We start from the raw sequence: 72,089 nt of genomic DNA, 5'->3' as shown, positions 1-72,089 counted from the left end.
TCAAATCACCATCCACCTTCTTCAACCTCCTGCGCTGCTGAGATTACAGGTATGTCATTGCACCCAACTGATAGCTGACTTTTTGAAGAAGTCACATGTAAGAACAGAATTTAAGATTATTTGGGAAAGAGGTATTTATTTTGTAACACAAAAGTATAGGAACCTCAATGAATGATCATTAAAGTGTCTAGTGGCTGAAGTGTCTTAGAATCCAACCAAATTGGTAGATTATGAATTGAATCACAACTCTTCCTTCCATGTTTATGTAATGGGTTTACTCATTCATTCAGATGATATTTGGATTGTCAGCCAAGTACTCTTGTAAGTTCAGGGTGTACAGAAGTAAACACATCAGGTGAAATTCATGATTTACCATATGGCTTATAAAGTAAATAGTACATAAAACATGTAATATTGTGTCAGATAGTGCAAAGTGCCACATCAGAGTAAGAGAATGGAGGCTGAAAATGATGTTTTAGATACAGCCTTTAGGGAGGACTGGGAGCAGAGCTCATACTGTGTAGATTTAATTGCAGGGTGGAAGCTATGTAAAACATCTATAACACATTTTTCTAATATGATGTGACTAATTTTCCTTCAGTAGAAATCAGCTATGGGCCCATTATGTCACTGTACATCACATGACTAGATTGTCACAAAAGCAATTGATTACATTGTACTCTTTTCTATTGTGGAGTGGTTTGTGATATTTTTCAGAAAAATTTAAATGAATTATGAATTTGCTTTTGTTTTCTGCCTTCCTTTTACTTTCAGAATTATTGAGGTCTTCTGTGAACTTATTGGTGAACATATTGAATGCTTTTGATGGTGAAATGATATTCTTTCTACACTATATGTAGTATATATACTACATATATATATATATACCTTCTACAATATATATATTTTAATAACTATATCTATATATAGTATATATAGGAAATAATATATATAATATATAATAATGTACAATATATTATAAAATATGATATATTATAGTATTAATATAATAATGTATATAATACATTAATATAATAATAGAATTAATATAATAATAATGTGTATAATACATTATTTATATTACATTAATAAAATGTATTTATATTACATTAATAATAATGCATATAATAAATATAATATTTATATAACATATTATATAATAAATATATAATATATAATAATTATTATATTGATATAATATCTAATATTATATAATATATATATAATAGTATATATATATATACTATTGCACACAAGTTCCTTTTCTTGAAGCATGAGGGCTACCAAAACTAAATTGTGAACATTCAAAATATGCTCATATTACTGATACATATATTTGGGATTATGTTTTCCAATGACAAAGTATATATTTCTCATCTCCAAGACAACAAATGTACAGGTATTTAAATATTATAACTAATAATTTGTTTTCAAAATAAACAGGAAGTTTTGGTGTTTGCCAGAGGACAGGATAGAAGACATTAATGTTTGCCATTACACAAAGAGGGAAGATCACTAATATAACTCTATGGACAGGTTATCAACACTTTAAAGCCCATGGACATAGTTTTCATCCACTCAAGGCTGAAAAACTCATTGAATTAAAGAAGTAGTTGAAGATAAGGAATGGATAACATAAGAGAGAAACATGTTTCAACCATGGCTAACTAACAGTTATAGAAGTTTAAGTGTTATACTATTCTAGCATCTTTCCTCCTCTTACGTGACTCTTGTGCACATGCATACACACACAAACAAAAAAAAAAGTCATGTGCCACTTTATGATGGGGACAGGATCTCAGAAATGTGTTGTTATTCATTAGCATGTGAACATCATAAGGTATACTTTTGCCAAACTAGATGGAAATAGCCTCCTAAAGAACTAAGCTGTATGATCTATCTATATTTAGCATAGTTTATGTCTCCCAGGGCCATGGTGAACAAGAAAACATGGTATTACATCATTCACAATAGAAAATGATGCAATCAAAAGGAGTAATATGAGACATATGAGGCTTCTGCTGTTATAACAAAGCCTAGGGTGTTACAGAAAAATCAATTTTTATAAGTAGAAGGGGTACATGGGTACATTCTAAAATGATAATAGTACACTATAGGAAATATATTGTTTATCATTTCTATGAAGTATTATGCACAGTACATAATTGTATGTGCTATACTTTATACAATTGGCAGTGCATTAGGTGTGTTTTACACTAGTATCATCACAAACCTGTGAGTAATGCCTATAGTATTATAATGACCACTATGTCACTGGATGATAGGAATCTTCTAACTCCATTGTAATCTTAAGAGAATAACATTGTATGTGCAGGCTCTCACTGTCTAAAACTTTGCTATGCACTGCATGACAATATATTCATACACTTAAATATATCATTATGTAATACATAAATGGGCAGGTATAATATAGTATATATATATTTGTGTTTTATGTCACATAAATATTTATATATTATTTTTCTATATATAAAGAGACATGTAATATTCATCTATTTATAGATTTCTTTAAGTTTTAAGTATAGGGAACTATAGAAAAATGATTGTCAATATTAGAAATTAATATTGAGTTAATGAGTCTTGAGGTATATACATTGTGTTGATTGAGGATATTTGAATTGTTAGGGGGAACATGGTCAAGGATAGTGAAATTATATGGAAAAAGATTTATATGGCCACTGTGATACTGAAGTTTAAATTATTCTGGATATATATTTTTCTTTTGATCTTCTAACGCACAATAATTTTCTTTGGGGAATTCTTGCCATATGTGTAGAGAGTTTACCTCTAAGTAAAGATACCAAAACGACCAGAAATTCACTTCCATTATAGACCCTTGAAACTAAGACAGGAAATGTACTTAGCCTCAGAGGCCCTTGTCTCTGAATTATATGCAGGATTTAGTGTTACAAAGAAGCATTAATGTAAAATGCATTTGTATCTAAATGCTGTTATCAGTGGAAGTCATAGCATGAAGTTTTTATGGGGAACAGTATATCGTTGCCGGTGGTACCACATGATATCCATTTCAAGCAGTGTCCATGGTGAAAACTGTGTTCTTGGGTGTTGAGAATTGGCTGTCTGCACTCACTTAGTTTGGTGGGTGATATTGTGCATAGCTCCAGTTGACTCCATTTCCTTTCCTCCTACTGACTTTCTGAGTTTGTATCTTTTATCTTCTAGGGATTCTGTAACAATCCAAATTAATATAAATAATATTTTCCCTTCTTAAGTAAATCAGAGTCAAACCAATAACCTGCAAATGTGACTAGCATGTAGATAGACTTTTGTTGTATTTTTATTATTGCACACAGTCTATTTATTTGGGTAAGCAACACATATTACCTATATTATGACACTGCATTGTTTTTCTTTTAATTTCAATCAGTTTTTCTTATTATTTATACAGCTTTGTCATTTGTTCATGATATTTGCCCTTTTCATGGTCTAAATTTTTGTGTGTGTTGCTGTCACATGACATTTTAGGAGTTATTGAAACTTCTGATAATGAGAAAATTGACTCAATCATTTGTATGTTATTTAACCATAATAGTTTATTTGTAATAACTATTAGAGGAGAGTTAAAGTGAATTGAATTCCTCTAGTTTTAGATTTAAAACTTAACAACTTCGTCTGCTTAGTATTGTGATTTTTCTCTCTCTGCTTCTCATTTTCTTACATTCTGAACATAGTGTTTAAAAACTATAATTCTTCAGTGTACCCTACATCTTGGAAACATGGAAAGAACAGAGGGGCACACTCTGGAACCCTCAATGGATTCATTCGTTTTTCAGGAAAAAAATCAGCACTGGGTTGAAAGCTATTGATCTTATAATTGGAAATAATATTATTTCTCCCACATTTTTAATTTGTTAAATCATTTTGAAAAATTTGAAAAATGTCAGCAACTTTTCTCATTTATCTGCTTCCAAACATCTGAGAGCTTTTCAAACAACTTTGATGATAATGGCTTGGTTTGTAAGTCAGAGAAGTAGTTTTATTCTGAGCAAATAAAAAGATGTTTATCATCTTTGGGTCAATAATGTTAAAACTGCATATGTAAAATTATTGGTAAATTAAATTTAAAAGATTTATAAATGTTCATAGGCTCTTTAGGTGACCATTCATTGGGAAAAATGGATCTTCCATGAAAACTTGTTATGTTGCCTTCATATGAATTCAAAATTTAAGGAGACCTCTTTAAGTGTCTATTATAAAAGTTAAACAATGTCCTGTTATTCTTATTTTAAAATAGCATGTTTTTCTGAAAGGCAAAAATTGCCCAGAGTAAAGTAGAGCTATATTATAGAGTTAGGATACTGCTGATTAGATATTTTGTTTATTTATATTATTTTCTTACTGATTTTCATTTATGTATCCTTTTTTGACTTGGTTAGTTTAGGGAAACACAAAACTATTGGTAGATAGGAGGTGCAATAAGGTAATAGTTTAAAAACTGAATTTCTCCATCATACATCACTCCTGGCAGTGGTACAGCTCTGCCCCATGTGCTCATTTGAGGACCCAGGCAACTTCCATCTTGTTCTTCATTCTTTATGGCAGGGATACAGAAGTTTTTTTTTTTTTGTATAAAGGTAAATTATGTAAATATTTTAAGCCTTGAAGGATGTATATTCTCTGTTTCAGCAATTCAAGCTAGCCATTATGATGGGAAATTGTCCTTAGACTACATGACATGAATATAGCTGTGATCTCATAAAATTCCAATAATAGGCAAGGGAATGGATTTGGCCAGTGGGTTGCTGTTTGCCAACTTCTGCATCAGGGCACTGCTGTTAAAAGTGTGGTTGAAGTGGGGTCACTGCCATGTCTGATTCCACTGGTAGAAAGGGGAAATAAAATATAGAATCTACATACCAACTTTATAACATCCAGGCATGGTAGTGACAGATATCACTTTGCATGACATTTATACAGCAAACATGTACTCACCATTTCTAACCATGAGGAAGCCTGGAAGTGATAGTTTGATTGAACAATAGTATTACTTGTTGCAATTCCACCCTCTAATTTTTTTTATAGGAATGAAGTTGAAAATGGACTTCAGCTAATATTTCCTAGTTCCCTCTTCTCCTCCCTCCCTGTTCCTCTTCCTCTATTCTAATGGTCTTCCTTCTATTTATTTATGGTTTTGTACATTGGTGCCCTATAGATACATGTGTGAAATTCACTGTGGCATATCCATATATGTGCATAGCATAATTTGGTCAATTTAATTACATAGTTCCTCCCTTTCCCTGTCCCTCCTCCTTTCCCCTCTGTCCCCTTGTTCTGCTCTACTGTTTTCCCTACTATTTTCATGGGATTCCACACCTCTCACTTTTTTTCCCATTATTTTTTCTATGACAGAAAATATTTGACCTTCGACTTCCTGTCTTATTTCTCATGATGTTCTCCAGTTTCATCAATTCACCAGCAAATGTCATAGTTCTTCTTTATAGCTGAGTAAAACTTCATTGCATACCACATTTTTTTTTTTTTTTATCCATTCCTCTGAGCACCTGAGCTGGTTCTTTAACTTGGTTATTTGTGTTGGGACTAATAATATATTAACTAACTCAGGCTGACTCCTTACCCCCTGGCGAGTGAGCAAGATCAAGGCCTCAAAGGCAGTTTCAAAGGTTAATGACGATAAATCAGACCACTGTCAGGGATTGGTTAACAACAGTTCCGCGAGTGATCAACTCCTGCTTGCCATATAGTCCTGTGGGACTCTCCCCTGCGTGAACACCCCATGCCTTGCTGACCTTTAAGCTGATTGGTTCCCGCCTAGCCCCCACTCTACATAAAAGCTGTGTGATTTCCTCAATAAACGAGTTCCTGCTGTGACTGGTCTCCCTGACGTGTCTGACTGTCCTCCACCTGGAGGGCTGGGAGAGGGCGGTCAGTCAGCCCTACCTATCCCAGTCTGACCTTGTTAAGGAGTGTCCCCTTCCCTTATCACTGGTCGAGAAGGGCAAGGGGACTTAAGACCCTGACAATTGTGAACTGTGCTATTGCACTTATTGATTTGCCTGAATCATTATAGTATACTGATTATAGTTCTTTTAAATACCAAGTGGTAGGATGGCTGGGTCATATAATGGTTCTATTCCTAGTCTTTTGAAGAATCTCCATACTGCTTTTCAAAGTGGTGGTAGCAATTTTCAGTTCTATCAACAATTGATCAGTACATCCTTCCCCCACATCCTCACCAATATTTATTATTATTTGTATTCTTGGTGATTGTCCTGACTGGAGTGAGATAAAAATCTTAATATAGTTTTGATTTGCATTCCTTGATTGATAGGAGTATTGAACATCTTTTCATGTATTTATTGACCATTTATATTTCTTCTTTTGAGATATGTCTGCTTTGTTCTTTTGCCTATTTATTGATTTGTGTAGGTCTGTGTGTGCATGTTAAGTTTTTAAAAATTATTTACGTGTGCTGAATCTTAATCTCTTTCCATAGAGTAGCTGGCAAAAATTTTCTCCCATTCTATAGACCCTCTTTTCATGCTTTCATCTCCTTTCCTATGCAAAAGATTTTAAATTTGATGCTGTACTACTTATTTTATGTGTTTACATATTTATTTATTTATTTATTTTGGCACGTACCAGTGATTAAACTCAAGGGAACTTGCCACTGAGCCATATCTCTAGTCTTTATTTGTATTTTATTTAGAGACAGGGTCTCACTGAGTTGCTTAGCCCCTCACTGTTGCTGAGGCTGACTTTGAACTCAAGATCCTTCTGCCTCAGCCTCATGAGTCACAGGGATTACAGTGTGCCAATCTGACCGACTGTCCTACTTATTTTTCTTTCTTGAGTTCTAGGGTCTTATTAAGATCATCAGTGTCTGTGCCAATATGTTGGAATGTTGAGTCTTTGTTTTATTCTAGCACTTTTCAAGTTTCTAGTCGAATTCCTATGGCTTTGATTCATTTTGAGTTGACTTTTGTGTAGATGAAAGATAGGGATCTAGTTTCATTCTCCTATACATGGCTATCCAGTTTTCCTGCACCACTTTTTAAAAAAGACTATCTTTTCTGGTATCCTGCCACTTTTCAATACTTGTTTATCAACTCTAAAAGTCTTCTAGTGAAAGTTTTTGGATCATTTAGATTAAGAATCTTTTCATAAGCAAACAGAGATCATTTGACTTCTTCTTTTCCTATTTGTATCCCTTTAATTTTCCATTCTTACCTGATTGCTCTGGCTAAGGTTTCAAGAGCTTTGTTGAATAGGCGTGATTTGAGTGAATATCCTTGCCTTGTTTCAGATTTTAGAGAAAAAAGTTTCAGATTTTAGAGAAAACAGTTTTTCTCTGTTCAGGTAATGCAAGGGTGAAAATAAGGTAGAAGAGAAACAAGTGTAAATCTCAACTAGGAAATCAAAGAGAGAATAATTCCAGTCAATACTTTAAACATTATAAGAAACAGAATCAAAAGTTTTGAGGAAACAATATTGAATAATAAGGAAACAGCTATTAATTCAATGTGAAAAGTAACAAATATGTATGATCAAAATTGATATTACAGCTAGTTTTGATAATTTGTGCTGAAGTGGAATAGTCCTGTTTTGTATTTCATCAGAATTTAGGCCCTTGAAAAGGTGCACACCACTCTTTCACTTTATCTGTATGTGTTTCCTGGGTGTGGAGGAAGCAATCACACCTCTGAAGCTCACCTCTGATAAATCCTAGTGATACCGCCGTTTACCGGTGACGAGTTCTGCTCCTTCTAATGTTGAAGATTGAACACTAGAGAAGCACACCAAGGCAAGCATATTAAGCAGGTTTATTTAAAGGTAATAATACAGACTTCTCCCGGCAGGAGGAGGGGGCCATGGCTGATGTTCTAAAGTCCCAAGAAGTGTGTACACCCTACATCTTTTATAAGTTAAAGTCTCTTTTGTTCTCCAGTTCTCTCCCCCCCTTATCTCTCCTTCCTGCCTACATGTCTAGGCCTGGTTTTTCATTAAGTGAGAAACCATGGGCAGGGGGAGGGCCAGGGTGATTCAGGCAGATAAGGGTCCAGGGGGGCACCAATTAGCAGTCCCTTGTTTGCAGTCCTTGATAAAGGCAGGTAAATTTGGTAATCAATGGCCTCCGGAGATCCTTGACATTCCATTCTTCCAGGGGCAGTCTCCAACTTCCAGAGACAGATGGCTTTATGGCCTCCATTTCCTCGAATTGACCCGATCCCCTATTTCTACACTAACTACCTGTCCTTAATCCTGGCTTCAGTAGGATGGCCTCTGCAAGCTCTGTTGTGTCTAGGTATCTAGCAGTTTTCTGTTGGGTCAGAAGCCATGGTCCCTAATTGTCTGTAACTTAGCAGCCAGGTTATTTCCCGCTAAGGGGGTGCAGTCTTGCTTGCCTCCTGAAGAAGAGCTCCATGTACTCAGTGCTTTCAAATTCAATGTAGGCTATGTTATGTATATTTTCAAGTGTGGGGGTTGTGGCAGTGTAAGGTAGAGGTATTGTATTCTGTTTGATATGGCATTAGGTTGCCTGTGGGAGGTGTAGGGCTGCTACCTCTCTGGAATGTACAGGTCACAGGTCAGTGGGCTTCTATTTGGGCATACCAGGTAGTGTCTGGTATCTATGGGGTGCTTCTCCGTAAGCTGCTTTGTCTGGTAAAATGCCATTGTTGATGCCGAATTTTCTCCATTGGCTGCTTGAGGTTATCCTCAGGAATTGCCTTCTGTGAGCCCATGCATCTGAAATGAGAATTGAGTTAACTGGCAACTCTCAGATTCTCAGACATGGATCCTCTTAGAGATGCTGGGGATAGGAACTACTTCCACAGTTACTATGCTTTTCTCACCAGCTAGTTCTTGTTCCTCAGTTCAGGGGTCTGAATCTGCATGCTTGAAGCATGCTGTGCTGTGTCTACCGGCCATTTCTTGTGTGAGGGAACACAGGATGTGGGGCCCAGGGCTGTTGCTGACTGTTATGGGGCTCTACATTCCTTTCCCTTCCACAGGGTCTTCTTTTAAAGTGACATAGAGCTTGGTGGCTGTCTGCAAAAGTAGTACTGAAAGAATGGACAGTTTTTTAAGCTGTCTGTTTTATCTCAACTCCCTAAGATCTCCCTCCCAGTGATGGGAACAAAGCCCTTAAAGCTGTTACAGGAAACAGCCCCAAACAGAGAGTAAGAGTAAATTGAGCCAGATAGTGCTCAGACAGTAAGATTACCAGAACTATTGACCAGAATCTATGCCCTGTTGTAAAACATTGTGAAACATGTTGTATGTTATCAGCAACTCAGACCCCCCTTTGGAATTTCCCGGTGGCTTTGTTCCCCTTTTTTTCCCTTTCATGTGCGACCCCTCCCAATGTGTGATTTCTGCCTTTATAAACTTGTAAGATTTTCTGCTAGGGACTCGACTCCTCGACTCCTGCGTGAGTCACGAGTTGGGACCCAGCGTGCTGGAATAAAGCCTCTTGCGGTTGCATCAAGTGACGCCTCCTGCGGTTGATTGGGGTTGCCGTCGATCCGTGGGACAGATTTGGGGTCTCCTTTTTTGGGGGGTCTTATAGTACCTGTGATTGCAGGTTCTCTTGCATGGTCTATGGCACAAAAGCCTCCACATTCCTTGTGGATGGGGTTAGAGTTCACTTGGTACATCTATGTTTGAGCTTCTGTTGCCTTTAGTTGTGAATTAGAAGTCCCTTTTTTGGTACTTCTAAGGAGCAGTGCTTTCTAAAGCACTTGGTGGCTGTCTACAACTAAGGGGCCTGTGGGCATGGCTCCTTGTGGGCAGTCTGCACAGATGCCTCCACACTGCCTGTTGGCGATCACTGGCATTTTACCTCTTTGGTGGGGTGTTCTTTCCCTGCTCCCTTTCTGTACTGTGAGGAGTGGAGGATTGCTGTCTAGATTTGCTTCACTGTCTTCCATCTTCATCATTTTAATCTTTTGACATGCTGTATAAATTAGCTACAATTGGAATGCTTAACAAATAGTTCAGAAAATACTTTAGATACCATAAAACTGGTTAATTTTCAACTGTCAGTTTTTTTCTTTTAATTTGTATGCATAAAACATCCTAGAACAGAATCTATAATTCACAGTCTGCAGAAATTGATAAATGTAACTATGTAGATTTGTAGACAATATATGTCATTTGAAACAGCTGAATGAACACTGGGCTGATGATGATCTCCAGCTGTTAGCAGTTCACTAAAGGCAGTCATGATGCTTAAAAGTATGTCAATATTACATCAAATAGTTTTCCCAATTGTACACATTCTAATTCTATTTCCAGATTTTTAACCTAAAATATAACTTTAAAAAGAATGGTTCAAATTTACAAGAATATATGTCCTTACCTATCTATATCTGCCTAATACCACAAATAAGATAAGAAACCAGGACTCTGTAATCATGTAGAAATAAAATATGCAATTAGTATTTTTTATCCTTTGTGCTTTTGACCTAAAGTGCAAATGGTTTTCAGTGATTATTTTGTTCCAAGATTATATGTTCCAGTCACTTTGCAGTTTTCATCAAGATTAATTAATATAAAATGATGCTGAACATGGTGGTGCATGCCTAGTAATCTCAAGTCTCAGGAGGCTGAGGCAGGAGGATAGTGAGTTCAAAGCCAGCCTTAGCAAAAGTCAGCACTAAGAAAATCAGTGAGACCCTGTTTCTAAATAAAATACCAAATAGGACTGAGGATGTGGCTCACTGATCGAGTGCCTTGAGTTCAAGCCCAAGTAATCCCCTGACAAAAAGATTAATTAATATAAAATTATAATGATAGTAGTTACCGCAAACCCTCAAATAGCAATTGGTCAGGGTAAAGGCTTTAAAAATTGTAATATTAAAATACAATGGGACAAGCACAAACTTTCATTCTTATTTTCTTTATCAGGTGAATTACTTTCCTTCATTTATTCATGCATTGTTTCATAACTTGCACCTTTTTTCATCTTATAATTCATTTTGTTAATAGATAAATGCAATTCTTTCAGACAGTTCTTGACTTACTGCTGAATTTTGATACTAAAGCAGTGCAATATCCAAATTAAGTTTTTCTTTCTCTTCTGAAAAATGTTCTGTCTTGGTGTGATTTTTCAATACATCATAGATTTTAAATTAATTCTGCTTATTTGTCATGACTACTTTAATGACAACATTCTCTAAAACAATAAACATATCTATCATAATGGGCTATTAAACATAACAGATCTTTTTTGGAGAGGAGTGAAATCTGGCTTCCATGTTTATTTAAACACAATCATACATATGAATTTATGTGATACTCTATTTCCATGAAAGGTCTTAACACCTCCTTTCATGATCTTTTTGAGATATGCATAAAATTTGGAATTAACATATCATCATAATAGCAGCTCTAGTTTTTAATTACTCCTGTTTCTTCTTCATAGTACCCTCGAGCAAACAAAATTATCAACAATAATACCATGGAAATACAGTAACATTGTGCAATACACCAATTAAAATTATGAATCTTACCCAATTAAAGTGATGAAGGACATGCTTGAAGATATATTTGTTCTTTTCTGTTTGAAATCCTCATAATTGCATTGACAGTAGAAAAAAATATTATTTGACCTTAATTATGCTTTCCCCCTCCCTTAAGATAAAGACTTTGAATAAAAAGTTCCTACTCTGGTAGAGTGAAGAGTAGCAAATATAGAATCATTTTTAAAAACTTTTTACTCAATTCTTTATTTGTTTTATTAAATTACTTCCACATTTTTATCACCCATTCACGTACTGAAATTCTAAGGGTATAATCAGGTTATAGTTGAAGAAAAGTTGATAACTGTATTTGTGCTGTATTGTAGAGAATGTTATAGAACTCTGCAGGACATATTTTGGGTATGGGTAGGTTAAAGAATAGTCTTATTAAGGAAGGGGTGATTTTCTGAATATTTCAAAGGAAAAATTTAATTTTTTCAGATAGTCTGGAAGATATTCTTTTGCTTAAAGTTAAAGGAAAGAACAGAGAGGGAAGTTGAAAAAGTTTTCATTCCAGTAAAGTGAAATGATAATTATTTGCTAGAGACAATAGAATCTCAAGGACAGACAGCAGAATTTTGGCAGTACCTTAGACCAAGCAATGGGCAAGAAAGAGCATTTGATCTGGTGATAAACAGCCAAATTTAGCTTTTTCTCTATGATCGAAAACCATTAAATGGGAAAATACTAGAAATGAAGCTTAGAAATAATTCTGACATTTGAAGAGAAATATACACTGAGGACTAAAAGTACACTTTTAAAAATGAGAGGAAATGTATTTTACATATATAGTCTGTTCTTTGTTCCCAAGATAAACTATAATGTGATCTCTATTACATAAGCAAGGAGAGTAGAAGTAAACAAGAGAATATGTTAGCCTAAGCCACAGAGAAACAAAATCAATAAGAAAGAACACCTGGAGCAATAAATTGTTGCAGTAAAAAACAGAGAAAACTAAATTATATCCATAGTGAAGCAGAACAAAACGAATACCAGAAAGTTCCCATCAAATATATAAAGATGAAGTTGATGAATAGATATTGTATTAAGATACAAAACGAAAAAAAGAAACAGCAATTCCAATGACTGAAGTGAAGATGACTATTAAGAAAACTCTAAAAATGATTTCATCTTATTAGATGAGATATATTAAAGACTGTCAAATACACCATAATCAACAAATGCAATTTTAAATACAATAAAGAATGTATCCTTCACTATTCACCTAAATAGTTCCCAATTTTCTGAGAAAAAAAGAAGTAAAGAAAAAATTATTTACTTATCATGGTGAAATAAAGACAACTTTTTCCTAATTAACATGCAGATTAAAAGGGCTTTGAAATGATGGTCAAGGTCTATAATGGGGAGAATATACCTATGAATTAGAAAATCAGGTTAGATAGAGATTTCCATGAGAATTATTTATCAGAAAACAATGGCCAATAATTCCAAAGATCAGAAGACTAAAAAAAAAAAAAAAAAAAAAATGACCCAATAATTTTATGAGTAGTTCTTATTCATTTGCAGAGCATTATTGGAGACTTCATAATATGCAATTCAAGGTTTACATTTAGAAATTAATTTTAAAAAGATGAACTAACAGAAACAGGCAAAGAAAGTAACAAGAGGAAACTTGAAAATACATTTCAAAATCATGATATGAAATTTAGGTGCAAGAAGAAATTAGTTAGAAAATCCAAAAACACAGGATGAATTGGGTATAACTTTCCTGTGTTTATAAATGAATACATACCCAGTGTAACTACACATCAAGTACAACTACAAGAATTGGATCCTAATTAGAAAAATTTATAATCCATGTATGTATAATATGTCAAAATACACTATTGTCATGTATATCTAAAAACCACAAATTAGAAAAAAAAACTCAAATAGGGTAGTTGTGGTATTTATGCTTATAAAAATTATGACCATTTAAATGTTTAATACTGAGAATTATTGAAGAGAAATATTATTAAGAAAATGCAAATCAACATATGACAAACATATACCATGTCATTGTACAAGAGGAAGAGGACTAATTGTTATTAAAAAGGTTTGAGTTTTTTAATTTCTGAAACTTTTTATTCATTTTTTTGTATTTTGATTATTTTAAAAATTTACTTTTGAAACACTTTACAGTCTGTAACTAACCTCTGATAACTTGTGAAACAGTTGAAGTCAGTCAGACATCTTGCTTTCTTTTTTTTTTTTGTAATTTTTGTATTGGTTCTTTCCTATGTACCTATATGAATATACCAAAGTAAATTACACCATCATGAATACCCACAAGATACCAACATGTAACCATTTACCAACAAAATATTTTGTGTTTTTCATATATACATATACATACACACAGATATGTATATATAAAACATATATGCTACACACAGATATATGTGTGTGCCAAATATATTTTTCTTTTTCTTTCTCTTCCTCTCTCCTCCCACACATGTTTGTATATGTGTGTGTGTGTGTGTGTGTGTGTGTGTGTGTGTGTGCATGTATATATACATTCAACAATAAACTACTAACTCCAACAAAAAATAATCTGGCTAAAAAATAGCCAAAAGGCATAAAAGTCCATTTTATTGAAGAGAATACGCATATGCAAATATGCATACCAACATGTCTAATGTATTAGTCATTGTGGGAAATGAAATTTTAAATCATAGTGAAATTCACTACTAATCTACCAGAGTAGCTAAGAAAGAAAACAGAAAGGAAACCTATAATTCGAATGTTGTCAAACAATATCTAAACTAGTAGATCTACATAGAAGAGCTGTAATAAACTGTTCTATGTTCCTTGTTTTTTACCCAAAACAGTTGTTTACAGCAGTTTATTCATAATTATCGATTCTTGGAAGCAATCATGATGACTTTCATTAGGTGAGTGGATAAAATAGACTGTGGTACAGTCGGACAAATATGTATTATTCCATGCCAAACAGAAATGAGCTATAAAGCCACTAAACGACAAGGTAAAAACTTAAGTAAATGTTACTAAGTGGAAGAGGCCCATGTAGGTTATAGACTACATGATTCCAATTGCATAACATTCTGGAAAAAGCAAAAGTATAGAGATGATAAAAAGACCAGTGTTTCCAGGTGCTAATGAGGACACAGAGATGAATAAGCCAAGAGGCCAAGAGGGTAGTTAAAGCAGAGAAACCACAATGCATGGCACTCTAATGATGGGCACATGTCCTTGTTACTTGTTCCAACCATAAAATGTACAACACCAAGAGTGAACCCTAATGAAAACTATGAACCATGGATAATAAAGATGTTTCAAAGAAGGTCATCGTTTAGTAACAAATGTAACAAATAGTATCACATTGGTGAGGGATGCTGATAATAGGAGAGGGAAGTCAGGGGTGGGGATAGGGAGGTATAAGAAAACTGTAATTTCTGCTCCATTTTTCTATAAACCTTGAACTGCTCTAAAAATTAAAGTCTGTTACAAAAAAAAGTCAAATCCTAAATGACAGAGAATTATTATTTCACTTACATATCATTCTTAAAATTAGAAATATATGGAATGAAGGACAGATTAATACTTTTGTGGCATGTGGGGAGTGAGTTGAATATGGGTGACAAAGAGCAATGAGAAATCCCAATGGTTGCTGATAGAAATGATAACTGAATTCATATCAACATCCTTTTTTGTGATATTATACTTAGTTTTTCAAGATATCATCATTAGAGGAAACTGAGCAATCTTTCTTCATTATTTCTTACAACTACATGTAAGCAAAATATCATTTTAAATTAACATTACAATTCCCTAAATAATTCATAAAGTTTTAGTCCTTAATAACTGACAATTTGTCTCCATGTGTTTTCATTCTTCTCTTCTGTGTTTATTTATTTGACATACACTTTATAGTAGACATGCTGCTAAGGACATTGCAGGCATAATCTCATTTATTCTTTTCATAATCCTTTTGGTTTCTTCCTTAATAAGTAAATTGTTAAACTAGATTTCACACTTAGAATTCTCTAACCTTAATAACATGCTATTCATCATTATCTTCTATAGAGTTAAAGAACCAAAGAGAAAAATAACAACAACAAGCAGCAACAAGGATATTAACCAAATGTTTAAAACTGGGAACTACTAAAGTTTGTTTTTCCAAAAGGTAGATTATTACCAGCCACAAAAATTGTATTTAAAAAGTTTTTAAAAATATGCTCATCAGTGAAAATTATTCTTTATTGTGATAATTGTGTAAAACTTAGGAGAAAGTATGTAAATATGATTTTGGGAAGTGCAATATAAAATATGTGTAATTTTATTTTGTATTCATTTAATTTTTATATTCTTTGAATTGTTTTAAAGGATGATATGTACTACTTGTATGTCCCTTTTTGAATACATTCTTATCTACTGGGTCATTCATTTTGGCTATAACAATGAATGCATTTATTTTGGCTATAACAATGAACTCTTCAGAAATGCTTAACTTAAAAGAATTAAATGTTGAATACAGGTAACTAACACAGAACTGCCTTTTATGTATCTAGTGTTTAAAAGACATAAATTGTTACTGTATCATGGCAATTTTATTAATTGTGATTTAATTTTAAAGTGCTGTCTTAATTATTTAACCTGTTATCTTTAAAGCTATGATATATCTCTGTATTTGTAGATCTAACAGTTTAGCAATTGCTTTTATTCAGGGGCTAACTAGTGATTGTCCTATTATTCTAACAAACTAGTAATTAAAGTCAACACAAAATATAGTAGGAAATGATAATTTTATAATTTTATAACATATACAATATGTTTAGAGTTTAAAATGTTTTAGGAACTATGATAAAAATAATTATCAGAGCTATTGTTTTAGTAAAATCATCACTTAGTTTTGGTGATTTCTCTGTATTTTTCTACTTTTTATCCTAAAAATTAAGTTGGCATTTAGTCAGACATCTCATTAAGGATTGTTAATTAAGTCTGTCATCTACCCTTAGTAAAACCATGTTGTAAATGAAACTAAGAAGACAATTTAAAAAGAAAAGAAAAAACATATTTGAACTCTGTTATATTTGCCTATGCTGAAATACCCTTAGTTTATGTTAGTAAACACTATTTTGAATGATTGAAACTCATGATATATGATCATAGGGCATTTCTACTTTAGAACAGAGTAGAATAATCTTAGGATTATTTCATGTAACATGTAAGAAAAGAGTCTTTAGTACCATTTTTAAATCTGAAAAAAATTGCTGTTTTGTTTGTTAATATCTCAAAAATCAACATATGCTTATGACTTTATCACAAAGTTGCAAACACTTTGCCAAGTAAAATAAAGGCTTCTTTTTCAATAATGGCAAAGCGGACAGTTTGCTGCACATTGCAATCCTCAGGCATAACAAACAGAAATCAATGGGAATGTTATGCTATCCAGTACTTTAGTACTAACTGTAAGATCTATTGCTTAGCTGAACTAGGCTCCAGAGTTTGTTTCCATTCATCTATTTCAGAGAGCTGAGTATTTTACATTCAAAGAAACAAGGAAACAATCCACATGAATGTCAACATCTTTGTCACCAATGACTTGAACTTTATTGACACATTGAATATGCTGAAATAAACTTAGTTTAAGTGTCTTGTCACTATTTTGAAAAATTAGAACACATGGGAATAATCATAAACTATAATTTTTGTTTCCCATGCTTTATAATATGTCAGGAAAATACTTTCTTTTAACTTGGATGAAAATAAATAAGAAACTACACTATGACCATTTGAATTCTTAATACAAGTTCAAAATTTAGATTACACATGTCCAATTCATATAAAATCATAATTCCAAAAATGATATATCTTTTCCCCTTCCTAGTTGAACCAACTGCAAGCCGAAAACTGAAAGTAAAAGCATATTCCCTTTCCATCTTGCTCTTCATGGTTTCTGATGCCACTAGTAGCAAAGGATGATAGACGGCAAAGAGGTAACCAGGATAGGAGAATTTTAATAAAGTAGAATTATCCTCTAGGTCTTATGGACTTATGGATTTTTCAAAGGTCTCTCGAGAAGATGGATAGCTCTTACATCTAGCAACTGTGGTTGGTGGCACACCTACTTTGTTACTGTCTTGTCCACAGTCCAGTTTTACCAGGACAAGGGGATCGTTTTCAGACAGGGTAAAGGAAGTGTGCAGAGACAAGCATGGAAGACATATGATTCATTGGAGAAAGCTTACAAGAGATCAGTGACTGCTCTAAGAGCTCTGTGGCAACAGGCTGACAGATGACATTTCCATCCCTCCACAGTGCTTTGCCAAACATGGGCCTCCTCTCCCTCAGTGTTTTTGTCCAGGTGGTAGTGACATGGAGAAGTGACACCTATCTGTTCCATAAAATCCTCGGTTTTATGCCCCATCCCCATTCAGAGAGAGGATTTCATGTTAGGCTATAGAAGAAGTGATATCATAAGCATTGGGTTGCTTAGTTGGTTTGTATGATGCAAGGAGTAAGTTTCCTGGTGTGCAAACAAGAAATAACATTCTACATAATTTTCCTTGCAAGAGTGCATAAGAGAAAGTCATTGTCCTTCACAATAGTCTGTTTCTGGACTTTCCAGCCCAGTCTTGTTCTTGCAGTTCCCTTAATTTGGCTAGGTTATTGGTAACAGAAAGTGGCTGTTCAGTCTGCTTTAGGGATGACATATTCTCTTACTCTATTCTTCATTCCACAGCATGCAGTCTTTCACCTCCACCCTTTTTCTTCTTAATCCAATTGCCCTATGTCTGTCTTCCTAGAAAATTACGTAAACAATTCCCTCTTGAATTGGTCCCCATGCTAATGCTCTTGAGTGCATGGACAAGTCTGATCACACAACTCTTGAATGTCCTGTACACTAACATTTCTAAAATTGCACACTAAAACTACAGGTAAACCACCCATGTTCACCACATTCAAGCAGCTTGCCTATCTCTTGTCCTCCAAATTACTCACATGTGAGTTAATCACCAATTTACTCATTTTCCATTTTTAAGAAATACATAGTGAGAACTGCGAACAGTCTCATTTAAACTCATCTCCTTTGGTTTAAGAAGACACTGAAAAGCTCACCACTCCTACATCTTGGATGAAAGTTAGACCTCAGAATACCAATGTCTCTCTCTCCAAAGAGAAACTGTCTTTACAAATACTCTTTTGATTTCTGACAAGTAGGCTTGCTGTAAATCAGTAAGCTGTAGAGTCCACTAAGTTTTTTGCAGATTTGTTGTTGCTGTTTTTACAGATAACTAGGTCTGAATTCTACCTTGCTCATATCTACCATCTCTTGGGACTGATGTTCAACTGAACACCTTGATTGTATTCATATGATAGGAATCCTTTCTTGGTTAAGGTGAAATTTGGTTGTAATTGTCTTAGTCTATTCATGCTTGCCATAGCATAATACTGTCAACAGAATGGATTATAAAAACTTTAATTTCTACAGTTAGAGAAGCTAGAAATTTGAGATCAGGGTCTCTGTACAGTTGAGTTCTGGTGAGGGCCCTCTTCCTTGGTTTCAGATGACTGCGTTTTCACTGTATTCTCAAGTGAAGGGAAGAGAACAAGCTCTGGGGTCTCTTCCTCTTCTTATAAAGACACAAATCCCATTGAAGGGGGGTCCACATTCATGACCTTTATGTTCTCTATGACCTCATATTCTATGTAATTTTAATAAAACATGGACTCTATCACTAAAGATATGCAATGGATGATGTGCAGTGAGTGATAAGAAAGCTCAATGAGAAGTAGAAAGAAATTAAAATGTCAATTGAAGTCCTGAATATACTGCAAGAAATCTAAAAATAGAATGAAAAATTTTGAAACATGTTATAAAAAATAAAGTTAGGAAGATAATATACATTCACTTATACAGTATATTAGAAATATTCTCAATATGTTGTGGAGAATGATAAAGGATAAAAGACTACAAAATTTACAGTGGTAATAGAAGACTTAGAACTGAGTTTCAAAAAAGAAAAAGGTCAGAGTATTCATTACTGATTGGTTCTTTAACAGTTCCTTTGGTTAAGTCCTGTGCTGATCATTATGGATGAATCAGCAAGCTAAACAGACATGATTCAAACCTTCAAGAAGCATGCAAGCTTGTGGATAGACAAGAATACTAACAAGTATTTTACTATAATAACATGATGATAACTTTTCGATGCTGCTTTTGTTAGGGGTCAAAGACAGAATAAAAATTTTTCATACCTAACATAATCAGAAAAGAGTTTACTACAGAGAAATAAGTGATTTCAGAATCATTGCAATGTCTGAGAAAAAGAAGTACAAATTGAATTTCAGGAAAGACTTTCAAATTCATACTGCAGAACTAAAAACTCAAGGGGAATGTTACGTGAAGTGCATTGAGAATGGTAATCTCCGAAAATGTACATACACAGCCTAGAAACCTGAGAATGTGACTCTGTTTCACAAACAGGGCATTAGTGAATGTAATTAAGTTAAAAATCCGGGATTATCGAGATAAGTCCTGAATCCCATTAGGAGTGTCCTTAGAAGAGATACAAAGAGGAGAAGCCATATGAAGACAGAGGCAGAGATTGGTGTGGTGCAGTCACAATAAACCCCAGTAGGTACCAGATGTTGGAAAAAGCAAAGAATGGATTCTTCCCTAGAATTTTCAGAAGGGAGTGCAACCAGCCTGCAACTTGACTTGGGGCTTCTGGCCATCAAAACAATAATAGAAAAAAATGATATAATATCCATTATATCATTTATTTTCATCTATTTTGATGGAGGCTCTGAGTTTCATTTTGTAAAAATCAAATCTTTTTAATAAACATACAATAAATGTTGGTTGTTTTTAGGTTTTAAGTTAACAATAATTTGTTACATAGTCTTGGGAAACTAATACACCCTCCTCCTCTGGGATTAGGAAACCATGCACTGAAGTGGGGCAGTTTACTCTGCAGTAACAAGTGCTACAGGACACCACAATAAGAATCTTCCATGATCAAGAAACCCTCCTATAATTCAAAGCCACTATTCCTGCTTCTATCTGCAAAAGCAGCCTAGGTCTGCTATGAAACAGTTGGTGAGCACCAGTAAACATATCCATGGCCATACTACATAGGAAGTAACCATAGCTAACTAGAATATAGAATTACAGAATGATGCTGGAAGTATGGGCTTAAATTTAATATTGAATAATATTAAATATTAAGTAGAGACCATCATGCTAAGTGAAATAAGGCAGTTCCAAAAAGCCAAAGGATGAATATTTTCTCTGATATGTGGAAGCTAACCCACAATAAGGGGATGGGGGAATGAGGGGAAGAATAGAAGTTCAAGTTCAGTAGATTAGACAATGGGGAATGGAGGGAAGGGATGGGGATAGGAATTGGAAAGACAGTGGAAATGAATCTGATGAAAATTTCCCAGGCACATATAAGAAAACACAGTGAATTCCACCATTGTCACCATCGTGTACCTCCATAAAATGGAACTCTAACTAGAATAAGATATATTCCATGCTTCTGTAATTATATCAAAATGGATTCTGCTGTATGTGTAACTAAAAAGAACCAAGAATTAAAAATAATCTATATACATATAAAATCACTGTGTATATATCTATATATATATACACACATATATATAAATATATATATACACATATACACATACATGTGTGTATAGAGAAAATAAAATCCAAAGAATTATCTGATTGTTATATTCAGTGGCAGAGAAAAATATATTGTAAGTCAATGCATTGCTTCCTTGTCTGAGAAAGCGTGGATTCCTCTTGCCCTCAAAAGTCAATAGAACACAACAGTGTGCTTAGTGGCACAGGCAGTTTACATTCTGGCTTAAAGTAATGTCTCTTCACAAGCAGACTGAAAAACCATGCTCAGATTGGCAGTCTTTAAAACTAATTATTATAATTGTAATCAAAATAGGATAAAGTATGAAATGAAATATATTATTCTAAACATCTTATTATAAAATAAAAAAATAAGAAGATATGCTATGAACATTTCATATATTATTTGTAATATTAACCTAAAGTTTGAAATTTGGAAAACTCAAAGTTATGGCTGTATGTGATTTAAACATTTCAGATAATACTACAAGTAATTTTGGGACAAAAAAAAAAAGTCTCTTATATTTCCTTTCATTTTCCCAGAGGGTTTAATATATTATACTTTTAGTTAATTACTTTATATATTTATTGCTGTTTTGTTATTCTTGAATTTTCCTCTGTGGTTATAATCTGCTGACTTCCCATAGTGTAATATAAAAATTTAATTCTCTTTCATCTTAACAGTCCTCCTACATTTTCTTTCCCTCCGTCAAGCAAGATTGTGATAAAGTTTACAATAATTTGATTATGTAATATATTCAAGACTGAAATGTACAGTAATACAACTATTTGTTCTTCCTGAGTTATAATTTTTTTTTGTTTTAAGATTTGTTTAATTTTTGTGTACTTACCACTATGTCATTGTCAACTTTAATCTCTCTTCCACTAGAGTTACTTCTGATAAGTTCATTCATATCAATTAGTCCACTGAGTTCATTCTTTCTTTTTTTTTTTTTTTTTTGGTACCCGGGGATTGCAGTGGTCTCTTAATCACTGAACCACATTTGTAGCCCTTTTTAGGTATTTTAATTAGAGACAAGTTCTTGATGAGTTGCTCAGGGTCTCCTAACCTGCTGAGGCTGCCTTCGAACTCTCAATCCTTCCACCCTCAGCTTCCTGAGTCACTGAGGTTACAAGTCACCGTGTCCCGCTAAGATTTCATTTTTTAAGAAGCTTCTTGTGTATTTTTTCTGATGAATTTCAGAATGGGTCAGGATCTTCTTGCACTGAAATCCCTGAGATTCTGAGATCTTGTTTCCTTCTCCTGACTTTGAGCTTGATTTCTATAACCTGTGTCTTTGACATTTGAGTTTACTTCATCTTTGTTGTTTAGTTGTGGTTATACTATGGCTCCATATGCAATTCCAGGTAGCATTTTTTTTTTTTAAAGATTTTTAAATATAATACTCCACTTTTTTTCTAGGTTTCCGAACTACTGAGAAATCCGATTCTGCTGATTTCTAATCTTTTCGGTACTTCATGTTACTTTTTCAAATCTTTGGCAACTTGTAAGGTCTTTATAATTTGCTTAGAATTATGATCACCTTGATCACCTGACTTGGTATGGGTTTATTTTCATCTATTTTGATGGCATTTCTGAACCTTAAATATGTAAAAATTACAACCTTATGTTTTGCAATTTTTTGTTTTGTTTTGTTTTGTTTTTTGTTTTTCTATACTTATTTCTTATCTCCATTTTACCCTGTTTCATTCTGGAACTTTATTACTTAGATGTTAATAGTTTTGTATAGGGCCTTCCAATTTATTTGTGTTTCTCCTCTGCCTATGTTTTGTTTTGGGTAGTAAGATTGAACCCAGCAGTGCCTAACCATTGAGCCAAAGCCCCAGCCATCTTAAAATTTTATTTTTGTATTCTTTATTTATTTGAAACAGTCTTTTGTTAAGTTTCTAAGAACCTCACTAAGTTGCTGAGGCTGGCCTCGAACTTGCAATCCTTTCTTCCTCAGACTCCTAAGCACTGGGATTACAGGCTTATTCCACCGCAATGGTCCCTGACATGTTTTATATAGTCTAGTTTTGTTCTATTTCTTGTGAGATTTTCTGAACTCTTTTATTTGGTTCTGAGGATTGAACCGGGGGCATTTTACCAATGAACTACATTCCCCATTTCTTTTTATTCTTTTATTTAGAGATGGGGTCTCCCTCTGTTGCTGAGACTGGCATCAACATTTGGGATTCTTCTTTTATTAACCTCCCAAGTTTCTATAATTACAGGCATGGATCACTCTGCTGGCTCTGAACTATATTTCTGATACTTATATGCTAGTTTATTTCTATTACTTGATTTTTATTTTCCAAAATGTTTTTGTTCTCCAAATGTTCTTCTTTTTATAGTATTATAATCAGATATTTAATGTCTCTTTGATAATATTAATGGTAGGTGGGGGGGAGTTGTACATCTGATTCCTCCAAACTTTTCTCTAAACCTTTTGTCTTCACTCTTTTCAATGAAGTTTCTTTGAGATTAAAAACAACAAACAAAACAACAACAACAACAACAACAAAACCTGGGGCACTTGCTGTCCTGGAGGTTTTTCCTACAGTTTTTGGAGATTTAGGAGGAGAGCTGAAGATCTCAGCACCCAACATACACAACCTTTCTTCATCCCCTTCTTTCGGTGTATTAGCCAAGCCATCAGCCTTTTGTCCCCAGCTATAAGATTCTTATTATACTATCAATGATACTTGCCCACCTGTGTGGTGTGGAAAGATATTCAGAAATCTATCTCAAGATAGATTTTCTTAAACCCTCTATTTTAATCTCGCCCCCATTTTCAGTCTCTATCAGATTTTTGTAAACTCTCTGAAGCAAAAATCAGGTTATTTTTCAGTTGACCTTTTTTCCAATTTAAAATTTAGATGCCTCACTTATCTGTTTATTACTATAAAATATTTTATTCTCTTATTCCCCTATTATTATTCTTATCTCTCTCTTTTTGCATTTATAAGTTTTAAAAGTAATTCTATTGTAGTTTTACTTGGAATGGAGAACAAAATTATATCTCTTTTTTTTTTTTTTTTTTTTTTTTTTGCGGTTACTGGGGATCGAACTCAGGGTCTGGGCTTGGGAGGCGAGCACTCTACCAGCTGAGCTATCTCCCCAGCCCCAAAATTATATCTTTACAAGAAATCCTTTGATTAGTTTTAAAAGATGCTGGCTTTTGATTTATTGATCAACTCTAATGCATTGTTTCCCTGTTTAATTAATATTTGCTTTTATATCTCTTCATTCATTCTAAGTCATGAGGTATGTTTCATTATTTTTATCTAGTTTCTTAATTTGAAACACTTTTATTTCTAGGTATTATTTTTAAAATAAATTTGCTTCATACCTACACATGGGTTTATAAGTCAAGTATTATTAAAAATTTATATTTTAAAAAAGAAATTACTGCCTAACTGCTTCCCATGGCTTAATAATCTCATTCACCAAAACAATCTTTAAATCATTTTAGCTATTTCTATACTATGTGTAACAATATATTTTTCTTAATCTACAGTCGACACTTTCTTTCCTTTCCCATTTTGATGATAATGATTTAAAACTCTTATTATCTCCTCTTCCCACTTCAAACACATTTAAAGTTTAAAATCTTGGATAATCTTTGTGATAAGTTTGTATTCAATTTTTGTTAAATTGATATTCTAGGTTACTTTTTCCAATTAAGTAAAATAATTTATTTCAACTTGGTTTTTATTACTTTGACTATATAAAGTTGTTCCTTTTCTCATGCAATATCATTTTTTCTATATTAATTATTGCCTGACTTTTCATTTACTTTTATATGTTCATAGTGCTAATTCTTCTCCAAACCTCTAACAAAAGTGTAATTCCCTTAATACAGTGCATCATGTAAGGCCTGTTTTCCCTTGTTTTTCTGATGAGAAGTGTTGAATTTTAGGCTTTCTACTTCAACTTTTACTGGTTGTTCTCTTGTTGTGTTATGTAATTGAAATCCTGAAATTTCCCTTAAACATCATCCAGGGAATTCAGAACACATTTGTTTTGTTTGTTCTGCATTTTTAAGCATAGTGTTCTATTTGCCATGAGTCCTGTCTTCTCTTTGAGTAAATCATTTGCTTAGAGAAGAACCTCCATGAACTTCCTGAAGGAGGTTCTTATAAGAAATATTTTTTTTAGGTTTTATAATGTTGTTGAAGGAGATTGTTATTAGTCAGTCTCTCTCTCTCTCTCTCTCTCTCTCTCTCTCTCTCTCTCTTTTTCTGCAATGACCTAAATATCTGGCATGAACAATTTAAAGGTGAAAAGATTTGTCTCAGGGTTTCAGAGGTTTTTTGTACATGATTGACTGGCTTCATTACTTTGAGCCTGAGGTGAGGCAGGACATCATAGCAGAAGGGCTTCATGGAGGAAAGTTGCTGCTTATAGTAGTTGGGAAAAATAGAGAGAGAAGGAGGGGTCAGGGACAAGATAAACAACTCCAGGACCCCCAGTGACCTTTCTCTTCCAGCTGTGCCTCACCACATACAGTTTCTGCTATTTCCCTGTAGTCCATTGGGTTATCAAAAGTTTAGTCCACAGATGAGGTCAGAGTTCTCATGTCTAATCACTCTCCAGGACATTGCTGCTTTGAGGACCAAACTTCAACACATTATACTTTGGAGAAACTTTGAAATCCAAACATAGCAGGCATTGTGTTTTAAGATGTTCAGAAGCTTGATTTTTATACATGCTAAGTTTGTGAAGACTGGTGTATAGTGAAAATACTGAGTAGACAGTTGGGTGTTCAAGTATAGAGTAAAGAGAAAATGTTTAAGCTGTTTATAAAATAAGAGTGATATCTATATATGTATAGAAACTATGGTCAAATGACTGGACAAAATCACAAGGGAGTCGGACAAAAAGAAAAGATAATAGGCCCATAATCTAAGATGGAACACACTGATATTTAGAATTGAAGAGATAAAGAGACACAAGCAAAAGATTGTGAAAGGTTTACCATCAAGGAAGAGGAAAAGAAAGAAGCTGTCATATGCTAGGAACCAGAGTTGAAGAGAAAACAATTATTTGCAGACTATCATTTTTTTTAGGACCAAATAGCCTCTTTTATTCCTATGGAATAGGATACAGTTGTGTCCATGCTTGAAACTTCTTGTGTTTCAAAAAGCATGAGAAAGCAGGGATAAAAGAAAATCTAAACTCAGATAAAATGCCAGTATCTTAATGGACTAAGAGAACTCAAAAATGATAAACATAGAACAAAGACTGAAGTTATGGGCTGCCTTAATTTAGATTCCAAAGCAGGCATGGTTGAGAAAGAGACATTGACATGTTTGGGAAATTGTGGATGAAAAGTAGTAGCACAGAACTGAGGACCACAATGTGATTCACTGCATAAAGTCAAGGACCGTATGAATTAATTAAATGAAACCTTAATGTAGTTGCTGCTCATTGGGAAAGAGAAAAGTCATGGGGAAAGGGAAAATCTGCTTTCTTGGGACTGAGTGAACTGCTGTCTGACCCTTGATCTGTCATATTTCACACTCACAAATATTAGAGAGAAAAATATGAGCAAAGTAAAACTTAAAATAGTCAAAATTATCACAAAAGACTTTCATTCACAACATTACAACATATACAAAAGTCAATGATAACCAAAATAAATCACAGACAATTCTTCTACATTAATTTTAAAGCATATTCTATCAAAGTTTTCATAATCAACATCTGGGTGATGTTCAATAATTATAAATTTAAAAAAGCAAAAATACATTTTTCAAATATCATGAAACAAAATCAGAATGAAATAAAATAACAGCAGATAGTTATAAAATGATTAGCTACCTTGAAATTAGAAAGTACAGTCATAAAATAAAAATATCCCACAAAAAGGACAGACTCTGTATTTTGAATATTAAGAAACCAGTCTGAGGCTGGGCAAGATTAAAAAAAAATAGCATCATACCAAGCTAATTTTATTAAAACTGCAGAATTTCTAAGATAGATAAAACAATTTAAAAGGAACAGGTTGTCTACAAGTAATGGAATAACAAAACTTGGCTTCTCAGCATTCATACAGGTAGATAGAAAATAAGTTTTGTCTTCAAAAAGTTGTGACTCATACACAGAGAAATCAACATTAAATATGAAGACAAAGTAATGATACCTTTGGACATATTAAAGACCAAAAGTTATCACAAATCACATATTTTTATTAAATTTGTTTTTGAGGGATATTATTTACTACAGAAAACTATTGAACACAAAGACACGATACATAAACCAATAAGCCCATAAATTAAGCTGAGAAATTTAATTATCTGTTGATTTACATATGCAAACATAAGACTAAAATCAAAGACCAAGATAAAATATGAGCAACATAACAATAAAATAAAATGATGAACTTGCAAATTATATTTGAAGATATAAGGTGAAATTCCTTAAATTCACCAGGAGGAGGATTAAAATGCTGTGTCTCATCAGCAAAAATTTCAAAATAAGGTTAAGGAAAATTTACCTGATTGAAAATTATGTACTGAAAAATGCAACAATAATTTTAATTAAGGCGTAGTAGCAATATAAGTATTAGGAAAAAAAAAAAAAAGAAAAAAAAAAAAAGAATTCAAGATGAAAAAGACTAAGAAGCTAAACTAATAAGAAACTAAAAGTCCAAATAGTATCTATCATGATCATCCACTTGTATGTGCTTGATGACATCATCTGAACATATGCAAATGGAAAAATAAAAACTTGGAGAAGTTGACAAGTGCACAAGCTTAAAAAATTCTAAAGCATTGATCTAAAAAAAACTAATTAAACAATAATAGCTAGAAAATAGAAGCTTTGAATTTAAATTTTCATTAATAATTTAAAAGATGATTAATGTGTAGTTCTATATTTGTGTGAATATAACCCATATGAGCATACATATGGTATGTTGACTACAATTTGTTGGCCTACTAAAATTTAATTAAGCCAATTTATATATATGCTTATGCAGTTTGCATGTGTGCATACAAACATATAAATAAATACAGAGCAAATACATATACATGTTGACCTCATATTATGTTATATATACCTACTATATGCATATATACATATTTGTAATTTATATGCTTATGCTATATGCTTAGGGCATATAGACATATGTACATATACATATAGACACATCATGTTGTGAAGAGTTCATTTGAATATGAAATAACTAAAATGATTTCCACTGTAACTGTGATAGTGCATGAAAATATGGAAGTGTTAAAAACAGATCTAACAGTTAAAAAGATACTATATTATTTATAATTCATTCATGTTTATGTGTTAAAAATACGCATTATTCTTAGAATAAAATTAAAATCCACTTTGATTTTTTTCAGTTACTTTCACCACCACTAACACACTATTTGAAATATTACTAAAAGCTCTGCAATATAAGAAAATGTGTAGAATATTTGAAGGAGAGTGAAGATGAGTTCTATATTTTGACATTTAAATTTTCAATAGAGTAGCATGATAATGCCAAAATAGGAGCCAAAGAAGACATGGTAGACCGATCAAAGGCAGCCTTAAGTTAGAGAATTATACATGCCACTGGTCGAGAAGAGCAAGGGGGCTTAAGACCCGACATCTGGCACCAACGTGGGGCCCCTCAAGGCTGATCTGCCAAAGGAAGAGGCAGCTTCAAAACCGAGGACATCAAAATCTACCCAGTTCCCTTACACAAGGCAATGCTGTGGCCGACCAGTTAGCCACATCGGGGACCTCAATAGCTATGGCCGAACCTCAACAGGACTCACAACTAGCCCAAGGCTTCATGACCTGACCCATTTAAATTGGAGAAGGTTACATCATAAGTTTCCTTTGGTCCCCATAAAGGATTTTAAAAAGAGTGTAAGAACCTGCAAATCTTGCCTACCTTTCTTACAGGTTCCACCTCTTCAATCCCCCCGGGGTAAACCCCAGAAGTTTAAAACCTAACATCATCTGGCAAACTGATAACTCATTATGCACCATTTGGAAAATTAAAATATATATTCATGTCTATTGATACTTATTCCCATGCCTGCTGGCCACTGCTCACTCTGGTGAAAAGGCCAAGCACGCTGAAAGCCATTTCTTACAATGTTTTGCCATTTTAGGCTTGCCTCAACAGATCAAAACAGATAATGGGCCCTGTTTTACAAGTAAATCATTTCAAGAATTCTTCAACAATTGGCATATTAAACACACTATAGGAATCCCATATAATCCAAAAGGACAAGCCATAACTGAAAGACATAATAAAACTTTTAAAAATCAACTAATAAAAAGGGGAAAATAACCCCCATGATCAATTAAGAATAGCAATGCTTACATTAAATATTTTAAATTTCTCAAAAAATCAGCCTTTAACTGCCTTCCAATGACACTGGGCCAATCAGGTGCCTTACCTGCAAGTTGAAGTTGAATGGAAAGATCCATTAACTGGATGCTGGCGTGGTCCTGATCCACTAATAAGTGCTGGCAGAGGTTTTGGATGTGTATTCCCAATTGGAGAACCAAACCCTATCTGGGTGCCCACCAGGAACCCCAAATATCATCAACCAGAACAGTATAATTCACCCAGGAGCACATGCTCTTGTGGTGTGTTACTGCAAGTATTCTAAAATCCTCCTCCTCCTCCAACTTTGACTCAGCAGTTTCTGCTTCCATTCCCTGGCCCAGCCCACCTAGTCCTTGCCACGAGGTCCCACATACACTGGTGTGGAGGGAGTAACCAGCCCAACCATCAGTGGCATATCCCAGTAAGGAGTATGATACAGTAGCTCCATTTCCCACAAGTAGTGGGAGATAATTGTTTCACAATTTTCTGAGCCAAACCTGAATTGAACCAGGAAAAAGGGGTAAAGTACCCTAGACATCAAGTTTCTGCTGAACATTTTAGCCCCTTTCAGATCCAGATCTCAGTCAAGGTTTACATGGAAATGTAAATGGAGGAAGCCAGAAGACTCAGTAGGAGACATCTCAAACCAAAGGAAAAAAACAAACAAACAAAAAAAAAAGGTAAAAAGAGTCTTACCTAAACTCCAGCAAAAGTAAAAAGTAAATTTTATGGTGCTTTACTAATTAACGCCCATATCATTTTCTAGGATTCTTGTTTTTTTTTGAATTCTATTTTTTGAGCTGATTTTTTTGATCAGTTCTATTTTTTATTCAACTAGAGTTTTTGAACATCTGTTACATTGCAATGGAAATTCACCCATAAAGTTACAAGGCCTTTGATTTTGTTATTTGTATGTCCTGCTGTCTGATGTCATGTTTTGTCTGTATCAAAATTGAGCACTCCTAAAATTAAAATTTAAAAATGGATCCAAATACTTTTAATTCACATGATTTAAAAGGTTCAATTTAAATTGTGTAAACTAATAGAAGTAAAATTTCTTTGAAATTAACTCACAAGTCTCTAGGTGGTCAAACTAATAAAATGTTGATGTTTATAAAATGTCTAACATCAATTTTTCTAGGACTTTTCTTCCACAGGAAAGAGACGGCAATACTGTTGGTACACTTATCTGATACCTTGGTTTTTCTACAATAAGATGAGTGAATTAGAGTCACATGTATGGGATTACTCAAATGTGTTTGTTAGAGACAGCTAATTAATTTACAAAGTTATTCCATGAATAGGATACTTAAAAACATTATTCTTTGTATATATATGTGTTCATCTTTTCCAGGTATACAAGCCTTTAAAGCAGAAAATTTATCAAGCTGCTATTCTCCAAATTAAACTTGTCTGTAATGGTAAACCTATCATTTAATATTCTATATAGGACCTGTCATCAATAGGGTATATGTAAAATTCGTTAAATGATTTCTAAAAGTTATTGAGAGCCTGATTTGTTTAAAGGTTAAGCATGAAGGCGTTTTACCACTTTGCCACACAAAAGGAAACTTAAAAGCTCTCTCAGCCTTTCTTTAATTCATGTTTTAGATATAATGTTAAATTGTGTTAACTAATGTTCATATAGACTCAGGAGTCAATATATGTAAACTTCTTAAAATGACATTTAAGAAAGAGTGTAATGCGCAGTAGCAAAAATGGGACAACAGTGATTGAGATTGGGGTCTCTGACCTCATGTCTTTGGACAGTGGACTTCCTTGAGAGCTACACAGAGCTCCTAACATTGCACTTTGCAGCTCTGCCTTCTTAGATCTACAGGTTCAACTTGATTCCTTGGCCACTATCATTCTGCAGCAAAGGAAGGAGGGCTTTGACTGTTCCTTGGTGCTGTTTCTATGCCAACCACTCTGGTGTTGTACGAGATAAAATCAAAAACCTACAAGAAGATCTGGAACGTCGTAGGAGTGAGCTCCACTCGAATTTCCTCTGGACTGGGTTATATGGGTGGTTCTCCTACCTCCTGCTTAGGGGACTGCTAATCACCATTATCCTTGTGTTCACCTTTGGGCTTTGCATAATCAATAAGCTTATTCATTTCCTGAAAACTAGGCTAAATCTGTGCAGCTCATGCTGGTCTGATAGAATTATACCGCCCTTCATAATGATGATTGAGAGCCCTATGGGATCATGGATCACTCGTGTCAGGACACTGGGGTCTAAGTATCTCCCTTCAGCCCTGCTCCTCCTGAGGGGCCCGCCTGAAGTGCTAAGTTGGTAGTCAATGACGGGTAAGATCCTCAGAGGAGGACAACCTAAGACAGGCACACCTTCGAGTAAGGCGGACCCCCAAACTGCTAGGGTGATGTTCCATGACAGGTAAGACCCTCCCAGGGGCAACCTAAGACAGACACACCCTTAATATAAAACAAAAAAGGGGGATATGATGGGACTAATGACACGTTAACTAACTCAGGCTGACTCCTTATTCCCTGGCGAGTGAGCAAGATCAAGGCCTCAAAGGCAGTTTCAAAGGTTCATGACCATAAATCGGACCACCTCAGAGATTGGTTAACATTTCCGTGAACTCAGCTCGTGCTTGCCATATAGTCCTATGGGACTCTCACCTGTGTGAACCTCCCATGCCTTGCTGACCTTTAAGCTGATTGGTTCCCACCTAGCCCCCACCCTACATAAAAGCTGTGTGATTTCCTCAATAAATGAGTTCTGATGTGACTGGTCTCCCTGATGCGTCTGATTGTCCTCCGCCCGGAGGGCTGGGAGTAGGCAGTCAGTCAGTCAGCCCTACCTGTTCTGGTCTGACCTTGTTGGGAGTGTCCCCTTCCCTTGCCGCTGGTCGAGAAGAGCAAGGGGGCTTAAGACCCTGACAGATAGGTAAACAATTTACTTCCACAGAGAAGGAAGAGAAAGATGTATATTTCTTTAATTTTTAATATGAAATAATAAGTGTCTTAGGAGAGATGGATGATAGCATACCCTAATAGCCAGAATGAGGTTAATTAAAAATATAGTGAAATTTCTGTCATAAATATTCTTTTTTAAATTTTAAATAAGAAAGTAGGCCAGTTTTATATTTAAGAAAATACTTATTTGTGACAATTAGAGACCTAATGAAGGAAGATAAGACAGTATACCTTTAAAGTTGTTTTCTGCTTTTTTCATTTAAATTCAATTGACTTTTAATGATATGTAAAAACATAAAAATTCTACATATTTCTGGATTACCATGTGATTATCTGTACCTGAACACATTATGTAATGTTTAAATCAGGTTAGAGATATCCTCCTCCTTGAATTTTTAACATTTCTTCATGGTGAACATTCAAAATTTTCTTTGGTTTTTTGATATATACAGTATGTTATTGTACATAGTCTACGGTGCAATAGCTCACCAAAACTTCCTATTCTGATTAGTACCTGTCGACCAACCTGCCCACTTCTGCCCTGTTCCTACTTCCCACCATTCTACTCCCAAAGTTCATGAGATCAGTTTTATTTTTATATTCCACATATGAATGAGACCATGGTTATTGGTTTTTGCTTGTTTATTTCACTTAATGTAAATATTATTCAACCTATATTTTCACAAATGATAAGATTCTATTCTTTTTATGACTGGATGATATTTCATTGGGTAGAATGTGCCGACAATTTTCTTTCTCCTTTCATCAGTTTGTGGAGGCTGAGTTGTTTCTCTTTCTTGATTATTGTCAATAATGATGCAAGAAAATATGCAAGTGTGGCTATATCTTTGACTGACCTGATTTCATTCTTCCTCTTTATATGCACATACCCAGAAGTAGGATTGCTATAGTTGTTGTATTTTTTATTTATTTAAGAAGTTTTATAAATGTTTTCTATAATAGCTACACTAATTTATATCCCCACCAAACAGGATATATGCGGGATCCTTTTTTTCCACGTCCTTTGTAGCACATGTTATCTTTAGTCTTTTTGATAATAATTATTATTATGAAAATGAAGTGATATTTCACCTTGGGTTTGATTTGCATTTCTTTAAAGATTAGTGATGTCCACTTCAGATACCTTTTGTCCATGTGTATGTTACTCGCCATGGAAAGTGTCTATTCAGGTCTCTTGCCCATCTTTCAGTTAGGTATCCTTTTTCTATTGAGTTTTTTATTTCTCTGTATATTCTATAAATGAATCCTTTTTCTATTTTAAAACTATAAATAGGAATACTGTTATTTAGTTTTACTTTTTGTTCTTAGTCCCTCTTGATTTGTTTTCAATGTCTATGTTCCTATGTCTGTCTATGTCTTCTTGAGGTAAAGCTGCATAATTAGTTTCATAAGGTTAAACTCTTGACAAAAGTAACTTAACAAATATTTCTTATGAGGTCTACAAAACGCTGAGGTTGAGTTGGATTTTTCCAAACTTATTAACTGATAGAACTCATATTTAGCTCAATATTTCTTGTGTGAACATTCTTATTTGTGTAGTTTTTTGTGTGCATTTATGTGGAAGATGGACTTATTGCATAGATATTGCAAGAAAATACATTATTTTGAAAACCTAGTGGCAGTGATCTGGCTTTACCATTGGGAACAGGACTTATTTAATCATATAGAATTGATGACCCAGTCATAGGTATGGTATATATAAAAATATATAAAGAATAAACTTTTAGAGAAAAAATTGAAATTTTTAGAGAGAAAAATAGAAATTTTGGATATATATATAATATATATATTGTGTGTGTGTGTGTGATTTGAGTCAATAAATACTACTTAAGTTAAACTGAGGGAAAGTTAACTGTGGAGATAAATTATAATTATATTTCAGAGTATGCTTCTGTTAAAAAATGAGCATATATCATGGGACAACCTGAAGTCCCAGGAGAAAGCCCTGTCTGCCAGTTGACAATGAAGATGAAGTCCTAAAACTGTCACTAGTGGTGCATTTTTCTGTTCCTCTCTTCTTTTTGAGCAAAACTGGGGAAGATCATGAAACAACCAACTCTCACCATTTTTAAATGATTTACATGATTAAAAAATAATGACAATGTCATTTCTACAAAAATAGGTGTGATAGTACCAAATGTATTTTGTACATTATTCTTTTGCCTATTGTTGAGAAGTCTGAGAAACTCTGTAGCATTCTTTAGAGAATTTAAAGTTAGAAATTAGGTTGTTGTTCACAGAAAGCTAGAATTTCTTTCCCCCAAAGTATGGTCATAAGATGACAGCAATCTCTTAAGTTTCTTTTGTTGTTGTTATTAATTATACATTACAGTAGAATGTATTTTGGCAAATTATACATACATAGAGATTCCCAAGGATATTGCATGTGAGGTCAGTCTGTGGTACTGCTTTTGAATAGCCAGATCTTGGTTCCTAGCTTTAGCATTTTCCATTATCATAATAAGGGGAAAGAGTCAGTCTTTTACACTTTAGTTGAAGCCCATTAAGCTTATGCAACCAAACTAACAATGTCACTTTTAGATCAGAATAATGTTATTCATAGGTATCCACTTTGAAAAAGTTATAATATATATATATATTTGAATGTATTAGAAGGAAAGATATATATATGTGTGTATATATGTATATATATATACAAGATATATATGTATATGTATATATACATATACATATGTATATATATGTATATATATGTGTATATATATCTTTCCTTCTAATCATTCAAATCCTACTTTATTTTCCTGAGTTTCTAGTTTTTTTTTTTTTTGAGGTTGTCTATTGTGTCAATGATGTTTCACACTTAGAAGAACTAGAAATTTATCAAGTTATCCATGAATTCATGTCATTAAGAATTCTTCAAGGATCTAATTTTAAACATCACACTGCACTAGCTCAAGGGGAAACAGGGACAATCCTTGTAATAGATTACTTCACATTTTAAAAATCCATTTAAGAGAAGGCATACATCAATAAATAATTTGTAATTTAAAGCAACACGACAAGCATCTAATCATAAATATAGCCAATATATGGGAAAATTTCAATATTTAAATAGAGAGCTGCAGCAGCAGGGAGGAACATTCATAAAAGGATTCAGTAGCACTTAGCTCATTAATTTGACAATTTTAGGTATTCAATAAATGTTTACTAATTGGAATTGAATCCCCACCCCAAACTATCTTAATTGTCCAGCAGTTGCAGAGTGCTGTATTTTCATCCATTATGTCTCAGGTACACAAGGCAAATCGCACATGTCTGGCAATTGAATGTGCTGAAAACAGCCTTGTTAATCACATATGGCCACAATCCAAATACATTCACTTGACATTTACTCTGCAGGCCTATAACTTTCAGCTTTTCCAAGTGAGTGACATTCAGGACGTAATTGGTCATTGAATTTTCTGAACTCATATAATTGTTAAAAGTGGCTATTTAAAAAGAATAATTGAGAAATAAATGCATTTTTGCAAGTTACAACTTTAAGTAGTATTAGATGAATATATAAATAAGAATATTGTCTTCAGACAACTTAGCTGTTGTATATCTTTGCTTAAATCTGCAAATTAAGAATGTTTGAAACCTTATAGTAGTCTTCTATCCATTAGAAATGGGCCTGAAGGCTGCCAAGTGATTGGAACATCCAATATACCTAATAAATAATAGATGTTCCTATTGACTATAGTTAATGTGGACCTAGTCCTCCTTCAGGATATGGAAAAACATTCAATTATTAATTTTATAATGACGTTGAAGAAATAAACAGTCTTTTAAATTTAACCAGTGAATACTCAAGATCTATTTTAAAATATCATATTATTTTCAATTTAGATTTTTGTATATTTACCGTTAAATAACTTGTGATATATTTACCTCAACTTATTTATAATATCTTCTAGATATAAATTTGTGAGCTCACAAAAGCAGTGTTCATCTGAAAGACTAGTTTAACCAGATCCCTTGAAAATTATATCTTCCTGTAAATGTAGGATGCCTTCATATTGTTAGCATTTAATTTTTACATGTATATTTTTGTTATTAGGCATTTTACATTTTGTATTTTCCAAAAGTTGATTATTTCTTTATCATTTAGATATTTTAATATTAATTACAAATATCATTTTTCACTATTTATGACCCCAGAGTGTGATTTTAAGCTACCTTATATTATAGATGCCTTTGTATATTCAGGAGTAAGAATTGGTTCATATTAGGCACAAACTGTGTGACTGAAAATACTTTATAATTACTATGCATTTTTAAAATGCTGTAAAGACTTATGATAATGCTAAGTAATGGCCCACAATATCCAGATTTAAGAAACTTTGCTGGTTTCCCATTGAACATACAAGGAATTCCTTGTAATTGTCAGTGTGCTGTCTATATTTCCTTGCTCATTTATTTTTAGCTTTTTGTACTTTATCCCAGTGAAAGAGTAATGATTTATTTTTCCAGCCTGTGGAGTGTTTGAGCATTGTTTCCTCCATATGCCCAAAGCACAAAGCACTCTTCTATTTCATAAGAATCTGTATTTATCCCTTACTCTGTTCCAAGTAGAGTTCTAAGTGTTATATATTTTGTAGGAGGTTAGTCCTCAGAGAAATGGATGAAGTAGATTTTACCCCCACCTTCATTTTATGGATGAGAAAAATGAGACAGGGAAGTTTAAGTATATGCCCAGTTCACATGTAGATGCTTCTTTGTTTATTTTGCAATGCTAGATATTAGTATATATTTACCAAATTGCACGTATAGTACACATTCTTTCTGAATCTGGCCACCTAGGTAAGATAGTGACAGAACTGTTTGTATACAAACGATAAACTCCCAGAGTCTATATTCTTAACTATTCCCCTATTTTTAACTAACAGGTCCAGCACAAGAATATCTTTTTATGAAATGTCCTCATTCTGGAAAAAAATACTTCCTTTCACTGTATTTTATATCCTTTTGATTTTTACTGTTGTTCTCATAATAAATGAATTACAAGTAATAAAATGTATAAGTGAAATAAAGTGGTCAATGCTATTCACTTTCATGATGAAAATTAGAGCAATATTAAAATTTGAAAGTCTTTTTGGTGCCCTTTTCATGCTCCATCCACCCTCAAATATTCTTTTATCTTTATTATTTTCTAAATAAAAATCTTATAAAAGTTGCTCAGATAAAAGAGAATATAAAATAAAAATAAAGTAGTGCCTAAAAAGCACGTTAGTGAAAAGATTTAAAATTTTGTATTTTATCTTTTTAATTTGAGAAAGTTAGTAATAGAAAATTAACACAATCAGAACTAAAAAAAAAAAATTGACTTCAAACAAAATTGCAATTTTGCCAAATTCACATGCAGATGCCTTTTTTGTTGTTGTTGTTTTTGTTGTTGTTTGGTACTGGGGATTAAACCCAGGGGCGCTTAACCACTGAGTCACCTCCCCGGTCCTTTTTAAATATTTTATCCAGAGACAGGGTCTCCCCTGTGCTTCTCAGTATCTCCCTAAGTTGCTGAGACTGGCTTTGAACTCATATCCTTCTGCCTCAGTCTCTGGAGCCACTGGGATTACAGGAGTGTGCCATCACGAGATGCCTTCTTTATTCGTTTCTCTGGTAAATTTTTAAAAGTTCTGTATATCTTAGGTACCAAATAGCATATATAGTATAGATTCTTTCTGAATCCAGAAAATTAAGGCAGCTCACTTCTCCAGATTTGCTTTCAATTGATTGTTTTTTTTTTTTGTTTCACAATTGCTTTTCTTGAAATTACCAAAACAGTCTAGCAGAGATATATGTACCAGTGTGGTTGCTGACTGTGAACAAAGGATTTCCAAAAATTAATAAATACAATACATGATACTATGTATTGATTATCTGACCACTTGGAACTGAGAATGATAAAAATTTAGAAGTATTAAAAATTAGAATTTGCATGCAGTAATAAAACAAAAACTTATGGTCATTGGTAATTGGAAATTACAATATAATTGTAAGTTACACAGGTGTCAAAGACTTGATAAATCAAGCAACCATTAATTAAAATGAATGAACAATAATAAAATAACAAAAATGTAATATAACTGCTTGAAGAGAATGAGGATATATGGGTTGGGGGTAAACTGGATGCCTCCAACAATTATATAGAACCAAAAGAGAGAAAGACAAGCTCAAGAACCTACAAATTTTAATCACAAGGCATGGACTGAAATCCAGGTACTTCCTCTAACCTTGATAAAATATCTCTAAATTCATAAAACCGTATGGCCAAGGTAGACAAAATTCATAGGCTAAATTACTTGCCAGATAGCAATGTTACTGGTTTTATAGTTTCATGAGGTTTTAAAACTGAAATTGAGGTATATAATATGATACAGGGGGATAATAAAAGTTAAAATGGGTGATTCCCTATCACTTTATGAGATTGCCACCTGACTAGATGGTCCTTTATCATTCAGGAATGGCTTTTTGCACTAGTTGAAGTTTCTCTGATAATTAAATGTGAGTGAATCATGGGTAAGGAAAAGCTAATGATCCTCCTCCTGTTTATCTCTTTTTCTAGATTTCCTCTTCAAGTCCTGATCACTGATCGTACACAACTGAATCTGTACTTGTGTATTCTGGAAGGTAAATTACAAAATCAGGAGCAACAAGTAGACAGCAAAAGGAGAAAGTTACCTGGTAAAAAGTATCTGATCTCTTTTTTTCTTTTATATGAATAAATTTTAGGCAACTATCTGGTATAGTAGATTTTGGTAGCAGATAAAAAAGAGTGAAAACATAATTTTAGCCACAGGTAAATTTATTGATGTGGTTGGACTTTTTATTACCTGTATATTTGTTATTTCTGCTGCTCATTCCTGAAGTTTCCAATTTATTTCTGGTCATTTTTCTTCAGTCTAAAGAACTTAGACTAGTATTTCTTTTAGATCAGATCTGGTGTGGACAAATTCTCTTAGTTTATATTCTTTTTCCTATTTTTTTAAAAAAATAGGTGTCCTTCAGGAGGTGACTAAATAGTCTCTTCTATACTTGTATATCAGACTACTTTATTCTACTTCAAACTACAAAGAAAAAAACAGGAAAAGAAAAAACTAAAACCCTCTCAATCCATGAATGACATACAGGAAACTTAAATGAATATCATTAAGCATATTACTAGTGTTGTGATCTGGATATGAGGAGTTGCCTGGAAAATCTCATGTGTAATGCAGGAATGTCCAGAGGTGAAATGATTATATTATTAGGGCTGTAACTTCATCAATGGATTAATTCATTCCATGGATTAATAATTTGAAAGGGCTCAAGGGTGGTAACTACCACAAGTGAGGCATAACTGTAGCAAGTAGAATATAATGACATGTGGGTGCATGTCATTATATATCTGTCCAAATCCAAAGTATAAACAACAGTCAGGCACGGTGGCTCACACCTTAATCCCAGTAACTCAGGAGGCTGAGGCTGGAGGACCCCAAGTTTGGACTAACTTTAGCCACTTAGTGAGGCTCTAAGCAACTTAGCAAGATCCTGTCTTAAATAAATAAATAGTAAATAAATAAATACAAAGTATATACAATGCCACAAGTGAATCCTATGTTAACTGTTCATGCTGAATGGCATGATATAGATTTGTTGATTATAAAATATATAATATTTTAATACAGGATATTGAGAGTGGTTGAAGTAGGATCAGGGGTATAGGGGAATTCTCTGTATTTTCTCAATTTATCTGTGAACATAAAGCTGATATGATAAAGGTTTATTTTGAAAATTAAAAAGTAAACAAAACAAAGAACCTAGAGATTATTTGAAAAGTTTCTTAAAGGGTGATCTCTGTAGCTTGAAGTTAGTTGGAAGATAGTACATGAAATGGTCTTCTAGATTCAAAAGTGGCAGAAGCCAAGACAGACATGAATAAGAAAGAAAGTATCTTGGTCACCATAGAGTTAGTTGTCCTGAAAATCAACCAATATCAAGACCTGAGCCAGTAAACATACCTCGCCCAACTTTTAATGAAGACAAAATTTATTACAATTGTGATATGACCCTCCAGTAACATTATTAGAGCATGGTGTTAATGTTTCCTATAATATTTCCCCAAAGAGTTCTGGAAGTAAAAACCAAAAACATGTACACAAGGAAATCTACATATCCGGATGTTTCCAGAATAATAGGAGTGAACACCAATCTCTACAGGTCCAGAAAGACCTTTTGCACATCAGAGTGAAGGTTGATGTAGGAACAGATATATTAAAAGAATTTCCGACCCAATTCTGATTTAGATAATTCTCATAAACCCGTCAAATAATACTTTCCTTATTTCCAAAGTTCCTATTTTTAATAATACTGTCAGAAAGGGCTTATGTAAGTGGAATTACTCCATTTGGTTTTTCTTACTCCAAATCCAAGGGTGGTGGCTGTAGGATAAGCCAAAAACTCATAGATTTGAACATAGATTAGAAAATAAGTTTATGTTCGAGTGTTTATTCAAATTATATCTCACAGATACCATTTCCTGCAATTTTGGAATCTTCTAGACAAAGTCCAGAAGAATAATGAAGACAAGGAATCTTCCTGGTGGATAGATCTTCAAAGAGTATCTTCTTTCCCTGGGCTACTCTGAATAAATGGTCTATAATTTTTTTTTATTATCTAAGTGGTAGCTGATTAATTGATTGATTGATTCTGGTACTGCAGATTGAACCCTGGAAAATTTAACCACTGAGCAACATCTCCAGCCCTCTTTTGTACTTGTATTTAGAGACAGGGTCTCACTGAGTTGCTTAGGGCCTCCCTAAGTTTTCTGAGGCTGGCACTCAAATCACCATCCACCTTCTTCAACCTCCTGCGCTGCTGAGATTACAGGTATGTCATTGCACCCAACTGATAGCTGACTTTTTGAAGAAGTCACATGTAAGAACAGAATTTAAGATTATTTGGGAAAGAGGTATTTATTTTGTAACACAAAAGTATAGGAACCTCAATGAATGATCATTAAAGTGTCTAGTGGCTGAAGTGTCTTAGAATCCAACCAAATTGGTAGATTATGAATTGAATCACAACTCTTCCTTCCATGTTTATGTAATGGGTTTACTCATTCATTCAGATGATATTTGGATTGTCAGCCAAGTACTCTTGTAAGTTCAGGGTGTACAGAAGTAAACACATCAGGTGAAATTCATGATTTACCATATGGCTTATAAAGTAAATAGTACATAAAACATGTAATATTGTGTCAGATAGTGCAAAGTGCCACATCAGAGTAAGAGAATGGAGGCTGAAAATGATGTTTTAGATACAGCCTTTAGGGAGGACTGGGAGCAGAGCTCATACTGTGTAGATTTAATTGCAGGGTGGAAGCTATGTAAAACATCTATAACACATTTTTCTAATATGATGTGACTAATTTTCCTTCAGTAGAAATCAGCTATGGGCCCATTATGTCACTGTACATCACATGACTAGATTGTCACAAAAGCAATTGATTACATTGTACTCTTTTCTATTGTGGAGTGGTTTGTGATATTTTTCAGAAAAATTTAAATGAATTATGAATTTGCTTTTGTTTTCTGCCTTCCTTTTACTTTCAGAATTATTGAGGTCTTCTGTGAACTTATTGGTGAACATATTGAATGCTTTTGATGGTGAAATGATATTCTTTCTACACTATATGTAGTATATATACTACATATATATATATATACCTTCTACAATATATATATTTTAATAACTATATCTATATATAGTATATATAGGAAATAATATATATAATATATAATAATGTACAATATATTATAAAATATGATATATTATAGTATTAATATAATAATGTATATAATACATTAATATAATAATAGAATTAATATAATAATAATGTGTATAATACATTATTTATATTACATTAATAAATGTATTTATATTACATTAATAATAATGCATATAATAAATATAATATTTATATAACATATTATATAATAAATATATAATATATAATAATTATTATATTGATATAATATCTAATATTATATAATATATATATAATAGTATATATATATATACTATTGCACACAAGTTCCTTTTCTTGAAGCATGAGGGCTACCAAAACTAAATTGTGAACATTCAAAATATGCTCATATTACTGATACATATATTTGGGATTATGTTTTCCAATGACAAAGTATATATTTCTCATCTCCAAGACAACAAATGTACAGGTATTTAAATATTATAACTAATAATTTGTTTTCAAAATAAACAGGAAGTTTTGGTGTTTGCCAGAGGACAGGATAGAAGACATTAATGTTTGCCATTACACAAAGAGGGAAGATCACTAATATAACTCTATGGACAGGTTATCAACACTTTAAAGCCCATGGACATAGTTTTCATCCACTCAAGGCTGAAAAACTCATTGAATTAAAGAAGTAGTTGAAGATAAGGAATGGATAACATAAGAGAGAAAACATGTTTCAACCATGGCTAACTAACAGTTATAGAAGTTTAAGTGTTATACTATTCTAGCATCTTTCCTCCTCTTACGTGACTCTTGTGCACATGCATACACACACAAACAAAAAAAAAAGTCATGTGCCACTTTATGATGGGGACAGGATCTCAGAAATGTGTTGTTATTTCATTAGCATGTGAACATCATAAGGTATACTTTTGCCAAACTAGATGGAAATAGCCTCCTAAAGAACTAAGCTGTATGATCTATCTATATTTAGCATAGTTTATGTCTCCCAGGGCCATGGTGAACAAGAAAACATGGTATTACATCATTCACAATAGAAAATGATGCAATCAAAAGGAGTAATATGAGACATATGAGGCTTCTGCTGTTATAACAAAGCCTAGGGTGTTACAGAAAAATCAATTTTTATAAGTAGAAGGGGTACATGGGTACATTCTAAAATGATAATAGTACACTATAGGAAATATATTTGTTTATCATTTCTATGAAGTATTATGCACAGTACATAATTGTATGTGCTATACTTTATACAATTGGCAGTGCATTAGGTGTGTTTTACACTAGTATCATCACAAACCTGTGAGTAATGCCTATAGTATTATAATGACCACTATGTCACTGGATGATAGGAATCTTCTAACTCCATTGTAATCTTAAGAGAATAACATTGTATGTGCAGGCTCTCACTGTCTAAAACTTTGCTATGCACTGCATGACAATATATTCATACACTTAAATATATCATTATGTAATACATAAATGGGCAGGTATAATATAGTATATATATATTTGTGTTTTATGTCACATAAATATTTATATATTATTTTTCTATATATAAAGAGACATGTAATATTCATCTATTTATAGATTTCTTTAAGTTTTAAGTATAGGGAACTATAGAAAAATGATTGTCAATATTAGAAATTAATATTGAGTTAATGAGTCTTGAGGTATATACATTGTGTTGATTGAGGATATTTGAATTGTTAGGGGGAACATGGTCAAGGATAGTGAAATTATATGGAAAAAGATTTATATGGCCACTGTGATACTGAAGTTTAAATTATTCTGGATATATATTTTTCTTTTGATCTTCTAACGCACAATAATTTTCTTTGGGGAATTCTTGCCATATGTGTAGAGAGTTTACCTCTAAGTAAAGATACCAAAACGACCAGAAATTCACTTCCATTATAGACCCTTGAAACTAAGACAGGAATGTACTTAGCCTCAGAGGCCCTTGTCTCTGAATTATATGCAGGATTTAGTGTTACAAAGAAGCATTAATGTAAAATGCATTTGTATCTAAATGCTGTTATCAGTGGAAGTCATAGCATGAAGTTTTTATGGGGAACAGTATATCGTTGCCGGTGGTACCACATGATATCCATTTCAAGCAGTGTCCATGGTGAAAACTGTGTTCTTGGGTGTTGAGAATTGGCTGTCTGCACTCACTTAGTTTGGTGGGTGATATTGTGCATAGCTCCAGTTGACTCCATTTCCTTTCCTCCTACTGACTTTCTGAGTTTGTATCTTTTATCTTCTAGGGATTCTGTAACAATCCAAATTAATATAAATAATATTTTCCCTTCTTAAGTAAATCAGAGTCAAACCAATAACCTGCAAATGTGACTAGCATGTAGATAGACTTTTGTTGTATTTTTATTATTGCACACAGTCTATTTATTTGGGTAAGCAACACATATTACCTATATTATGACACTGCATTGTTTTTCTTTAATTTCAATCAGTTTTTCTTATTATTTATACAGCTTTGTCATTTGTTCATGATATTTGCCCTTTTCATGGTCTAAATTTTTGTGTGTGTTGCTGTCACATGACATTTTAGGAGTTATTGAAACTTCTGATAATGAGAAAATTGACTCAATCATTTGTATGTTATTTAACCATAATAGTTTATTTGTAATAACTATTAGAGGAGAGTTAAAGTGAATTGAATTCCTCTAGTTTTAGATTTAAAACTTAACAACTTCGTCTGCTTAGTATTGTGATTTTTCTCTCTCTGCTTCTCATTTCTTACATTCTGAACATAGTGTTTTAAAAACTATAATTCTTCAGTGTACCCTACATCTTGGAAACATGGAAAGAACAGAGGGGCACACTCTGGAACCCTCAATGGATTCATTCGTTTTTCAGGAAAAAATCAGCACTGGGTTGAAAGCTATTGATCTTATAATTGGAAATAATATTATTTCTCCCACATTTTTAATTTGTTAAATCATTTTGAAAAATTTGAAAAATGTCAGCAACTTTTCTCATTTATCTGCTTCCAAACATCTGAGAGCTTTTCAAACAACTTTGATGATAATGGCTTGGTTTGTAAGTCAGAGAAGTAGTTTTATTCTGAGCAAATAAAAAGATGTTTATCATCTTTGGGTCAATAATGTTAAAACTGCATATGTAAAATTATTGGTAAATTAAATTTAAAAGATTTATAAATGTTCATAGGCTCTTTAGGTGACCATTCATTGGGAAAAATGGATCTTCCATGAAAACTTGTTATGTTGCCTTCATATGAATTCAAAATTTAAGGAGACCTCTTTAAGTGTCTATTATAAAAGTTAAACAATGTCCTGTTATTCTTATTTTAAAATAGCATGTTTTTCTGAAAGGCAAAAATTGCCCAGAGTAAAGTAGAGCTATATTATAGAGTTAGGATACTGCTGATTAGATATTTTGTTTATTTATATTATTTTCTTACTGATTTTCATTTATGTATCCTTTTTTGACTTGGTTAGTTTAGGGAAACACAAAACTATTGGTAGATAGGAGGTGCAATAAGGTAATAGTTTAAAAACTGAATTTCTCCATCATACATCACTCCTGGCAGTGGTACAGCTCTGCCCCATGTGCTCATTTGAGGACCCAGGCAACTTCCATCTTGTTTCTTCATTCTTTATGGCAGGGATACAGAAGTTTTTTTTTTTTTTTGTATAAAGGTAAATTATGTAAATATTTTAAGCCTTGAAGGATGTATATTCTCTGTTTCAGCAATTCAAGCTAGCCATTATGATGGGAAATTGTCCTTAGACTACATGACATGAATATAGCTGTGATCTCATAAAATTCCAATAATAGGCAAGGGAATGGATTTGGCCAGTGGGTTGCTGTTGCCAACTTCTGCATCAGGGCACTGCTGTTAAAAGTGTGGTTTGAAGTGGGGTCACTGCCATGTCTGATTCCACTGGTAGAAAGGGGAAATAAATATAGAATCTACATACCAACTTTATAACATCCAGGCATGGTAGTGACAGATATCACTTTGCATGACATTTATACAGCAAACATGTACTCCACATTTCTAACCATGAGGAAGCCTGGAAGTGATAGTTGATTGAACAATAGTATTACTTGTTGCAATTCCACCCTCTAATTTTTTTTATAGGAATGAAGTTGAAAATGGACTTCAGCTAATATTCCTAGTTCCCTCTTCTCCTCCCTCCCTGTTCCTCTTCCTCTATTCTAATGGTCTTCCTTCTATTTATTATGGTTTTGTACATTGGTGCCCTATAGATACATGTGTGAAATTCACTGTGGCATATCCATATATGTGCATAGCATAATTTGGTCAATTTAATTACATAGTTCCTCCCTTTCCCTGTCCCTCCTCCTTTCCCCTCTGTCCCCTTGTTCTGCTCTTACTGTTTTCCCTACTATTTCATGGGATCCACACCTCTCACTTTTTTTCCCATTATTTTTTCTATGACAGAAAATATTTGACCCTTCGACTTCCTGTCTTATTTCTCATGATGTTCTCCAGTTTCATCAATTCACCAGCAAATGTCATAGTTCTTCTTTATAGCTGAGTAAAACTTCATTGCATACACATTTTTTTTTTTTTTGTATCCATTCCTCTGAGCACCTGAGCTGGTTCTTTAACTTGGTTATTTGTGTTGGGGACTAATAATATATTAACTAACTCAGGCTGACTCCTTACCCCCCTGGCGATGTGAGCAAGATCAAGGCCTCAAAGGCAAGTTTCAAAGGTTAATGACGATAAATCAGACCACTGTCAGGGATTGGTTAACAACAGTTCCGCGAGTGATCAACTCCTGCTTGCCATATAGTCCTGTGGGGACTCTCCCCTGCGTGAACACCCATGCCTTGCTGACCTTTAAGCTGATTGGTTCCCGCCTAGCCCCCACTCTACATAAAAGCTGTGTGATTTCCTCAATAAACGAGTTCCTGCTGTGACTGGTCCCTGACGTGTCTGACTGTCCTCCACCTGGAGGGCTGGGAGAGGGCGGTCAGTCAGCCCTACCTATCCCAGTCTGACCTTGTTAAGGAGTGTCCCCTTCCCTTATCACTGGTCGAGAAGGGCAAGGGGACTTAAGACCCTGACAATTGTGAACTGTGCTATTGCACTTATTGATTTGCCTGAATCATTATAGATACTGATTATAGTTCTTTTAAATACCAAGTGGTAGGATGGCTGGGTCATATAATGGTTTCTATTCCTAGTCTTTTGAAGAATCTCCATACTGCTTTTCAAAGTGGTGGTAGCAATTTTCAGTTCTATCAACAATTGATCAGTACATCCTTCCCCCACATCCTCACCAATATTTATTATTATTTGTATTCTTGGTGATTGTCCTGACTGGAGTGAGATAAAATCTTAATATAGTTTTGATTTGCATTCCTTGATTGATAGGAGTATTGAACATCTTTTCATGTATTTATTGACCATTTATATTTCTTCTTTTGAGATATGTCTGCTTTGTTCTTTTGCCTATTTATTGATTTGTGTAGGTCTGTGTGTGCATGTTAAGTTTTTAAAAATTATTTACGTGTGCTGAATCTTAATCTCTTTCCATAGAGTAGCTGGCAAAAATTTTCTCCCATTCTATAGACCCTCTTTTCATGCTTTCATCTCCTTTCCTATGCAAAAGATTTTAAATTTGATGCTGTACTACTTATTTTATGTGTTTACATATTTATTTATTTATTTATTTTGGCACGTACCAGTGATTAAACTCAAGGGAACTTGCCACTGAGCCATATCTCTAGTCTTTATTTGTATTTTATTTAGAGACAGGGTCTCACTGAGTTGCTTAGCCCCTCACTGTTGCTGAGGCTGACTTTGAACTCAAGATCCTTCTGCCTCAGCCTCATGAGTCACAGGGATTACAGTGTGCCAATCTGACCGACTGTCCTACTTATTTTTCTTTCTTGAGTTCTAGGGGTCTTATTAAGATCATCAGTGTCTGTGCCAATATGTTGGAATGTTGAGTCTTTGTTTTATTCTAGCACTTTTCAAGTTTCTAGTCGAATTCCTATGGCTTTGATTCATTTTGAGTTGACTTTTGTGTAGATGAAAGATAGGGATCTAGTTTCATTCTCCTATACATGGCTATCCAGTTTTCCCTGCACCACTTTTTTAAAAAAGACTATCTTTTCTGGTATCCTGCCACTTTTCAATACTTGTTTATCAACTCTAAAAGTCTTCTAGTGAAAGTTTTTGGATCATTTAGATTAAGAATCTTTTCATAAGCAAACAGAGATCATTTGACTTCTTCTTTTCCTATTTGTATCCCTTTAATTTTCCATTCTTACCTGATTGCTCTGGCTAAGGTTTCAAGAGCTTTGTTGAATAGGCGTGATTTGAGTGAATATCCTTGCCTTGTTTCAGATTTTAGAGAAAAAAGTTTCAGATTTTAGAGAAAACAGTTTTTCTCTGTTCAGGTAATGCAAGGGTGAAAATAAGGTAGAAGAGAAACAAGTGTAAATCTCAACTAGGAAATCAAAGAGAGAATAATTCCAGTCAATACTTTAAACATTATAAGAAACAGAATCAAAAGTTTTGAGGAGAAACAATATTGAATAATAAGGAAACAGCTATTAATTCAATGTGAAAAGTAACAAATATGTATGATCAAAATTGATATTACAGCTAGTTTTGATAATTTGTGCTGAAGTGGAATAGTCCTGTTTTGTATTTCATCAGAATTTAGGGCCCTTGAAAAGGTGCACACCACTCTTTCACTTTATCTGTATGTGTTTCCTGGGTGTGGAGGAAGCAATCACACCTCTGAAGCTCACCTCTGATAAATCCTAGTGATACCGCCGTTTACCGGTGACGAGTTCTGCTCCTTCTAATGTTGAAGATTGAACACTAGAGAAGCACACCAAGGCAAGCATATTAAGCAGGTTTTATTTAAAGGTAATAATACAGACTTCTCCCGGCAGGGAGGAGGGGGCCATGGCTGATGTTCTAAAGTCCCAAGAAGTGTGTACACCCTACATCTTTTATAAGTTAAAGTCTCTTTTGTTCTCCAGTTCTCTCCCCCCCTTATCTCTCCTTCCTGCCTACATGTCTAGGCCTGGTTTTTCATTAAGTGAGAAACCATGGGCAGGGGGAGGGCCAGGGTGATTCAGGCAGATAAGGGTCCAGGGGGCACCAATTAGCAGTCCCTTGTTTGCAGTCCTTGATAAAGGCAGGTAAATTTGGTAATCAATGGCCTCCGGAGATCCTTGACATTCCATTCTTCCAGGGGCAGTCTCCAACTTCCAGAGACAGATGGCTTTATGGCCTCCATTTCCTCGAATTGACCCGATCCCCTATTTCTACACTAACTACCTGTCCTTAATCCTGGCTTCAGTAGGATGGCCTCTGCAAGCTCTGTTGTGTCTAGGTATCTAGCAGTTTTCTGTTGGGTCAGAAGCCATGGTCCCTAATTGTCTGTAACTTAGCAGCCAGGTTATTTCCCGCTAAGGGGGTGCAGTCTTGCTTGCCCTCCTGAAGAAGAGCTCCATGTACTCAGTGCTTTCAAATTCAATGTAGGCTATGTTATGTATATTTTCAAGTGTGGGGGTTGTGGCAGTGTAAGGTAGAGGTATTGTATTCTGTTTGATATGGCATTAGGTTGCCTGTGGGAGGTGTAGGGCTGCTACCTCTCTGGAATGTACAGGTCACAGGTCAGTGGGCTTCTATTTGGGCATACCAGGTAGTGTCTGGTATCTATGGGGTGCTTCTCCGTAAGCTGCTTTGTCTGGTAAAATGCCATTGTTGATGCCGAATTTTCTCCATTGGCTGCTTGAGGTTATCCTCAGGAATTGCCTTCTGTGAGCCCATGCATCTGAAATGAGAATTGAGTTAACTGGCAACTCTCAGATTCTCAGACATGGATCCTCTTAGAGATGCTGGGGCATAGGAACTACTTCCACAGTTACTATGCTTTTCTCACCAGCTAGTTCTTGTTCCTCAGTTCAGGGGTCTGAATCTGCATGCTTGAAGCATGCTGTGCTGTGTCTACCGGCCATTTCTTGTGTGAGGGAACACAGGATGTGGGGCCCAGGGCTGTTGCTGACTGTTATGGGGCTCTACATTCCTGTTCCCTTCCACAGGGTCTTCTTTAAAGTGACATAGAGCTTGGTGGCTGTCTGCAAAAGTAGTACTGAAAGAATGGACAGTTTTTTAAGCTGTCTGTTTTATCTCAACTCCCTAAGATCTCCCTCCCAGTGATGGGAACAAAGCCCTTAAAGCTGTTACAGGAAACAGCCCCAAACAGAGAGTAAGAGTAAATTGAGCCAGATAGTGCTCAGACAGTAAGATTACCAGAAACTATTGACCAGAATCTATGCCCTGTTGTAAAACATTGTGAAACATGTTGTATGTTATCAGCAAACTCAGACCCCCTTTGGAATTTCCCGGTGGCTTTGTTCCCCTTTTTTTCCCTTTCATGTGCGACCCCTCCCAATGTGTGATTTCTGCCTTTATAAACTTGTAAGATTTTCTGCTAGGGACTCGACTCCTCGACTCCTGCGTGAGTCACGAGTTGGGACCCAGCGTGCTGGAATAAAAGCCTCTTGCGGTTTGCATCAAGTGACGCCTCCTGCGGTTGATTGGGGTTGCCGTCGATCCGTGGGACAGATTTGGGGTCTCCTTTTTGGGGGTCTTATAGTACCTGTGATTGCAGGTTCTCTTGCATGGTCTATGGCACAAAAGCCTCCACATTCCTTGTGGATGGGGTAGAGTTCACTTGGTACATCTATGTTTGAGCTTCTGTTGCCTTTAGTTGTGAATTAGAAGTCCCTTTTTTGGTACTTCTAAGGAGCAGTGCTTTCTAAGCACTTGGTGGCTGTCTACAACTAAGGGGCCTGTGGGCATGGCTCCTTGTGGGCAGTCTGCACAGATGCCTCCACACTGCCTGTTGGCGATCACTGGCATTTTACCTCTTTGGTGGGGTGTTCTTTCCCTGCTCCCTTTCTGTACTGTGAGGAGTGGAGGATTGCTGTCTAGATTTGCTTCACTGTCTTCCATCTTCATCATTTTAATCTTTTGACATGCTGTATAAATTAGCTACAATTGGAATGCTTAACAAATAGTTCAGAAAATACTTTAGATACCATAAAACTGGTAATTTTCAACTGTCAGTTTTTTTCTTTTAATTTGTATGCATAAAACATCCTAGAACAGAATCTATAATTCACAGTCTGCAGAAATTGATAAATGTAACTATGTAGATTTGTAGACAATATATGTCATTTGAAACAGCTGAATGAACACTGGGCTGATGATGATCTCCAGCTGTTAGCAGTTCACTAAAGGCAGTCATGATGCTTAAAAGTATGTCAATATTACATCAAATAGTTTTCCCAATTGTACACATTCTAATTCTATTTCCAGATTTTTAACCTAAAATATAACTTTAAAAAGAATGGTTCAAATTTACAAGAATATATGTCCTTACCTATCTATATCTGCCTAATACCACAAATAAGATTAAGAAACCAGGACTCTGTAATCATGTAGAAATAAAATATGCAATTAGTATTTTTTATCCTTTGTGCTTTGACCTAAAGTGCAAATGGTTTTCAGTGATTATTTTGTTCCAAGATTATATGTTCCAGTCACTTTGCATGTTTTCATCAAGATTAATTAATATAAAATGATGCTGAACATGGTGGTGCATGCTAGTAATCTCAAGTCTCAGGAGGCTGAGGCAGGAGGATAGTGAGTTCAAAGCCAGCCTTAGCAAAAGTCAGCACTAAGAAAATCAGTGAGACCCTGTTTCTAAATAAAATACCAAATAGGACTGAGGATGTGGCTCACTGATCGAGTGCCTTGAGTTCAAGCCCAAGTATCCCCTGACAAAAAGATTAATTAATATAAAATTATAATGATAGTAGTTACCGCAAACCCTCAAATAGCAATTGGTCAGGGTAAAGGCTTTAAAAAATTGTAATATTAAAAATACAATGGGACAAGCACAAACTTTCATTCTTATTTTCTTTATCAGGTTGAATTACTTTTCCTTCATTTATTCATGCATTGTTTCATAACTTGCACCTTTTTTCATCTTATAATCATTTTGTTAATAGATAAAATGCAATTCTTTCAAGACAGTTCTTGACTTACTGCTGAATTTTGATACTAAAGCAGTGCAATATCCAAAATTAAGTTTTTCTTTCTCTTCTGAAAAATGTTCTGTCTTGGTGTGATTTTTCAATACATCATAGATTTTAAATTAATTTCTGCTTATTTGTCATGACTACTTTAATGACAACATTCTCTAAAACAATAAACATATCTATCATAATGGGCTATTAAACATAACAGATCTTTTTGGAGAGGAGTGAAATCTGGCTTCCATGTTTATTTAAACACAATCATACATATGAATTTATGTGATACTCTATTTCCATGAAAGGTCTTAACACTCCTTTCATGATCTTTTTTGAGATATGCATAAAATTTGGAATTAACATATCATCATAATAGCAGCTCTAGTTTTAATTACTCCTGTTTCTTCTTCATAGTACCCTCGAGCAAACAAAATTATCAACAATAATACCATGGAAATACAGTAACATTGTGCAATACACCAATTAAAATTATGAATCTTACCAATTAAAGTGATGAAGGACATGCTTGAAGATATATTTGTTCTTTTCTGTTTGAAATCCTCATAATTGCATTGACAGTAGAAAAAAATATTATTTGACCTTAATTATGCTTTCCCCCTCCCTTAAGATAAAGACTTTGAATAAAAAGTTCCTACTCTGGTAGAGTGAAGAGTAGCAAATATAGAATCATTTTTAAAACTTTTTACTCAATTCTTTATTTGTTTTATTAAATTACTTCCACATTTTTATCACCCATTCACGTACTGAAATTCTAAGGGTATAATCAGGTTATAGTTGAAGAAAAGTTGATAACTGTATTTGTGCTGTATTGTAGAGAATGTTTATAGAACTCTGCAGGACATATTTTGGGTATGGGTAGGTTAAAGAATAGTCTTATTAAGGAAGGGGTGATTTTCTGAATATTTCAAAGGAAAAATTTAATTTTTTCAGATAGTCTGGAAGATATTCTTTTGCTTAAAGTTAAAGGAAAGAACAGAGAGGGAAGTTGAAAAAGTTTTCATTCCAGTAAAGTGAAATGATAATTATTTGCTAGAGACAATAGAATCTCAAGGACAGACAGCAGAATTTTGGCAGTACCTTAGACCAAGCAATGGGCAAGAAAGAGCATTTGATCTGGTGATAAACAGCAAATTTAGCTTTTTCTCTATGATCGAAAACCATTAAATGGGAAAATACTAGAAATGAAGCTTAGAAATAATTCTGACATTTGAAGAGAAATATTACACTGAGGACTAAAAGTACACTTTTAAAAATGAGAGGAAATGTATTTTTACATATATAGTCTGTTCTTTGTTCCCAAGATAAACTATAATGTGATCTCTATTACATAAGCAAGGAGAGTAGAAGTAAACAAGAGAATATGTTAGCCTAAGCCACAGAGAAACAAAATCAATAAGAAAGAACACCTGGAGCAATAAATTGTTGCAGTAAAAAACAGAGAAAACTAAATTATATCCATAGTGAAGCAGAACAAAACGAATACCAGAAAGTCCCATCAAATATATAAAAGATGAAGTTGATGAATAGATATTGTATTAAGATACAAAACGAAAAAAGAAAAGCAATTCCAATGACTGAAGTGAAGATGACTATTAAGAAAACTCTAAAAATGATTTCATCTTATTAGATGAGATATATTAAAGACTGTCAAATACACCATAATCAACAAATGCAAATTTTAAATACAATAAAAGAATGTATCCTTCACTATTCACCTAAATAGTTCCCAATTTTCTGAGAAAAAAAGAAGTAAAGAAAAAATTATTTACTTATCATGGTGAAATAAAGACAACTTTTTCCTAATTAACATGCAGATTAAAAGGGCTTTGAAATGATGGTCAAGGTCTATAATGGGGAGAATATACCTATGAATTAGAAAATCAGGTTAGATAGAGATTTCCATGAGAATTATTTATCAGAAAACAATGGCCAATAATTCCAAAGATCAGAAGACTAAAAAAAAAAAAAAAAAAAAAAATGACCCAATAATTTTATGAGTAGTTCTTATTCATTTGCAGAGCATTATTGGAGACTTCATAATATGCAATTCAAGGTTTACATTTAGAAATTAATTTTAAAAAGATGAACTAACAGAAAACAGGCAAAGAAAGTAACAAGAGGAAACTTGAAAATACATTTCAAAATCATGATATGAAATTTAGGTGCAAGAAGAAATTAGTTAGAAAATTCAAAAACACAGGATGAATTGGGTATAACTTTCCTGTGTTTATAAATGAATACATAACCAGTGTAACTACACATCAAGTACAACTACAAGAATTGGATCCTAATTAGAAAAATTTATAATCCATGTATGTATAATATGTCAAAATACACTATTGTCATGTATATCTAAAAACCACAAATTAGAAAAAAAAAACTCAAATAGGGTAGTTGTGGTATTTATGCTTATAAAAATTATGACCATTTAAATGTTTAATACTGAGAATTATTGAAGAGAAATATTATTAAGAAAATGCAAATCAACATATGACAAACATATACCATGTCATTTTACAAGAGGAAGAGGACTAATTGTTATTAAAAAGGTTTGAGTTTTTTTAATTTCTGAAACTTTTATTCATTTTTTTGTATTTTGATTATTTTAAAATTTACTTTTGAAACACTTTACAGTCTGTAACTAACCTCTGATAACTTGTGAAACAGTTGAAGTCAGTCAGACATCTTGCTTTCTTTTTTTTTTTTTTAATTTTTGTATTGGTTCTTTCCTATGTACCTATATGAATATACCAAAGTAAATTACACCATCATGAATACCCACAAGATACCAACATGTAACCATTTACCAACAAAATATTTTGTGTTTTTCATATATACATATACATACACACAGATATGTATATATAAAACATATATGCTACACACAGATATATGTGTGTGCCAAATATATTTTTCTTTTTCTTTCTCTTCCTCTCTCCTCCCACACATGTTTGTATATGTGTGTGTGTGTGTGTGTGTGTGTGTGTGTGTGTGCATGTATATATACATTCAACAATAAACTACTAACTCCAACAAAAAATAATCTGGCTAAAAAATAGCCAAAAGGCATAAAAGTCCATTTTATTGAAGAGAATACGCATATGCAAATATGCATACCAACATGTCTAATGTATTAGTCATTGTGGGAAATGAAATTTTAAATCATAGTGAAATTCACTACTAATCTACCAGAGTAGCTAAGAAAGAAAACAGAAAGGAAACCTATAATTTCGAATGTTGTCAAACAATATCTAAACTAGTAGATCTACATAGAAGAGCTGTAATAAACTGTTTCTATGTTCCTTGTTTTTTACCCAAAACAGTTGTTTACAGCAGTTTTATTCATAATTATCGATTCTTGGAAGCAATCATGATGACTTTCATTAGGTGAGTGGATAAATAGACTGTGGTACAGTCGGACAAATATGTATTATTCCATGCCAAACAGAAATGAGCTATAAAGCCACTAAACGACAAGGTAAAAACTTAAGTAAATGTTACTAAGTGGAAGAGGCCCATGTAGGTTATAGACTACATGATTCCAATTGCATAACATTCTGGAAAAAGCAAAAGTATAGAGATGATAAAAAGACCAGTGGTTTCCAGGTGCTAATGAGGACACAGAGATGAATAAGCCAAGAGGCCAAGAGGGTAGTTAAAGCAGAGAAACCACAATGCATGGCACTCTAATGATGGGCACATGTCCTTGTTACTTGTTCCAACCCATAAAATGTACAACACCAAGAGTGAACCCTAATGAAAACTATGAACCATGGATAATAAAGATGTTTCAAAGAAGGTTCATCGTTAGTAACAAATGTAACAAATAGTATCACATTGGTGAGGGATGCTGATAATAGGAGAGGGAAGTCAGGGGTGGGGATAGGGAGGTATAAGAAAACTGTAATTTCTGCTCCATTTTTCTATAAACCTTGAACTGCTCTAAAAATTAAAGTCTGTTACAAAAAAAAGTCAAATCCTAAATGACAGAGAATTATTATTTCACTTACATATCATTCTTAAAATTAGAAATATATGGAATGAAGGACAGATTAATACTTTTGTGGCATGTGGGGAGTGAGTTGAATATGGGTGACAAAGAGCAATGAGAAATCCCAATGGTTGCTGATAGAAATGATAACTGAATTCATATCAACATCCTTTTTTGTGATATTATACTTAGTTTTTCAAGATATCATCATTAGAGGAAACTGAGCAATCTTTCTTCATTATTTCTTACAACTACATGTAAGCAAAATATCATTTTAAATTAACATTACAATTCCCTAAATAATTCATAAAGTTTTAGTCCTTAATAACTGACAATTTGTCTCCATGTGTTTTCATTCTTCTCTTCTGTGTTTATTTATTTGACATACACTTTATAGTAGACATGCTGCTAAGGACATTGCAGGCATAATCTCATTTATTCTTTTCATAATCCTTTTGGTTTCTTCCTTAATAAGTAAATTGTTAAACTAGATTTCACACTTAGAATTCTCTAACCTTAATAACATGCTATTCATCATTATCTTCTATAGAGTTAAAGAACCAAAGAGAAAAATAACAACAACAAGCAGCAACAAGGATATTAACCAAATGTTTAAAACTGGGAACTACTAAAGTTTGTTTTTCCAAAAGGTAGATTATTACCAGCCACAAAAATTGTATTTAAAAAGTTTTTAAAAATATGCTCATCAGTGAAAATTATTCTTTATTGTGATAATTGTGTAAAACTTAGGAAGAAAGTATGTAAATATGATTTTGGGAAGTGCAATATAAAATATGTGTAATTTTATTTTGTATTCATTTAATTTTTATATTCTTTGAATTGTTTTAAAGGATGATATGTACTACTTGTATGTCCCTTTTTGAATACATTCTTATCTACTGGGTCATTCATTTGGCTATAACAATGAATGCATTTATTTTGGCTATAACAATGAACTCTTCAGAAATGCTTAACTTAAAAGAATTAAATGTTGAATACAGGTAACTAACACAGAACTGCCTTTTATGTATCTAGTGTTTAAAAGACATAAATTGTTACTGTATCATGGCAATTTTATTAATTGTGATTTAATTTTAAAGTGCTGTCTTAATTATTTAACCTGTTATCTTTAAAGCTATGATATATCTCTGTATTTGTAGATCTAACAGTTTAGCAATTGCTTTTATTCAGGGGCTAACTAGTGATTGTCCTATTATTCTAACAAACTAGTAATTAAAGTCAACACAAAATATAGTAGGAAATGATAATTTTATAATTTTATAACATATACAATATGTTTAGAGTTTAAAATGTTTTAGGAACTATGATAAAAATAATTATCAGAGCTATTGTTTTAGTAAAATCATCACTTAGTTTTGGTGATTTCTCTGTATTTTTCTACTTTTTATCCTAAAAATTAAGTTGAGCATTTAGTCAGACATCTCATTAAGGATTGTTAATTAAGTCTGTCATCTACCCTTAGTAAAACCATGTTGGTAAATGAAACTAAGAAGACAATTTAAAAAGAAAAGAAAAAACATATTTGAACTCTGTTATATTTGCCTATGCTGAAATACCCTTAGTTTATGTTAGTAAACACTATTTTGAATGATTGAAACTCATGATATATGATCATAGGGCATTTCTACTTTAGAACAGAGTAGAATAATCTTAGGATTATTTCATGTAACATGTAAGAAAAGAGTCTTTAGTACCATTTTTAAATCTTAAAAAAATTGCTGTTTTGTTTGTTAATATCTCAAAAATCAACATATGCTTATGACTTTATCACAAAGTTGCAAACACTTTGCCAAGTAAAATAAAGGCTTCTTTTTCAATAATGGCAAAGCGGACAGTTTGCTGCACATTGCAATCCTCAGGCATAACAAACAGAAATCAATGGGAATGTTATGCTATCCAGTACTTTAGTACTAACTGTAAGATCTATTGCTTAGCTGAACTAGGCTCCAGAGTTTGTTTCCATTCATCTATTTCAGAGAGCTGAGTATTTTACATTCAAAGAAACAAGGAAACAATCCACATGAATGTCAACATCTTTGTCACCAATGACTTGAACTTTATTGACACATTGAATATGCTGAAATAAACTTAGTTTAAGTGTCTTGTCACTATTTTGAAAAATTAGAACACATGGGAATAATCATAAACTATAATTTTTGTTTCCCATGCTTTATAATATGTCAGGAAAATACTTTCTTTTAACTTGGATGAAAATAAATAAGAAACTACACTATGACCATTTGAATTCTTAATACAAGTTCAAAATTTAGATTACACATGTCCAATTCATATAAAATCATAATTCCAAAAATGATATATCTTTTCCCCTTCCTAGTTGAACCAACTGCAAGCCGAAAACTGAAAGTAAAAGCATATTCCCTTTCCATCTTGCTCTTCATGGTTTCTGATGCCACTAGTAGCAAAGGATGATAGACGGCAAAGAGGTAACCAGGATAGGAGAATTTTTAATAAAGTAGAATTATCCTCTAGGTCTTATGGACTTATGGATTTTTCAAAGGTCTCTCGAGAAGATGGATAGCTCTTACATCTAGCAACTGTGTTGGTGGCACACCTACTTTGTTACTGTCTTGTCCACAGTCCAGTTTTACCAGGACAAGGGGATCGTTTTCAGACAGGGTAAAGGAAGTGTGCAGAGACAGCATGGAAGACATATGATTCATTGGAGAAAGCTTACAAGAGATCAGTGACTGCTCTAAGAGCTCTGTGGCAACAGGCTGACAGATGACATTTCCATCCCTCACAGTGCTTTGCCAAACAGGGCCTCCTCTCCCTCAGTGTTTTGTCCAGTGGTAGTGACTGGAGAAGTGACACCTATCTGTTCCATAAAATCCTCGGTTTTATGCCCATCCCCATTCAGAGAGAGGATTTCATGTTAGGCTATAGAAGAAGTGATATCATAAGCATTGGGTTGCTTAGTTGGTTTGTATGATGCAAGGAGTAAGTTTCCTGGTGTGCAAACAAGAAATTAACATTCTACATAATTTTCCTTGCAAGAGTGCATAAGAGAAAGTCATTGTCCTTCACAATAGTCTGTTTCTGGACTTTCCAGCCCAGTCTTGTTCTTGCAGTTCCCTTAATTTGGCTAGGTTATTGGTAACAGAAAGTGGCTGTTCAGTCTGCTTTAGGGATGACATATTCTCTTACTCTATTCTTCATTCCACAGCATGCAGTCTTTCACCTCCACCCTTTTTCTTCTTAATCCAATTGCCTATGTCTGTCTTCCTAGAAAATTACGTAAACAATTCCCTCTTGAATTGGTCCCCATGCTAATGCTCTTGAGTGCATGGACAAGTCTGATCCACAACTCTTGAATGTCCTGTACACTAACATTTCTAAAATTGCACACTAAAACTACAGGTAACCACCCATGTTCACCACATTCAAGCAGCTTGCCTATCTCTTGTCCTCCAAATTACTCACATGTGAGTTAATCACCAATTTACTCATTTTCCATTTTTAAGAAATACATAGTGAGAACTGCGAACAGTCTCATTTAAACTCATCTCCTTTGGTTTAAGAAGGACACTGAAAAGCTCACCACTCCTACATCTTGGATGAAAGTTAGACCTCAGAATACCAATGTCTCTCTCTCCAAAGAGAAACTGTCTTTACAAATACTCTTTTGATTTCTGACAAGTAGGCTTGCTGTAAATCAGTAAGCTGTAGAGTCCACTAAGTTTTTTGCAGATTTGTTGTTGCTGTTTTTACAGATAACTAGGTCTGAATTCTACCTTGCTCATATCTACCATCTCTTGGGACTGATGTTCAACTGAACACCTTGATTTGTATTCATATGATAGGAATCCTTTCTTGGTTAAGGTGAAATTTGGTTGTAATTGTCTTAGTCTATTCATGCTGCCATAGCATAATACTGTCAACAGAATGGATTATAAAAACTTTAATTTCTACAGTTAGAGAAGCTAGAAATTTGAGATCAGGGTCTCTGTACAGTTGAGTTCTGGTGAGGGCCCTCTTCCTTGGTTTCAGATGACTGCGTTTTCACTGTATTCTCAAGTGAAGGGAAGAGAACAAGCTCTGGGGTCTCTTCCTCTTCTTATAAAGACACAAATCCCATTGAAGGGGGTCCACATTCATGACCTTTATGTTCTCTATGACCTCATATTCTATGTAAATTTTAATAAAACATGGACTCTATCACTAAAGATATGCAATGGATGATGTGCAGTGAGTGATTAAGAAAGCTCAATGAGAAGTAGAAAGAAATTAAAATGTCAATTGAAGTCCTGAATATACTGCAAGAAATCTAAAAATAGAATGGAAAAATTTTGAAACATGTTATAAAAAATAAAGTTAGGAAGATAATATACATTCAACTTATACAGTATATTAGAAATATTCTCAATATGTTGTGGAGAATGATAAAGGATAAAAAGACTACAAAATTTACAGTGGTAATAGAAGACTTAGAACTGAGTTTCAAAAAAGAAAAAGGTCAGAGTATTCATTTACTGATTGGTTCTTTAACAGTTCCTTTGGTTAAGTCCTGTGCTGATCATTATGGATGAATCAGCAAGCTAAACAGACATGATTCAAACCTTCAAGAAGCATGCAAGCTTGTGGATAGACAAGAATACTAACAAGTATTTTACTATAATAACATGATGATAACTTTTCGATGCTGCTTTTGTTAGGGGTCAAAGACAGAATAAAAATTTTTCATACCTAACATAATCAGAAAAGAGTTTACTACAGAGAAATAAGTGATTTCAGAATCATTGCAATGTCTGAGAAAAAGAAGTACAAATTGAATTTCAGGAAAGACTTTCAAATTCATACTGCAGAACTAAAAACTCAAGGGGAATGTTACGTGAAGTGCATTGAGAATGGTAATCTCCGAAAATGTACATACACAGCCTAGAACCTGAGAATGTGACTCTGTTTCACAAACAGGGCATTAGTGAATGTAATTAAGTTAAAAATCCTGGATTATCGAGATAAGTCCTGAATCCCATTAGGAGTGTCCTTAGAAGAGATACAAAGAGGAGAAGCCATATGAAGACAGAGGCAGAGATTGGTGTGGTGCAGTCACAATAAACCCCAGTAGGTACCAGATGTTGGAAAAAGCAAAGAATGGATTCTTCCCTAGAATTTTCAGAAGGGAGTGCAACCAGCCTGCAACTTGACTTGGGGCTTCTGGCCATCAAAACAATAATAGAAAAAATGATATAATATCCATTATATCATTTATTTTCATCTATTTTGATGGAGGCTCTGAGTTTCATTTTGTAAAAATCAAATCTTTTTAATAAACAATACAATAAATGTTGGTTGTTTTTAGGTTTAAGTTAACAATAATTTGTTACATAGTCTTGGGAAACTAATACACCTCCTCCTCTGGGATTAGGAAACCATGCACTGAAGTGGGGCAGTTTACTCTGCAGTAACAAGTGCTACAGGACACCACAATAAGAATCTTCCATGATCAAGAAACCTCCTATAATTCAAAGCCACTATTCCTGCTTCTATCTGCAAAAGCAGCCTAGGTCTGCTATGAACAGTTGGTGAGCACCAGTAAACATATCCATGGCCATACTACATAGGAAGTAACCATAGCTAACTAGAATATAGAATTACAGAATGATGCTGGAAGTATGGGCTTAAATTTAATATTGAATAATATTAAATATTAAGTAGAGACCATCATGCTAAGTGAAATAAGGCAGTTCCAAAAAGCCAAAGGATGAATATTTTCTCTGATATGTGGAAGCTAACCCACAATAAGGGGATGGGGAATGAGGGGAAGAATAGAAGTTCAAGTTCAGTAGATTAGACAATGGGGAATGGAGGGAAGGGATGGGGATAGGAATTGGAAAGACAGTGGAATGAATCTGATGAAAATTTCCCAGGCACATATAAGAAAACACAGTGAATTCCACCATTGTCACCATCGTGTACCTCCATAAAATGGAACTCTAACTAGAATAAGATATATTCCATGCTTCTGTAATTATATCAAAATGGATTCTGCTGTATGTGTAACTAAAAAGAACCAAGAATTTAAAAATAATCTATATACATATAAAATCACTGTGTATATATCTATATATATATACACACATATATATAAATATATATATACACATATACACATACATGTGTGTATAGAGAAAATAAAATCCAAAGAATTATCTGATTGTTATATTCAGTGGCAGAGAAAAATATATTGTAAGTCAATGCATTGCTTCCTTGTCTGAGAAAGCGTGGATTCCTCTTGCCCTCAAAAGTCAATAGAACACAACAGTGTGCTTAGTGGCACAGGCAGTTTACATTCTGGCTTAAAGTAATGTCTCTTCACAAGCAGACTGAAAAACCATGCTCAGATTGGCAGTCTTTAAAACTAATTATTATAATTGTAATCAAAATAGGATAAAGTATGAAATGAAATATATTATTCTAAACATCTTATTATAAAATAAAAAAATAAGAAGATATGCTATGAACATTTCATATATTATTTGTAATATTAACCTAAAGTTTGAAATTTGGAAAACTCAAAGTTATGGCTGTATGTGATTTAAACATTTCAGATAATACTACAAGTAATTTTGGGACAAAAAAAAAAGTCTCTTATATTTCCTTTCATTTTCCCAGAGGGTTTAATATATTATACTTTTAGTTAATTACTTTATATATTTATTGCTGTTTTGTTATTCTTGAATTTTCCTCTGTGGTTATAATCTGCTGACTTCCCATAGTGTAATATAAAAATTTAATTCTCTTTCATCTTAACAAGTCCTCCTACATTTTCTTTCCCTCCGTCAAGCAAGATTGTGATAAAAGTTTACAATAATTTGATTATGTAATATATTCAAGACTGAAATGTACAGTAATACAACTATTTGTTCTTCCTGAGTTATAATTTTTTTTTGTTTTAAGATTTGTTTAATTTTTGTGTACTTACCACTATGTCAATTGTCAACTTTAATCTCTCTTCCACTAGAGTACTTCTGATAAGTTCATTCATATCAATTAGTCCACTGAGTTCATTCTTTCTTTTTTTTTTTTTTTTTTTTGGTACCGGGGATTGCAGTGGTCTCTTAATCACTGAACCACATTTGTAGCCCTTTTTAGGTATTTTTAATTAGAGACAAGTTCTTGATGAGTTGCTCAGGGTCTCCTAACCTGCTGAGGCTGCCTTCGAACTCTCAATCCTTCCACCTCAGCTTCCTGAGTCACTGAGGTTACAAGTCACCGTGTCCCGCTAAGATTTCATTTTTAAGAAGCTTCTTGTGTATTTTTCTGATGAATTTCAGAATGGGTCAGGATCTTCTTGCACTGAAATCCCTGAGATTCTGAGATCTTGTTTCCTTTCTCCTGACTTTGAGCTTGATTTCTATAACCTGTGTCTTTGACATTTGAGTTTACTTCATCTTTGTTGTTTTAGTTGTTGTTATACTATGGCTCCATATGCAATTCCAGGTAGCATTTTTTTTTTAAAGATTTTTAAATATAATACTCCACTTTTTTCTAGGTTTCCGAACTACTGAGAAATCCGATTCTGCTGATTTCTAATCTTTTCGGTACTTCATGTTTACTTTTTCAAATCTTTGGCAACTTGTAAGGTCTTTATAATTTGCTTAGAATTATGATCACCTTGATCACCTGACTTGGTATGGGTTTATTTTCATCTATTTTGATGGCATTTCTGAACCTTTAAATATGTAAAAATTACAACCTTATGTTTTGCAATTTTTGTTTTGTTTTGTTTTGTTTTTTGTTTTTCTATACTTATTTCTTATCTCCATTTTACCCTGTTTCATTCTGGAACTTTTATTACTTAGATGTTAATAGTTTTGTATAGGGCCTTCCAATTTATTTGTGTTTCTCCTCTGCCTATGTTTTGTTTTGGGTAGTAAGATTGAACCCAGCAGTGCCTAACCATTGAGCCAAAGCCCCAGCCATCTTAAAATTTTATTTTTGTATTTCTTTATTTATTTTGAAACAGTCTTTTGTTAAGTTCTAAGAACCTCACTAAGTTGCTGAGGCTGGCCTCGAACTTGCAATCCTTCTTCCTCAGACTCCTAAGCCACTGGGATTACAGGCTTATTCCACCGCAATGGTCCCTGACATGTTTTATATAGTCTAGTTTTGTTCTATTTCTTGTGAGATTTTCTGAACTCTTTTTATTTGGTTCTGAGGATTGAACCGGGGGCATTTTACCAATGAACTACATCCCCATTTCTTTTTATTCTTTTATTTAGAGATGGGGTCTCCCTCTGTTGCTGAGACTGGCATCAAATTTGGGATTCTTCTTTTATTAACCTCCCAAGTTTCTATAATTACAGGCATGGATCACTCTGCTGGCTCTGAACTATATTTCTGATACTTATATGCTAGTTTATTTCTATTACTTGATTTTTATTTTCCAAAATGTTTTTGTTCTCCAAATGTTCTTCTTTTTATAGTATTCTATAATCAGATATTTTAATGTCTCTTTGATAATATTAATGGTAGGTGGGGGGGAGTTGTACATCTGATTCCTCCAAACTTTTCTCTAAACCTTTTTGTCTTCACTCTTTTCAATGAAGTTTCTTTGAGATTAAAAAACAAACAAACAAAACAACAACAACAACAACAACAAAACCTGGGGCACTTGCTGTCTGGAGGTTTTTCCTACAGTTTTTGGAGATTTAGGAGGAGAGCTGAAGATCTCAGCACCCAACATACACAACCTTTCTTCATCCCCTTCTTTTCGGTGTATTAGCCAAGCCATCAGCCTTTTGTCCCCAGCTATAAGATTCTTATTATACTATTCAATGATACTTGCCCACCTGTGTGGTGTGGAAAGATATTCAGAAATCTATCTCAAGATAGATTTTCTTAAACCCTCTATTTTAAATCTCGCCCCCATTTTCAGTCTCTATCAGATTTTGTAAACTCTCTGAAGCAAAAATCAGGTTATTTTTCAGTTGACCTTTTTTTCCAATTTAAAATTTAGATGCCTCACTTATCTGTTTATTACTATAAAATATTTTATTCTCTTATTCCCCTATTATTATTCTTATTCTCTCTTTTTGCATTTATAAGTTTTAAAAGTAATTCTATTGTAGTTTTACTTGGAAATGGAGAACAAAATTATATCTCTTTTTTTTTTTTTTTTTTTTTTTTTGCGGTACTGGGGATCGAACTCAGGGTCTTGGGCTTGGGAGGCGAGCACTCTACCAGCTGAGCTATCTCCCCAGCCCCAAAATTATATCTTTACAAGAAATCCTTTGATTAGTTTTTAAAAGATGCTGGCTTTTGATTTATTGATCAACTCTAATGCATTGTTTCCCTGTTTAATTAATATTTGCTTTTATATCTCTTCATTCATTCTAAGTCATGAGGTATGTTTCATTATTTTTTATCTAGTTTCTTAATTTGAAACACTTTTATTTCTAGGTATTATTTTTAAAATAAATTTGCTTCATACCTACACATGGGTTTATAAGTCAAGTATTATTAAAAATTTATATTTTAAAAAAGAAATTACTGCCTAACTGCTTCCCATGGCTTAATAATCTCATTCACCAAAACAATCTTTAAATCATTTTAGCTATTTCTATACTATGTGTAACAATATATTTTTCTTAATCTACAGTCGACACTTTCTTTCCTTTCCCATTTTGATGATAATGATTTAAAACTCTTATTATCTCCTCTTCCCACTTCAAACACATTTAAAGTTTAAAATCTTGGATAATCTTTGTGATAAGTTTGTATTCAATTTTTGTTAAATTGATATTCTAGGTTACTTTTTCCAATTAAGTAAAATAATTTATTTCAACTTGGTTTTTATTACTTTGACTATATAAAAGTTGTTCCTTTTCTCATGCAATATCATTTTTTTCTATATTAATTATTGCCTGACTTTTCATTTATTTACTTTTATATGTTCATAGTGCTAATTCTTCTCCAAACCTCTAACAAAAGTGTAATTCCCTTAATACAGTGCATCATGTAAGGCCTGTTTTCCCTTGTTTTTCTGATGAGAAGTGTTGAATTTTAGGCTTTCTACTTCAACTTTTACTGGTTGTTCTCTTGTTGTGTTATGTAATTGAAATCCTGAAATTTCCCTTAAACATCATCCAGGGAATTCAGAACACATTTGTTTTGTTTGTTCTGCATTTTTAAGCATAGTGTTCTATTTGCCATGAGTCCTGTCTTCTCTTTGAGTAAATCATTTGCTTAGAGAAGAACCTCCATGAACTTCCTGAAGGAGGTTCTTATAAGAAATATTTTTTTTAGGTTTTATAATGTTGTTGAAGGAGATTGTTATTAGTCAGTCTCTCTCTCTCTCTCTCTCTCTCTCTCTCTCTCTCTCTCTCTCTTTTTTTCTGCAATGACCTAAATATCTGGCATGAACAATTTAAAGGTGAAAAGATTTGTCTCAGGGTTTCAGAGGTTTTTTGTACATGATTGACTGGCTTCATTACTTTGAGCCTGAGGTGAGGCAGGACATCATAGCAGAAGGGCTTCATGGAGGAAAGTTGCTCTGCTTATAGTAGTTGGGAAAAATAGAGAGAGAAGGAGGGGTCAGGGACAAGATAAACAACTCCAGGACCCCCAGTGACCTTTCTCTTCCAGCTGTGCCTCACCACATACAGTTTCTGCTATTTCCCTGTAGTCCATTGGGTTATCAAAAGTTTAGTCCACAGATGAGGTCAGAGTTCTCATGTCTAATCACTCTCCAGGACATTGCTGCTTTGAGGACCAAAACTTCAACACATTATACTTTGGAGAAACTTTGAAATCCAAACATAGCAGGCATTGTGTTTTAAGATGTTCAGAAGCTTGATTTTTATACATGCTAAGTTTGTGAAGACTGGTGTATAGTGAAAATACTGAGTAGACAGTTGGGTGTTCAAGTATAGAGTAAAGAGAAAATGTTTAAGCTGTTTATAAAATAAGAGTGATATCTATATATGTATAGAAACTATGGTCAAATGACTGGACAAAATCACAAGGGAGTCGGACAAAAAGAAAAGATAATAGGCCCATAATCTAAGATGGAACACACTGATATTTAGAATTGAAGAGATAAAGAGACACAAGCAAAAGATTGTGAAAGGTTTACCATCAAGGAAGAGGAAAAGAAAGAAGCTGTCATATGCTAGGAACCAGAGTTGAAGAGAAAACAATTATTTGCAGACTATCATTTTTTTTAGGACCAAATAGCCTCTTTTATTCCTATGGAATAGGATACAGTTGTGTCCATGCTTGAAACTTCTTGTGTTTCAAAAAGCATGAGAAAGCAGGGGATAAAAGAAAATCTAAACTCAGATAAAATGCCAGTATCTTAATGGACTAAGAGAACTCAAAAATGATAAACATAGAACAAAGACTGAAGTTATGGGCTGCCTTAATTTAGATTCCAAAGCAGGCATGGTTGAGAAAGAGACATTGACATGTTTGGGAAATTGTGGATGAAAAGTAGTAGCACAGAACTGAGGACCACAATGTGATTCACTGCATAAAGTCAAGGACCGTATGAATTAATTAAATGAAACCTTAATGTAGTTGCTGCTCATTGGGAAAGAGAAAAGTCATGGGGAAAGGGAAAATCTGCTTTCTTGGGACTGAGTGAACTGCTGTCTGACCCTTGATCTGTCATATTTCACACTCACAAATATTAGAGAGAAAAATATGAGCAAAGTAAAACTTAAAATAGTCAAAATTATCACAAAAGACTTTCATTCACAACATTACAACATATACAAAAGTCAATGATAACCAAAATAAATCACAGACAATTCTTCTACATTAATTTTAAAGCATATTCTATCAAAGTTTTCATAATCAACATCTGGGTGATGTTCAATAATTATAAATTTAAAAAAGCAAAAATACATTTTTCAAATATCATGAAACAAAATCAGAATGAAATAAAATAACAGCAGATAGTTATAAAATGATTAGCTACCTTGAAATTAGAAAGTACAGTCATAAAATAAAAATATCCCACAAAAAGGACAGACTCTGTATTTTGAATATTAAGAAACCAGTCTGAGGCTGGGCAAGATTAAAAAAAAATAGCATCATACCAAGCTAATTTTATTAAAACTGCAGAATTTCTAAGATAGATAAAACAATTTAAAAGGAACAGGTTGTCTACAAGTAATGGAATAACAAAACTTGGCTTCTCAGCATTCATACAGGTAGATAGAAAATAAGTTTTGTCTTCAAAAAGTTGTGACTCATACACAGAGAAATCAACATTAAATATGAAGACAAAGTAATGATACCTTTGGACATATTAAAGACCAAAAGTTATCACAAATCACATATTTTTATTAAATTTGTTTTTGAGGGATATTATTTACTACAGAAAACTATTGAACACAAAGACACGATACATAAACCAATAAGCCCATAAATTAAGCTGAGAAATTTAATTATCTGTTGATTTACATATGCAAACATAAGACTAAAATCAAAGACCAAGATAAAATATGAGCAACATAACAATAAAAATAAAATGATGAACTTGCAAATTATATTTGAAGATATAAGGTGAAATTCCTTAAATTCACCAGGAGGAGGATTAAAATGCTGTGTCTCATCAGCAAAAATTTCAAAATAAGGTTAAGGAAAATTTACCTGATTGAAAATTATGTACTGAAAAATGCAACAATAATTTTAATTAAGGCGTAGTAGCAATATAAGTATTAGGCAAAAAAAAAAAAAAGAAAAAAAAAAAAAGAATTCAAGATGAAAAAGACTAAGAAGCTAAACTAATAAGAAACTAAAAGTCCAAATAGTATCTATCATGATCATCCACTTGTATGTGCTTGATGACATCATCTGAACATATGCAAATGGAAAAATAAAAACTTGGAGAAGTTGACAAGTGCACAAGCTTAAAAAATTCTAAAGCATTGATCTAAAAAAAACTAATTAAACAATAATAGCTAGAAAATAGAAGCTTTGAATTTAAATTTTCATTAATAATTTAAAAGATGATTAATGTGTAGTTCTATATTTGTGTGAATATAACCCATATGAGCATACATATGGTATGTTGACTACAATTTGTTGGCCTACTAAAATTTAATTAAGCCAATTTATATATATATGCTTATGCAGTTTGCATGTGTGCATACAAACATATAAATAAATACAGAGCAAATACATATACATGTTGACCTCATATTATGTTATATATACCTACTATATGCATATATACATATTTGTAATTTATATGCTTATGCTATATATGCTTAGGGCATATATAGACATATGTACATATACATATAGACACATCCTGTTTGAGTACATGAGTACATGGATGTGCATACACTATGTAAGCATGCATATTTGAATGTGTATATAGATACAGAGAGAGAGAGAGAGAGAGAGAGAGAACCCTGCTTTCAAGAAATAAAAAAAAGTACAGTAGCTTTTCAAGTAACAATGGAACACTAGCAATCTTGCTATGGACTCATCCACAAAGGAAAATTCGACAATTTTTTATAATGCATACACACACACACACACACATATGTATAAAACATTCTTTGTGAATAATAAAAGTATACAATAGATATATATTTTAACTAAGAGTTAACTAAATATTGGTTTTTTAAGGAGGATAGTGACTCCCATTGAAGGAATACTTTCCTAATGCATCTACATGAAGTGGTCATTCTTTTGTTTATCAAGTATTTTGAGGAACCACATCAGATTCAGTGTTAAATTGGACTTAAAATAAGTCTGGTATCGTTTGCCTCCAGGATCATGAAATCACTCACATTTACTTTCTCTTTTCTGTACCTTCTATCTCACTTTATGCTACATCTTCATTTTGACAAAGTTATTCTATTATCTTCCAAATTGTCACTTTCTGTGAATCAGTAAAATTGCTCATTCTGTAAAGTTCCAAGATTTCCATTTGGTGTTGACATTCACTACTCCTTTTAATCCTGAATCTAAAGCCCAGACTTGCAGAAGACATCTCCAATGTTCCAGTTTGAACTCAAATCTTGCCTTTTCCACATCACCTTTATCACTTAATTGATTCTACACTGTAGTTTACTAATATATACATACTTGAAGTTACAACCTAAATTAGGAAGTAATGGAAGCCTCTAAGTGTGAACTACATATTTACTTACTTATATAAAGCAGCTATACATGTGCATCAATGCCTGGCCTATAGAGTGGTTTCTTAAGATCCCAGGAATCTGAGTCACTGTAAATTGGAATCTAATTATTTACAAAAACATTTTAAAATGTTACACATTGAATATATGCCCTCCACTGGAGTACACATTTTAAAATAAAATTTTCTCAATTTTAATTTTCATTAAACACTTTGTGTTTTAATGCAATTACATTGGTGTTTCAAGCTTTTCAGGAGTTCTAATTCATATTAACAAAGATTTACTTAAAAACTGGAATTAACTGATTATAAAATGTTTTCAACTAATATCTCACAATATTTAGTTATCAGGAATAATAATTCTAGGGAACTTTTTGGTTGAAATATAGACAACTTTTGGCTCAGGAAATGTACTAAATAATAATTTCTATCACTGTTGAGGATTTACATTCTTGACATATTTTATTTTGAAATAACCTGATATCTAGGAGACATTAAGTAACTTATCTTAATAAACTACATAGTCAATATACCATGAGTCAAGGTGGAAATCTAGGCAATCTGTCTCCATGAATTCACACTTACTCAGTATTCTATACAAATATTTGCACACATTGGGAATTTCTGCAATAGAGCATTTTCTCTATCAAACTTTGTTCTGTACTACAGAATTGACACTATTGTTCTTAATATGAAAATTATTTTTAAATGAGTAAACTCACTGCAATAAGTTGAATCAAATATTAAAAATATGACCAATAATAACTTTATGTATTTAGACTGAAGTGTTTGAGGTATGAAAACTAATGTAGAAAAAGACCCAAAAATAATTTTGTATAACATTTCTACCAAAATAATGAGGAACTTTGGGTCCTAACATAATAGGGTAACCTTTCTAATTTCATCCAATAATTGTCTTAGTTGTTAAAAAATAACCAGGGGTGGAGGGGGCTAGGATGTAGGTCAGTGGCAAAGTGCTCGTCTCATAAGTGTGAAAACCTGGATTCAATCCCCAGTTCCAAAAGCAAAAAGACAAAAAACCAACAACAAATACAAATAAAAACAAAACAAAACAAAAAAAATCTCGACAATTTAAAAACTAATCTGGTACCTCTTGTTTTTGTTTTTGTTTTTATTTTTGTAGTGCACATAATTTGTTCATTAAATGGTTACCTCAAAACTGAACGTATATGCTAGACAGTGTTTCATAGCTGCAACAAAAACACCTGACAGAAACAATTTAGAGAAGGAAATGTTTATTTTGGCTCATGGTTTCAGAGGTTTAGCCAATGCATAGTCAGCCTACTCCATTTCTCTTGGCCCAAGGAAATCATGGCAGAAATCATGGCAGAGGAGCATCCTGAAGGAATATTGCTTCGTTCATGTTAGCTAAGAAGCAGAGAGAGGAGATGGAAATTCAGGGAAGGTGAAACTCTCTAGGACACAACTCTCTAGGCTCAGTTAGTCACCTCCTTCCACTGTACCCAAAGTTCCTACAGTTAACACCCAGTCAGTCCATTCAAACTAATATGTAATGATTAAATTATAGTTCTCATAATCCAGCACCTAAGTACTCCTGCATTAACACAGGGGATTCCTGGGGACACCTTATATTAAAACCATAATAATGTCTTATTT

This window comes from Sciurus vulgaris, assembly GCF_902686455.1.
Source record: "Sciurus vulgaris genome assembly, chromosome: 9".
NCBI classification, from domain to species: domain Eukaryota; kingdom Metazoa; phylum Chordata; class Mammalia; order Rodentia; family Sciuridae; genus Sciurus; species Sciurus vulgaris.
Note: the sequence above shows the minus strand (reverse complement) of the source record.